We start from the raw sequence: 72,089 nt of genomic DNA, 5'->3' as shown, positions 1-72,089 counted from the left end.
ACATACACTATGTAAATTATGCATGTGACAATATATTAAAATCTCATGGCCTAATTCAAAATTTAACTATTTTTAACCATTTTACCTCTTTTAATCCATTTTTATCTCATAAAAATCATAAATCATGCAATATTAATCCAATTAATACGAGATTTTACACACAACTTGTAAAATATGCATGTGAGATCATATAAAATTTCTAAGGTCATAGACTTATTTTAACTATTTTTAGCATTTTATATCCCATTTTAGTCATAAAAATGTAATAAAATGACCAAAAATCATTAAAATGAGCAATAAATTTCCATAAATCATAAAAATGACCTAAAAATATTTTAGGACCAGAATATATAACATGCAATAATTTTCGTGGCTTTATCTTCATAAAACTCAAATTTTTAGTTTTATATGTTAACATTTTAACTCAGAAAAACAATAGCCGATTATGCATGCAACATCCTTATGCTCTGATACCACTTGTTAGGTTTATTTACCTCTTATTAGACTCCTCTAATAGTGCACTAATTAACATTTAAATTATTTGTTCTTTAAATCTAGTGCATGCATAACAAAATAAAAGATTTATAAGAAAACAATGTCCCTTACATTGTAAATTTCGGATTTATGGGCACAAGTAAGGTCTCCTACCTTCACTTGTTCTTGAGCTATGATGAGTATTAGGATGATCCTCCAAAAATTTCAAGTATAGAAGCCACTCCTATTGATTGCACCCAAGATTATCCCTTATCACTACTAAATAATATGTGCTAGATATTTGTTTAGTAGTTTACCTTAAAATTGATTACTAATACTCATATATTACACTAATAATATTAGTAATCTTATTGAACAATTTGAATCAAACTTCTCAAGTTTTGGTGGAAAAGAAATGAATATGTGTGAGAGTTTGCATGTAAACCATCTTGTGAGAGAATGAGTGGAAAAATATAAGAACAAAATGTCCTCCCTCTATCATAAGTGGTCCGGTCACTTTGCTCTTTTTAGAGCATTTTTCTACTCAAAAAATCCTCATGCAAATGCTTTATGGCAAGTGTCTTATAAGGTGGAGGCAACATGACAAGTGTTGTTGGTGTCAAAAGGTTTTTGGACAAAATAGAAGACTTAGGACAAGTGTCCTATCTCCTCCCAAAAACCGGTGCCATGCACTCATTATGGTCAATTTTTGTCTTATAATATTTGTCCCACAAATGCTTATAAGTTTTATATTTAATTATCTTACATAATTAAATATTAATTTGGTCATACAACAATTATGTGACAAATTAACAAACATATATTCACTCAACTTATTGAGTAATATTTTATCATTATATCAACATATAATGAGTCCCGTAATAGCTAGTTAGTTAAATTTACAAACTCTTGTAAATGTAAATAACTAATTCCCTCTACCTCGAAATATTTATAAAACCTCAACATAATTTAGTAAATTAACATATTAATTCACTAAATAGGATCTTATTTAATCACATTATAATAAGATACATATTTCCTCTCATAAATATAAATTGATCATATTTAAGGAATTAATCAACTTGTATCGACATACAATTAATTAATTAACTTTACTGATAAGGGCATCATCCTTTAGGTGTGACCTTAAGGGATCAACTGACCACCACCGTCCCACGACAGTAACGTCAAACTCTAGCAAGCCAATCGTTATCGATTAATGTTGATCAGTTGACTATATAATGAATCATCTTTTACATATTCTTAATATGAGATTTAATTATGATATTAAATCATGTGATCGCACTATTGTTGAGGACACATTTTCCAACAATAGGCACATAGCAACCTCACCCAAATTAAGGCGAAAAGTCTATGGGACAAAGTTGAATCACTAGATAGAGTGCATAATGTATGCAGTATGGAAATTAAAGAAACTAATTAACACTATGCTTATGTGTGACGAAAAACCCAGATTACGCCTAATTTTTGATTAATTACTCAATATTAACAAAGGATAAAAGCAAGACACGGAAAAAGCACGTGCGAACAATTATCTTGTAGGGCCAAATAGGCATGTCTTGCAATTTCATTCTTGCACATTGTCTAGTGTTTCATGCTTACTTTTATATTTCCATGGACAAAAAGTACACAACTTTTAGACATCTATATCTATATATATTTATAAAAGAGGCTTTTTTCGAGCGATTTTAGAGCGTCCACATCATCAAAAATCAATTTAGGAAAGTATCATAAATAATAATTTTTGATGTAAAAAATAAAGTGAAAAATCTTTTAATTATTATAATATATATATTTCCTAAATTATATTCAAATGATATTTCCACCTTTTATATAAAACTTTTCCATTTCATTTGACAACAAAATATTGTTAAAAAAATTATGAAAATAATATAATTAGATTCGTGATAAAAAATGCTATCATTAGAGTATAAATTTTATATAATTTGCACATACTAAAGATAGTGTACCTCTTAGTTCTGAAGACATTATATATCCCACATTGAAAAATAATGTAGGTGCGGAGAATATACTACGTATAAATAGTAGAATTGTCCCACATCGAAAGATTAACAAAGTGGGTTAATCCTATGATTATAAATAGGAGGCATCCTTGAAACTTAGTTATTAACCCAATTTTTTTGAGTCTCTTAAGTATTGTCTTAAAAAGCTCTTAAAAGTTTATATCATATCTCCACAATATGATATAAAAAATAAATTGGATATTTTTTAATTATTATAATATATATTTCCTATATTATATATCCAAGTCATGTTTATAATTTTTATATAAAAATATTTTACATTTCATTTGATAAAAAAACTATCAGAAAAAAATTATATAATTAGATTTGAGATAAAAAAAATGAAATTATTAGAGTATGAATTTCATATCATTTGCACAAAAAAAAAGAAAAAAAAGTACGTAATTAATAGACAGTATAAGATGTCGAACTAGGTGAGAAAAAGAAGACGTGCTTCTTACTATGTTATATGTCACGCATTGAAAAATAATGTAAGTGTGATGCGTATAAATAGTAGAATCGTCCCACGTCGGAAAATTAACATAAGGTGGGGTTATTCAATTATAAATAATAGAATTATCCCACATCGAAATATTAACATAAGGTGTGATGAACTAATGATCCTATGATTATATATATGAGTCATCCTTTGAACTTAAATATCAACCCAAAATCTTTTTAGTCTTTTAAGTATTGTCTTAAAGAGTTCTTTTATGTTACAATTGTCTTATATGTTACATTTGTCGTGCTTTAACAGTTAAATTGATACAAGTGACCTTGATTTTCTTGATTCAATTATCTAATTATATTATACTTTAATCTAACAATCGAACACCGATAAGAGTAACTAACAAATGTAACAATAAGTTTGCATGATCTCCGTAATTAATAAGTCTTTAAAGCGATTAATATTGATTAATTCAATTTAATGAGAATGAGAATATAAAAATGAGTTAGGTATGATTTCATTACAATTGGACCTACTCACTGAATATTAGTCAAACAGTTAAGCGGACAATAGTTGAAGAAATCCAAGTATAGCAAAGAGTCAAGGTTCAGCCACCATATTAGCTCTAGGAACTGCCAACACACTCAAAATAAAATGCTACAAAAAATATTTTTCTAAAAAATCCATAGGCCATAACAGCTTATGTAGTCTTAATACCAAATTTATTTGTATTTTATTATCCACGAATTTTTATTTAAGACGGAATTATCCGTCTTCAACCTTTTTTGTTTAAATATGTACTTAATTAAAAGAGTTTATACATCAGTTAAGGGGGGGAAATCCAAAGAACAAAACGTTATTAAATCGAGTTTGATGTCGAACTAGATACGAAAAAGATGATGTAATTCTTAGTACATTGGAAAATAATAAGATGTGGTGAACATACTACATATAAATAGTAAAATTGTTCCACATCGAAAAATTACCATAAGATGTGGTCATCCTATTATAAATAGTAGAATTGTCCATATCGAAAGATTAACATAAGATGTGTTGATCCTATTATTATAAATAATAGAATTGTCTCACATCGAAAGATTAACATAATGTTGGGTGATCCTATGATTATAAATATGAGTCATCTTTGGAACTTAAATATCAACCCAAAATCTTTTGTATTAGTATGTTATTTGTCCCACATTGAAAAATAATTGACGTGTTGTGAATATACTACGTATAAATAGTAGATTTGTCCCACATTGAAAGATTAGCATGCATAAGGTAGGGTGATCTTATGATTATAAATAGAAATCGTCCTTGAAACTTGGGAATCAACCCAAAATCTTTTGAGTCGCTAAATTGTGAGTTTACTTATAGTGGCAAAAAACATAGACAGATTTATCTTTTACGCCTTAACGGTGGAATGATAGCAATAAGATGATCATAAGTGTATACATTACATGTGCTTTGTGAAATAAAGAACATAAAAATGAACTCTATGTATCAGTAATTAGAAGATTAATTATTATTATTATTATTATTATTATTATTATTATTATTATTATTATTATTATTATTATTATTATTATTATTATGTAAGACGGTCTTATTAATTGAACAAAAAAATTTGAAATGACTAACTTATAAGAATGACATGTGTAAGTAAATTGTCCGTATCTGACGGGTATGTATATGGTTCAAACAAAATATATACTCCCTCCGTCTCAGTCAATAGTTTGCATTTGATGTATTCTCCTTACCAAAATATAGCAAATGTAGACTATTCATTAATTTCACACCTGTCTTTGTATCAATCATAAGGGTTATCAAAGCGCCCCCATTGGTTCACTCTTTTGATGATTAGTACTTAATAAATTTTGCTAGAATTCGAGATAACAAAGCTTTAGAGGCTACTTAATGCTTAGAATCAAGTACGTATCAAGAGATCATATATAAGGGATTAGGATATTTTATTTTTTAAAAATTATGTGACACCCGGATTTGAATTTTGAAACATCTATCTTTATATTAATCATAAGGGCTATCAAAGCGTCCCGATTTGCTTATACTTATGATGATTAGTATTTAATAAATTTTGTTAGAATTCAAGATAACAAAGTTTTAGAGGCTACTTAATGCATAGAATGAAGTACGTATCAAGAGACCATAAGGGATTATGATATTTCACTTTTTTTAGAATTATTTGACACCCGGATTTGAACTTCAAAACACCTATTCGATAATGTTCTATAACTTAGTTTTAAAATAATCAAGGTCATTAACCCGTACGAAGTACGGGCTTTCAAACTAGTATCGTATGGTTGGTAACTTTTTTTTTATATACTCTTTCTTTACATTTCAGGTTATTGTTGTTCATGGGACTATCAAAATGGAGTATATCGGAGGATATTGCCGAATACTTGAAGAGATATTTGACAAAGTACTCACAAAACCCGCTGCAAATGTGGAATAAACAACAAAAAAGACCGCTTAGTTTAGTTCATCATATTGGTTAGTGTTAGAATATACGTACCTTAATAGCGGAATGGTACGAAGATCGACGTGCCGATTTCTGTCCACGAAAACCCGTTATCGATGGCTACTAGAGTCACCGGAGGTAGTCCACACCCCAAGTCCCAAAAGCTCAAATGATGGTGGCTTTGTTGTGATTATGTGTTAGATTATTGTGTTCTTGTTGGACGCTCTATGCTTAGATCAGTCCATCATTTATACTATCACAATACGACAGTTTCAATAGGAAATTTATGGAGATTATTTATGAGTATTGAAACATATTCAATTGCTCAATTGTTTCCGTCAAAATCTCAGTCATAACAGAGATTATATAACTATTAGAATTTGTAACATTTACCATATTGATGGCCGTTCAAAATTCAATACTCCCACTCGGCCACACAACCGAGACAATACTCCCACTTGGTCACACAGCCAAGCTTATCACAATACATCTTAACAAAACTATCAATCACATCTCATACAGGAAAATGAGGCGTGCGACCAATATGTAAAAAGTAGTGTTATATTAAGTCACCATCAAAACTAACATAACACTTTCATATTAACGATTCCCCAGATCATTCAAACAACACCGCAGCATTCACTGTCCCTTTATGCTATAACATGTTATGTAGTTATATACACAATATAACCGCCGGCCGGGCTTAACATTGTGTAGTTGAATTGACCATTCCTTAGACGCTAATGAAAATCCATCTCAACTCGACTGCTTTCCTAACATGACCCGTTGAACCAACGACTTTATGATTCTCCGAAATCACGCTAAAGTAGCAACATCAAATCTCAATTTCATCTCACAGCTCTAAGTCAAAGGGCTTCGTACCAAAATAGGACACACAGTCCAAAAGGGCTCACACAGCAACAGATTAGGGAATCATCTGTCACTCCTAACGGTCGACAAAACACACATAGTATGATATATGTGTCACAACATAGCTCCCACTACGGTGGGCATGCCACTCTTCTATGTCGTGCGAATCAAAGTCTAGATACTACATAAGTATCTAACCCGAGTCGCCTGATTGACATACACAATGATCAATCCTACACTCAAGATTCGGTTTCAGAAGCTTTAGTATGAAAGACATGTATTCCATACTCGACTCTTTTGGAGTCTCATCTTAGACATACTAAGGCGACTATGTAATGAGTCAATGCACCATTTATACTACACAAGTATAAATTTCGTCATCCATACACACAAAGTGCTAACATGACTCAGTCTCATCTTGATGCTCCACTAGCATCAAGGCGATTACCTGTGTGACTAGGCATCATATAGCTTGGTAACATCTCTAACGTGCCTTAACCTGCAACATATGCTCATGAACATTTCATAGAAGAAAAATAAAATTTTATTCCATAATGCTCAATAGAAGTCCATTATCCAATACATGCCAAAAACATTAAACAAGATTATAAGCATAAAACTAAAACCTCTAGCTCCTATCATGAGCTCGGAACACATCTCTAGGAATAGGCTTAGTTAACGGATCTGCTATCATCTTGTTAGTCGATATATACTTAATGGCTATCTCTTTATTCTTTATGGCGTCTCGAACAAAATGATAACGCCTCTTAATATGTTTGGTCTTTCTATGGAATTTCGGATCACATTTCAACAGGTTCATCAACTTTAGGAGTAAGTTTCAGATCCTGGAGAAAACACCTTAGCCACATTGCCTCCTGAACGGCAAGGCTAGTAGCGACATACTCTGCTTCCATAGTCGACAAAGCAATACAATCTTGCTTCTTACTGCACCAGGATATTGCGCCTCCACTAAGGATAAAAGCATATCCCGAGGTCGATTTAGATTCATCTAAATCACCACCCCAATCGGCATCCGAATAACCCTATAGCCTCAAGTCTCCACCTTGAAAACATAGGACTAGATCACTTGTACCACGAAGATAACGCATGATTCTCTTGACTCCTTGCCAGTGCGCAAGTCCTGGGTTGCTTTGGAAACGACTCACCAAGCCAACCGCATAGCAGATGTCTGGCCGTGTACACAACATGGCATACATCAAACTACCAATCGCACTAGCATATGGAACATTGATCATTTGCTTCTTTTCTGAATCTGATTTAGGACATTGATCAAGGCTTAGAGTTTTACCCTTTTCAACTGGAGTGTCAATGGGTTTGGAATTATGCATTCTAAATCGTTCTAACACTTTTTTAATATATGACTCTCGAGACAAACCAAGAAGTTTCTTAGAACGATCTCTCATAATTTCCACGCCTAGGACATACCTAGCTTCACCCATATCCTTCATCTCAAAGACAGAGGATAGCCGCTTAGCGGCATTAATCATCTCCAAGTTGTCACCAGCTAGGAGTATATCATCAACATACAACGAGAGAAATATAATCCCCTTTGCAGTTTTATTGACATACACACTGTAGGGTAATATCCGTATAAAACCCATAATTTGAAGGATTATAACGCAAATTTAATACGTGATTTTAGTCATAAACAAAAAACAATAATGAAACGATAAAGATTAGAATTAACCTTCGGTCCTAGTGCAAATTGGCAATGAGAGATCAAAGTAGATCTCCTCCTAAATGATGCACCCAAGATCGTCCGAGAAATGCCCTTGTGCTAGAATGAATCCTCTAATTGCCTTGCAATATTGAGAGGATTGTTTTGTGAGTTTTCGTTGGATGAGAGATCCGAATTTTGAGAGGCAATTTTCTCAAAACCCTAATTTGTTTTTGCAAATGACTATTAGGTTACAAAAGAGAGGAGAACCTCTCTTTTGTTCTCTCTCAACCGGCCGGCCATGGGCTACCTAGGGAAGTAGGCTTCCACTTCCTTTTAGATTTAGCTCATGGTCTGGTTCGCAAATCGCTAAAATGTATATGACGCGGTTTTGTTATAAATCGTCATCGGTTATCGGTTATTAAAGCATCAACTAATAATACGGATTAGTTGAAACATTAATACATGTCCGACAAAGACGATATTGTATAATTATATTCAATATACATTTTATTAAATATAAAACGCTTATATTCAATTTACGAATTAATCGCTTAATTAAGCCTTAGCCATTATTATTTAATCCGTATTAAATAAAATATCTCAACATCACATTTTGACTAATTATTAGTCAAATAACTCGAACTAATCGGTTAGTCAAATTTGGCATCTACATGACCGTATTTTCATACCGTCACATCTCTCAAACGTATCCTATAGGTGTGACTTTTAGGGACCAGTTGATCACCGCCATCTGTATGACAATAACGTCAAACTTATCTAGCAAGCCAACCGTTATTGATAAACGTGGACCAACTGATTATGATACAAAAGTATACCCTTTGATCCTTTTAGAGATTTATAAGTCCTTGCACTAACTGTAAAGGACACCAGCCCCAACAAGCTCCCACTTGTCCGTACAAGTGTATGTGCAATGACGTTATCCGCACTAACTGGAGGACACCACCTCCAACAAACTCCCACTTGTCCGTACAAGTGTATGTGCGATAACCGATTCTCATATTCATTTAAAATTTCTCCCACTCAATGTAAAACAATTTGCAGATCCGGATCCGCAAAGGTCGTATTTTACAATCGATCTGTATCTAGAGTGGTTTCCCCGACTAGAGAGTAACTTAACTGATAAAACGAATTCGTATTCGAGCATGGCCATGCATTTCAGTTACAGCTCCTCTGTTGGGGTTGGTGTCCTTAACAGTTAGTGCAAGGACTTATAAACCTCTAAAAGGATCAAAGGGCATACTTTGGTATTATTATCAGTTGATCCACGTTTATCAATAACGGTTGGCTTGCTAGATAAGTTTGACGTTATTGTCATACGGATGGCGGTGATCAACTGGTCCCTAAAAGTCACACCTATAGGATACGTTCGAGAGATATGACAGATGAAAATACAAATCATGTAGATGCCAATTTGACTAACCAGGTTAGTCGAGTTATTTGACTAATATTTAGTCAAAATGTGATGTTGAGATATTATATTTAATACGGATTAAATATCATGGACTAAGGCGAATTAACCAGTTAATTCGTAAAATCAAATATAAGCGATTTATATTTGATTAATGTATATTGAATAAATTATACAATATCGTCTTTGTCGGACATGTATTAATACTTCAACTAACCCGTGTTATTAGTTGACGTTTTAATAGCCGATAACCGATGACGATTTATAAAAACCGCGTCATATACATTTAGTCATTTGGGTACGGACTACGAGGTAAAATTAAGAGGAAGTGGAAGCCCACTTCCCCATGCATGCCTCGGTCCAAATAGAACCAAACAAAAGGAGAGGCTCCCTCTCCTTTTGACCTAGACAATTCATTTTACGAAAACTAGGGTTTCAAGAGCATTCTTCTCTCGAGAAACCGAGATCTCACATCTCAAGAAAACTCACATCGCTCCCAATATTGCAAGTCAATCGGAGAACACCATCTAGCACAAGGGCATATCTCGGACAAGTCTTGGGTGCAACTATTAGGAGGAAATCTCTGTTGATTTCTGTTCTTTACGCCGCACTATAAAGGACCCGAGGTTAATTCTTGTTCCTTATCGTTTCTTTATTGTATTTATGTTTTATGACGATAATCGCATGCTAAATTTACGTTATAGTCCTAAATTTAGAGGGTCTTATACGGATATTACCCTACAAGTGGTATCAGAGCGAGGCCACGTAAATTTTCTATGTGTTTTTCATAAAACGATTTGAGACGATCATGTTTTGTCTAGAAAACCGTGCGGCTGGAATTTTATTTCAGTTGTTTTCTGTTTTTTTGTAAACCGTGTCATGTTTACACACGGCTGATCTTTGGTTTTCGTTTTGTTTTTATGCATATTGTTGTTTTATACAGAGATTATAACAATATGTCATGTTTTGTCAATTGTCAAATTTGTTTTGATGCGTTTTGATCGAATTTGCAATTGTTTTTGTCTCGAAATATGTTTCACGAGGGTTTTAAGTTTTCCAGAAAATTTTGTTCTCGATCGAACAAGTTTTTCAATCGATCGAGTGTTTTGCTGTCTTGTTTTTGCTCGATCGAGTCCCTGTTGCACTCGATCGACCCCCTTTCAAAAACCTTTTGCTCGATCGAGTCCTTGTTGTACTCGATCGACCACTTTTAAAACCCCACTGCTCGATCGAGAAGTCCTCGTACTCGATCGAGCAGTATTGCTGATATAAGTCCTCGATCGACCACCAGTGTTGTCGATCGAGCACCTCCTGATTAGCACACCCCTCGATCGACTTGCAGTTCAGTCGATCGAGCCCTCCTGTCCCTCGATCGAGCACTTATGTCCCTGGATCGAGGGATTTAAATCTTTTGACACTTTGAAAATTTGTTTCTTTTGATTTAAATTTTCTTTTGGCTTCAATATGTACTTTATACGGATATAGTACACTCGCTATGATTGTGAAACGGTTCACACACGTACCATTAAGTTATTTTAAAGCGTTTTTAAAGTAACGGATTGTAATGGATTAAAATTAAATGATAGAAGCGGTTTTATCACATGAATTTTAATCATTAAAAGGTGGTTTGGATAAATTTAACATAATTACGAAATTATGTCACGAATGAATTTGTTTTTAGTTGATGCATTTTTATTTATCGTTAATTTATGAATGCCGTGAATGCCTGTTTATTACGTATTTAATTTTACAAACGATTGTAACTTAGTGTGGCCTTAGTAGAACGTGTTACCGTAATGATGGAACACGGTCTTGGTTGTATTTTGAGATCTCGTATCTCCGTTTTGGATTTTTCACTTGTAATTACAGTTTTTATTAGAATGTAATTAGGTTTATATTTTGTAATTTTAATTGTAATTTTTGAGAAGACCAAAGACGGAGACCAGATGCTCACTCCCGCTACATGGATCAAGATGGAACAACAAGACAAGCTTCTTGGGTCCAACGGTGGATTCCAAAGTTGTATTTTGTTCTTTTTATTAGGATAGGCCACACTAGGAATTTATTTACGTATTGCATTCTTTTATTTATTTTTTGTAACGATAGTATGCATCATTTTCCGCCTAAAAACCAAACCACCTAATAACTGCATGAAAACTGACACATATAGAGGTCACGAGTTAGTTTTCATTGACATTCGTATGTCACACGTTTTTTTTTAAGCCATCATCCAAATAAATTCATTCACGACAAACGCTAGTTATTCGTTCACTTAAAATGAATTATAATTTTGTTGATGGGATCTTCCTCGTATAAACAAAAATTGAGAACGGTCTTTATAGGTCAAACTCCAATGAGTCCCTTCTTCGTCGGTAGGCATAATATGACCCCTTCTACGTCGGGTAAGTTGGAACCGATTGACCTATTTTATCTCAACACTATGATCACTCGTACGATCCTGTGATTATGGTGGACTATAGATAGGATTTACAGAAATCTATCGACCAAGAGTTCTTACGGAAGAATTAGCTAAACAGTTGGCTTATCAGTTTACAGAAATTGAGTCTTGGGATCACTTGTATCATTCTTGAGGGAGATCAATTATGCAAGTGGGAGAGTCTACATGTTTAAAATAAATTTTAAAATAGACTTAAATCACCTCGATGAGTTGCTTATTTCGTTTTGTTTTTCTTTCTTTTTCAGTGTAGATCACGTTTTTAAACTGCTAAACAACAAATGGCTGGTTCTACTGATAACCCAATGCCAAGTGCCACATTGGACCGTGAGTCCTGGCTTCGGATCTTCATGAATCAGATGAATCAGTCTACTCGACTGAAGAATGATGGATCCAACTTCGCGGACTGGGAGGCGGCATTACGGAATGTCTTTGCTGCTGCCGACGGGAAGCTCAAATATCTATTAGAGCCCATCCCGGAAACCCAGTCCCACGGCTAGAGAGCTGCTGAAATCACCAAGTTTAATGATTTCTGTATGGAAGCGGGTGCGATTAAAAACGTACTCATTTTTGCAATGGAACCCAATTTGCAGAAACGCTTCATAGCCCATGGTGCAAACAAGATTTTCACCACGCTCACCAAGGAATTCTCGAAAGCACCGAGAATCGTGACTTATGAGCATACCACTCGCTTCTTTGATGCGAAACTCCGAAAGGGCCAACCGGTTAGCCCACACATTCTCAAATGATTGAGAATGTCGAGAAACCGAGACCTTTAATCGTAACATCAGCGAGAACATTGTTATTGACCGCATACTTAACTCACTCCACGATGGTTATTCGCAATTTAGAGCGAATTACTATATGAATGATTTGAAGAAAACTCCCCATGAACTGCACTCCCTCCTCGTACAGACCGAGAAGGACATGAAGTTCAGTGGGAGCATGAAACAAGATGTTCTCGTTGTGTCAAATAAAGGAAAGGGTAAGGGCAAAGCTCAGGCAAACCTAGCAGTAGGTAAGGCGAAGTTCAAGAAGTCGGGCTCAGGTAAGAGTGGTCCTGGTGAGTCGAGTAACTCATCGGGCGCGACAAAGAGCAAGAAAGATAACATGGAATGCCATCACTGCCACATGACTGGGCATTGGAGACGCACATGTCCTGTTTATCATGAGGACTTAAAAGCAGGTCGTGTTAAACCTGTTGGTATGTCTTCTTCTTCTACTTTTATTCATATGATTGAGATTAACCACGCAAGTTACGGAACTTGGGTACTTGATACTGGTTGTGGTTCTCATCTGTGTAATCATGTGCAGGGGCTCCGAAACATCGAACCCCTCGTAAAGGGTGAGGTGGACCTGCGTGTTGGGAATGGAGCAAGAGTAGCTGCCATCTCCAAGGGGACATATGTGATCCAACTTCCTAGCGGATTTGAGTTATCATTATATGATTGCTATTATGTACCTAGTCTTTCCAAAAACATTATTTCAGTTTAAACGCTTGATAAACTTGGTTTTTCATTTGTAATAGAGAATAATACTTGCATTTTCTCATTACACGATATGATTTATGGCAAGGCGGTCTCCATGAACGGAATTTATGTTTTAGATCAGACCACGGAAATATTACACGTAATGAATAAAAAGTTAAAGGTTGGTGACAAAGATCAAACGTATCTATGGCAATGCCGTATGGGACACATTAATGAGAAACGCGTAAAACAACTCATCAAACATGGAGCTATCTCGGCCTTTGATTTTCAATCATATGGCACGTGTGAATCATGTCTCATCGGTAAGATGACTCGGATTTCCTTCAAAGGTGTTGGAATGCGCGGCTGACGACCTATTAGGACTCATACACACGGATGTATGTGGCCCTATGTCAATCACCGCACGAGAAGGCTATAGGTATTTCATCACTTTCACGGACGATTTGAGTAGATATGGCTATGTCTACTTAATGAAGCACAAAAGTGAATCCTTTGAGAAATTCAAGGAATACCAAAATAGGGTACAGAACCTATTAGGTAGAAAGATTAAAACACTACGTTCAGATCGTGGTGGCGAGTATCTTTCTCACGAGTTTGATCAACACCTCAAAGACTGTGGGATTGCCTTACAGTTAACTCCACCTGGAACACCTCAGTTGAATGGTGTGTCCGAACGGAGAAATCGAACACTACTTGATATGGTTCGATCCATGATGAGTCACACGGTTTTACCTGATTCATTATGGGGTTATGCTCTTTTGTCAGCCGCTCTAATACTTAACCGAAGTCCGTCTAAAGCTGTTGACAAGACTCCATATGAACTATGGAAGGGAACGGTCCCTAACTTGTCCTTTATACGGGTTTGGGGCTGCGAGGCTTATGTCAAGTGGAGACACGAGGATAAGCTCGGCCCGCGATCGGTCAAGACATACTTTATAGGTTATCCTAAAGGAACACGTGGTCATTACTTCTATTCGCCAACCGAACAACGCGTTTTTGTTGCGGCTAGTGCGACATTCTTAGAGAAGGAATTTCTCGAGAATGCAAAGAGTGATAGAACCTTCGACCTGTCGGAGATTCCAGAACCAAACACCGAGCAACCATTGGAGGAACCTGTTCCTTCAATCCCGCCGCGTGAATATTCCCGAGGAACCTAGGAGGTCGGGAAGAGTCTCTATTCCTCCGGACAGATACATTGGTATGGTCGAGGAACATGACATAGATGACGTTCTACTTCTAACGAGTAGTGAACCCACAACCTATAAAGGTGCCATGACTAGTTTCGACTCAAAGCTATGGCTTGAGGCCATGCAATCCGAGATGGACTCCATGTATGAGAACAACGTGTGGGATCTTGTTGACTTACCTGCTAAGGTTCGTCCCCTTCAATGCAAATGGCTTTACAAGATAAAGCATTCGTGGAAGGTCAAAGAAGATATCTACAAAGCACGACTAGTCGCTAAAGGCTTCACCCAAGTGCCAGGTTTGCACTACGATGAGATCTTTGCACCCGTAGTCATGCTGCGTTCCATTCGGATTATCTTAGCGATTGCCGCTTTTCATGACTATGAAATTTGGCAAATGGACGTGAAAACCGCCTTCTTAAACGGCTTTTTGGAGGAAGAGTTGTACATGGTACAACCCGAAGGTTTCATTGATCCAGTACATCCTAAGAAAGTGTGCAAACTTAAGCGTTCCATTTATGGACTTAAGCAAGCATCAAGGAGTTGGAATCATCGCTTCGACCAAGTGATAAAAGACAATGGATTTACTCGATCAGTCGAGGAACCATGCCTATATATCAAGTCGAGTGGGAGCAAGATTGTCTTCCTAATATTGTATGTTGACGACATACTCCTGATTGGGAATGACATACCTCTCTTAACTTCGGTGAAAGTATGGTTGAAAAACCATTTCCAGATGAAAGATCCGGGAGAGGCACAAAGAATTCTAGGCATCCGTATCTATCGAGATAGATCACGACGGATGCTATCTCTCGATCGAGTCTTACATAGACAAAGTCCTAGAGAGATTCAAAGATAACTAACTCCAAGAAGGGGTTCCTTCCTATGTCTCCGGGGGTGCATTTGAGCCGTCTCGGGCACCGAGAGACACCGGAAGAGAAAGAGCGCATGACACGGATTCCTTATGCTTCGGCTATAGGATCAATCATGTATGCCATGATATGCACACGTCCGGGCGTGGCATATGCATTGAGTATGACAAGTCGATTCCAACAAAGAACCAGGTGAACCACATTGGTTGTCTGTCAAGAACATTCTTAAGTACCTCCGGAGGACTAAAGATTGGGCATTGACTTATGGAGGCTCTCAAACGCTATGCGCAACCGATTCTGCAGATGCTAGCTTCCAAACGGATCGAGATGACTCGAAATCTCGATCTGGATTCGTTTTTACTCTTAATGGTCTTTGATCACCGGAAGAGTTCAAAATAAATCTGTTACAATTCTACGACCGAGTCCGAGTACTATGCCGCGTCCGAAGCTACAAAGGAAGCGATATGGATGCGTCAATTCTTACATGGGCTATCTGTAGTGCCCGGTTCGAATGACCCGATCACCATCTATTGCGACAATAGTGGTGCCATCTTCCAAGCTAAGGAGCCAAAGTCTAGCAACAAGTCTAGACATGTACAACGGAAAGCTCATCTAATCCGGGATTACGTGGAGCAAAAGGAAGTAGTGATAGAAAAGATTGCTACAGATGATAACATAGGAGATCCTCTCACTAAAGCATTACGACAAGATAAGCATGAAGGGCATGTTAATTCCATGGGAATTAAACGTGTTCCTAAGTTGTAGTACTCTTTTATGGATCAGATTCATTCTCTCTTGTACTCTATACGACATCATCGTTTTGATATTTTATATATATATTTTGTTTGTCATGTGGATTTGTACGACAAATTTTGAACACCACAAAGTGAACTCAACGAACATTATATCTTTTCAGTCCTTAATTGCCCACATGAGCCGATAACTCGCAATTATTTTGTGACGTTGGTTGATGGTGGGTTCAACGAGCCATAAGTCAACAGTTGACCGACCAATCACGAGGCGATTTATACGGACATTTCGTAGGACACAATTGTGACATCGACGTGGAGTCCTAAATGTTTTATAACATTCGGTGCCCGGTCGTGGATAGGACCTCCATGGTGATCCTAAGAGTCGATTCTTTTGACTATCGACTGTCTCTTGAGACTAAGGCAGATTTTGGGTGACTTTGGTTTCTTTCTCACGGTCATCCGTAACAGGGGGCCAAGTGGATTATTTCTGGTCATTTCATGCTGTGCTTAGATCGGAAGGAGTCGAGTTGAAGGAAATATTCAGCCTTTATCGTGGTACTCGATATTTCTCGGGGCCACTCGAGGAGTCAGAATCGAAATGCATGGCCATGCTCGGATACGGATTCGTTTTATCGGTTAAGTTACTCTCTAGTCGGGGAAACCACTCTAGATACAGATCGATTGTAAAATACGACCTTTGCGGATCCAGATCTGCAAATTGTTTTACATTGAGTGGGAGAAATTTTTTAAATGAATATGAGAATCGGTTATCGCACATACACTTGTACGGACAAGTGGGAGTTTGTTGGAGCTTGTGTCCTCCAGTTAGTGCGGATAACGTCATTGCACATGCACTTGTACGGACAAGTGGGAGCTTGTTGGGGTTGGTGTCCTTAACAGTTAGTGCAAGGACTTATAAACCTCTAAAAGGATCAAAGGGCATACTTTGGTATTATTATCAGTTGATCCACGTTTATCAATAACGGTTGGCTTGCTAGATAAGTTTGACGTTATTGTCATACAGATGGCGGTGATCAACTGGTCCCTAAAAGTCACACCTATAGGATACGTTCGAGAGATATGACAAGATGAAAATACAAATCATGTAGATGCCAAATTTGACTAACCAGTTAGTCTGAGTTATTTGACTAATATTTAGTCAAAATGTGATGTTGAGATATTATATTTAATACGGATTAAATATCATGGACTAAGGCGAATTAACCAGTTAATTCGTAAAATCAAATATAAGCGATTTATATTTGATTAATGTATATTGAATAAATTATACAATATCGTCTTTGTCGGACATGTATTAATACTTCAACTAACCCGTGTTATTAGTTGACGTTTTAATAGCCGATAACCGATGACGATTTATAAAAACCGCGTCATATACATTTAGTCATTTGGGTACGGACTACGAGGTAAAATTAAGAGGAAGTGGAAGCCCACTTCCCCATGCATGCCCTCGGTCCAGCCGAACCAAACAAAAGGAGAGGCTCCCTCTCCTTTTGACCTAGACAATTCATTTTACAGAAAACTAGGGTTTCGAAGAGCATTCTTCTCTGTAGAAACCGAGATCTCACATCTCAAGAAAACTCACATCAGTTCTCCCAATATTGCAAGTCAATCGGAGAACACCATCTAGCACAAGGGCATATCTCGGACAAGTCTTGGGTGCAACTATTAGGAGGAAATCTCTGTTGATTTCTGTTCTTTACGCCGCACTATAAAGGACCCGAAGTTAATTCTTGTTCCTTATCGTTTCTTTATTGTATTTATGTTTTATGACGATAATCGCATGCTAAATTTACGTTATAGTCCTAAATTTAGAGGGTCTTATACGGATATTACCCTACATCCTCGAGTGGCCCTGAGAAATATCGAGTACCTGATAAAGGCTGAATATTTCCTTCAACTCGAACTCCTTCCGATCTAAGCACAACATGAAATGACCCAGAAACAATCTACTTGGCCCCCTGTTACGGATGACCGTGAGAAAGAAACCAAAGTCACCCAAAATCTGCCTTAGTCTCAAGAGACAGTCGATAGTCAAAAGAATCGACTCTTAGGATCACCATGGAGGTCCTATCCACGACCGGGCACCGAATGTTGTAAAACATTTAGGACTCCACGTTGATGTCACAATTGTGTCCTACGAGATATCCGTATAACCCGCTTCGTGATTGGTCACCAACCTTTTGACTTATGGCTCGTTGAACCCACCATCAACCAACGTCACAAAATAATTACCTTGAGTTATCAGCTCACGTGGGTAATTAAGGACCATAAAATATAATGTTTGTTCAGTTCACTTTGTGGTGTTCAAAAATGTCGTACAAAACCACATGAAAAACAAAATATATATAAATGTCAAAACGATGATGTCGTATAGAGTACAAAAGAGAATGAATCTAATCCATAAAAGAGTACTACAACTTAGGAACACGTTTAATTCCCATGGAATTAACATGCCCTTCATGCTTATCTTGTCGTAATGGTTTAGTGAGAGGATCTGCTATGTTATCCTCAGTAGCAATCTTTTCTATCACTACTTCCTTTTGCTCCACGTAATCTCGGATTAGATGAGCTTTCCGTTGTACATGTCTAGACTTGTTGCTAGACTTTGGCTCCTTAGCTTGGAAGATGGCACCTCTATTGTCGCAATAGATGGTGATCGGGTCATTCGAACTAGGCACTAGAGATAGTCCATGTAAGAATTGACGCATCCATATCGCTTCCTTTGTAGCTTCGCACGCGGCATAGTACTCGGACTCGCCGTAGAATCTGCTTTGAACAGTTTTGTTTGGAACTCTTCCACCGATCGCAGCGCCATTAAGAGTAAAAACGAATCCAGATCGAGATTTCGAGTCATCACGATCCGTTTGGAAGGCGACATATGCGTAACCGGTTGCGCATAGCTTTTGTTCGCCTCCATAAGTCAATGCCCAATCTTTAGTCCTCCGTAGGTACTTAAGAATGTTCTTGACAACCAGCCAATGTGATTCACCCGGATGCTTTGTTGGAATCGACTTGTCATACTCAATGCATATGCCACGTCCGGACGTGTGCATATCATGGCATACATGATTGATCCTATAGCCGAGGCATAAGGAATCCGTGTCATGCGCTCTTTCTCTTCCGCTGTCTCTGGTGACTGAGACTTGCTCAAATGCACCCCTGGAACCATAGGAAGAAACCCTTCTTGGAGTTAGTCATGTCGAATCTCTCTAGGACTTTGTCTATGTAAGACTCTGATCGAGAGATAACATCCGTCGTGATCTATCTCGATAGATACGGATGCCTAGAATTCTTTGTGCCTCTCCCAGATCTTTCATCTGGAAATGGTTTTTCAACCATACTTTCACCGAAGTTAAGAGAGGTATGTCATTCCCAATCAGGAGTATGTCATCGACATACAATATTAGGAAGACAATCTTGCTCCCACTCGACTTGATATAAAGACATGGTTCCTCGACCGATCGAGTAAATCCATTTTCTTTAATCACTTGGTCGAAGCGATGATTCCAACTCCGAGATGCTTGCTTAAGTCCATAAATGGAACGCTTAAGCTTGCACACTTTCTTAGGATGTTGTGGATCGATGAAACCTTCGGGTTGTACCATGTACAACTCTTCCTCCAAAAAGCCGTTTAAGAAGGCGGTTTTCACATCCATTTGCCAAATTTCATAGTCATGAAAAGCGGCAATCGCTAAGATAATCCGAATGGAACGCAGCATGACTTGGGTGCGAAAATTTCATCGTAGTGCAAACCTGGCACTTGGGTGAAACCTTTAGCAACTAGTCGTGCTTTATAGATATCTTGTTGACCTTCCACAGAATGCTTTATCTTGTAAAGCCATTTGCATTGAAGGGGACGAACCTTAGCAGGTAAGTCAACAAGATCCCATACGTTGTTCTCATACATAGAGTCCATCTCGGATTGCATGGCCTCAAGCCATAGCTTTGAGTCGGAACTAGTCATGGCACCTTTATAGGTTGCGGGTTCACTACTCGTTAGGAGTAGAACGTCATCTATGTCATGTTCCTCGACCATACCAATGTATCTGTCTGGAGGAATAGAGACTCTTCCCGACCTCCTAGGTTCCTCAGGAATATTCACCGCAGCCGGGATTGAAGGAATTGGTTCCTCCAATGGTTGCTCGGTATTTGGTTCTGGAATCTCCGACAGGTCGAAGGTTCTATCACTCTTTGCATTCTCGAGAAATTCCTTCTCTAAGAATGTCGCACTAGCCGCAACAAAAACACGTTGTTCGGTTGGCGAATAGAAGTAATGACCAAGTGTTCCTTTAGGATAACCTATAAAGTATGTCTTGACCGATCGTGGGCCGAGCTTATCCTCGTGTCTCCACTTGACATAAGCCTCGCAGCCCCAAACCCGTATAAAGGACAAGTTAGGGACCGTTCCCTTCCATAGTTCATATGGAGTCTTGTCAACACTTTAGACGGACTTCGGTTAAGTATTAGAGCAAATTGATGTAAGAGCATAACCCCACAATGAGTCAAGCAACACGGTGTGACTCATCATGGATCGAACCATATCAAGTAGTGTTCGATTTCTCCGTTCGGACACACCATTCAACCGAGGTGTTCCGGTGGAGTTAATCGTAAGGCAATCCCATAGTCTTTGAGGTGTTGATCAAACTCGTGAGAAAGATACTCGCCACCACGATCCGAACGTAGTGTTTTAATCTTTCTACCAAGTAGGTTCTCAGACCCTATTTTGGTATTCTTTGAATTTCTCAAAGGATTCACTTTTGTGCTTCATTAAGTAGACATAGCCATATCTACTTAAATCGTCCGTGAAAGTGATGAAATACCTATAGCCTTCTCGTGCGGTGATTGACATAGGTCCACATACATCCGTGTGTATGAGTCTTAATAGGTCAAGGGCGCATTCCAACACCTTTGAAGGAAATACGAGTCATCTTACCGATGAGACATGATTCACACGTGCCAAATGATTGAAAATCAAAGGCCGAGATAGCTCCATTTTTAATGAGCTGTTTTACGCGTTTCTCATTAATGTGTCCCATACGGCAGTGCCATAGATACGTTTGATCTTTGTCACCAACCTTTAACTTTTTATTCATTACGTGTAATATTTCGGTGGTCTGATCTAAAACATAAATTCCGTTCATGGAGACTACCTTGCCATAAATCATATCGTGTAAAGAGAAAATGCAAGTATTATTCTCTATTACAAATGAAAAACCAAGTTTGTCAAGTGCGAAACCAAATAATGTTTTTCGAAAGATCTGGTACATAATAGCGATTATATAAAAATAACTCAAATCCGCTAGGAAGTTGGATCACATATGTTCCCCTTGAGACGGCAGCCACTCGTGCTCCATTCCCGACACGCAGTCCACCTCACCCTTTACGAGGGGTTCGATGTTTCGGAGCCCCTGCACATGATTACACAGATGAGAACCACAACCAGTATCAAGTACCCAAGTTCCGTAACTTGCATGGTTAATCTCAATCATATGAATAAAAGTAGAAGAGGATGAAGACATACCAACAGGTTTAATGCGACCTGCCTTTAAGTCCTCATGATAAACAGGACATGTACGCCTCCAATGCCCAGTCTTGTGGCAATGATGGCATTCCATGTTTTCATTCTTGCTCTTTGTCGCGCCTGATGAGGTGCTCGACTCACCAGGCCCACTCTTACCTGGACCCGACTTCTTGAACTTCGGTTTACCTAATGCTAGGTTTGCCTGAGCTTTGCCCTTACCCTTTCCCTTGTTTGTCACAACGAGAACATCCTGTTTACAGCTCCCACTGAACTTCATGTCCTTCTCGGTCTGTACGAGAAGGGAGTGCAGTTCATGGGGACTTTTATTCAAATCATTCATATAGTAATTCGCTCTAAATTGCGAAAAACCATCGTGGAGTGAGTGAAGCATGCGATCAATAACAATGTTCTCGCTGATCTTACAATCAAGCGTCTCCAGCTTCTCGACATTCTCAATCATGCTGAGAATGTGTGGGCTAACTGGTTGGCCCTTCTGGAGTCTCGCATCAAAGAAGCGAGTGGTATGCTCATAGGTCACGATTCTCGGTGCTTTCGAGAATTCCTTGGTGAGCGTGGTGAAAATCTTGTTTGCACCTTGGGCTATGAAGCGTTTCTGCAAATTGGATTCCATTGCAAAAATGAGCACGTTTTTAATCGCACCCGCTTCCATGACGAAATCGTTATATGTAGCGATCTCGTTAGCTCCAGCCGTGGGGCCTGGGTTTGACGGCATGGGCTCAAGCGAAATTTGAGCTTCCGTCGGCCAGCGGCAAGATTCCGTAATGCTTCCTCCCGATCCGCGAAGTTTGATCCATCATTCTTCGATCGAGTTGACCGATTCATCCGATTCATGAAGATCCGGCCGGACTCACGGTCCAATGTGGCACTTGGCATTGGGTCGTTCAAGTGACCACCATATTGTTATTAGCAGTTTATGTGAACGTGATCTACACTGAAAAAGAAAGAAAACACAAAACGAAATAAGCAACTGATCGAGGTGATTTAAGTCTATTAAAATTTATTTTAATCGTGTATACTCATTGCACTTGTATAATTGATCTCCCTCAAGAATAATACAAGTGATCCCAAGACTCAATTTCCGTAAATTGATAAGCCAACTGTTTAGCTAGTTCTTCCATAAAAACTCTTGGTCGATAGATTTCCGTAAATCCTATCTATAGTCCACCATAATCACAGGATCGTACGAGTGACCATAGTGTTGAGATAAAATAGGTCAATCGGTTCCAACTTACCCGACGTAGAAGGGGTCATATTATGCCTACCGACGAAGAAGAGATTCATTGGAGTTTGACCTATAAAGACCGTTCTCAATTTTTGTTTATACGAGGAAGATCCCATCAACTAAGTTTCAATTCATTTTAAGTGAACGAATAACTAGCAACTGCGTGAATGAATTAATTTAGATGATGGCTTTAAATCGTGTGACATAAGAATGTCATAGAAAACTAACGCGTGACCTCTAAATGAGTCAGTTTTCATGCAATAATTAGGTGGTTTGGTTTTTAGGCGGAATATGATGCATACTATCGTTACGATAAAATAAATAAATGAATGGAATACGTAAATAAAATTCCTAGTGTGGCCTATCCTAGTAAAAAGAACATAATACAACTTTGGAATCCACCGTTGGACCCGAAAAGCTTGTCTTGATGTTCCATCTTAGTCCATGCAGCGGGAGTGAGCATCCGATCTCCTTCTTTAGTCTTCTCAAAATTACAATTAAAATTTACAAAATATAAACCTATTTACATTCTAAATAAAAGCTGTAATTAAAAGAAATAAAAAGGGAGATACGAGATCTCAAAATACAACCAAGACCGTGTTCCATCATTACGGTAACACGTTCTACTAAGACCACACTAAGTTACAACCGTTTGCAAAATTAAATAAATACGTAATTAAAAGCATTCAAAATAAACAAGAACGATGAATAAAATGCATCAACTAAATTAAATTTATTCGTGACATAATTCCGTAATTATGTTAAATTATCCAAACCACCTTTTAACAATTAAAATTATGTGACAAAACCGCTTCATCAACTTAATTTTAATTTGTGATAATCCGTTACTTTAAATCGTTTTAAAGTAACTAAATTGTTCGTGGGTGAACCGTTTCACTATCAAGCGAGTGCATAAATCCGTATTATGCATAAATTGGCCGAAAAAAAAAAGAAATTTTTTTTTTTCTTACTGCTGGGCGTGAACAGTACCCGTAAAATTTTTTTTTTTTTTTTTTTTTTTTTAAAAAAAATTGTTGCTTAAAACCGTGAGCAACAAAAGGAACAAAAAAACGGCTCAATCATTACGAGATCAACAAAAGATCAAACAACAAAACGATTTGTAAAAACCCAATTGCAATTTAATCTAATCCGTATAGAATTGAAATTTCAATTGAAACATCTTTAACATATTGCAATTCTTATCGATTAGAATTACAACATGCAAAGAACGATTGAAAACAAGAGATCGAATGATCTATCAAAATTGTGTGGCACGCAAAACGATGCAAAAACAAAACAGGCCGTGTACATAAAACACACGGTTTTCAGAAAAAAAACAAATTTGCCGAGACAAAATAATGCCACACGAAATTTTATGCAATCATTTTGATAGATCTTTAACATATTGCAATGAATATCGATTACAATACAATATGCAAAGATCAAAATGAAAACAAAACAAACAACAACCAACACCGTGTAAACTTGACACGGTTCCCAAGGCACAAAAAAAAAACGCAGCAAACGCAGCAAAAAAAAAAATTAATGCCGAGAGAAAAAAAATGTGGCAGCCGAATGAAAAATAGACAAAAATCCATCGATTCAAAATTCGTTTTATGAAAATCACATAGAAAAATTTACGTGGCCTGGCTCTGATACCACTTGTAGGGTAATATCCGTATAAAACCCATAATTTGAAGGATTATAACGCAAATTTAATACGTGATTTTAGTCATAAACGAAAAACAATAATGAAACGATAAAGATTAGAATTAACCTTCGGTCCTAGTGCAAATTGGCAATGAGAGATCAAAGTAGATCTCCTCCTAAATGATGCACCCAAGATCGTCCGAGAAATGCCCTTGTGCTAGAATGAATCCTCTAATTGCCTTGCAATATTGAGAGGATTGTTTTGTGAGTTTTCGTTGGATGAGAGATCCGAATTTTGAGAGGCAATTTTCTCAAAACCCTAATTTGTTTTTGCAAATGACTATTAGGTTACAAAAGAGAGGAGAACCTCTCTTTTGTTCTCTCTCAACCGGCCGGCCATGGGCTACCTAGGGAAGTGGGCTTCCACTTCCTTTTAGATTTAGCTCATGGTCTGGTTCGCAAATCGCTAAAATGTATATGACGCGGTTTTGTTATAAATCGTCATCGGTTATCGGTTATTAAAGCATCAACTAATAATACGGATTAGTTGAAACATTAATACATGTCCGACAAAGACGATATTGTATAATTATATTCAATATACATTTAATTAAATATAAAACGCTTATATTCAATTTACGAATTAACTGCTTAATTCGCCTTAGCCATTATTATTTAATCCGTATTAAATAAAATATCTCAACATCACATTTTGACTAATTATTAGTCAAATAACTCAGACTAACTGGTTAGTCAAATTTGGCATCTACATGACTGTATTTTCATACCGTCACATCTCTCAAACGTATCCTATAGGTGTGACTTTTAGGGACCAGTTGATCACCGCCATCTGTATGACAATAACGTCAAACTTATCTAGCAAGCCAACCGTTATTGATAAACGTGGACCAACTGATTATGATACAAAAGTATACCCTTTGATCCTTTTAGAGATTTATAAGTCCTTGCACTAACTGTAAAGGACACCAGCCCCAACACACACAATGGTCTTCATCTACCATATAGAAACCAAACTCAGTTATGGCCTCATGGAATATAAAGTACCATCGCCAAGAAGATTGCTTTAGACCATATATGGATCTTTTAAGACGACACACTTTGCCATCTTCACCTTTTGAGACAAACCCAATAGGTTGATCCATATAGATCTCTTCCTCAAGCGTCCCATTGAGGAAAGCAGTCTTTACGTCCATTTGGATTAACTCCAAGTCCAAATGGGCAACTAGGGCTAGCAGGAGGCGAATAGAGGCAAGTCTCACCACAGGAGAAAATGTCTCATCATAGTCTATACCCTCAATTTGGGTAAAGCCTTTCGCCACCAAACGGGCCTTGAATTTATCAATTGATCCATCCGCTTTACGTTTAACTTTGAAAACCCATTTGTTTCCAATTGACTTACGTTTAGGCGGAAGGTCAACAAGTTCCCAAACTCCATTCCTTGTCATAGAGTCCAACTCATCCTTCATAGCATTCATCCACTCTTGACTATTTGGTGAATCCATAGCTTCCCTAAAAGAAGTAGGCTCATCGATCTCTGTAATAGCGCAAAGAAATGCTCGATCCTCGATATCAAAATATCGTCGAGGAACTCTCCCTCTTTCACTCTTACGTTCAATAATATTAAGTGAAATATCTCTCCCACTATCTTCTAAAGAAATGGGATCTTGAACTTGAGAACTAATCTCATGTTCTTCACTTGAGGGTTGAGGACTTATCTCAATTTCAAGTGGATTTTCACTAATATGCAAATTTCCATCTTCTTGAATTACGGGACTATTCCCATCATTCACACCATTAGATGGGACTTCACCATCTCTGGTGACTTTGAGAGTTCTAAATTCCCTCTCTTCACCAAGAGATGGTTGTTGTAACTCATACAACTCGAGATCTTTATTAATTTCACCAATACTTGGGAACTCATTCTCAAGAAAAGCGACATTACGAGAATCAATCTCAGTCATGCCACCATTTGGGTGCTCACCATACATCACATATCCCTTAGAATGCTCAGGATATCTAATGAACACCATTTTAGTGGCTCTTGGACCAAGCTTGCCATGTTTATGGGCCGGGTTATGCACATAGCCTGCCGAACCCCACGGACGTAAATGATCCAAAGAGGGCTTTCTCTCATACCACAACTCATATGGCGTGAGGGGTACACTCTCACTTGGTACACGGTTGAGAATGTACGCTGCCGTAAGCAACACATCTCCCCAATAACTAATTGGTAGGTTGGCTTGAGCCATCATGGACCTAACCATGTCAAGTAAGGTACGATTCCTTCTCTCCGCAACACCATTTTGTTGTGGAGTGTGAGGGATCGTAAGTTGTCTACGTATACCCTTTTCCTCACAAAACCCTTTGAACATATCAGAAAGGTATTCACGACCACGATCGGTTCGAAGAGTCTTTACTTTTCGATCCAATTGATTTTCAACTTCCGCTACAAAACGCTTGAACGTATCAAGTGCTTCATAACGACGAGACAACAAATACACATAACCAAAACGTGTATAGTCATCAATAAAAGTGAGGAAATATATAGTACCATGACGAGCCCTTATATATAAAGGCCCACAAATGTCAGAATGGATTAGCTCTAAAGGATATAGAGCTCTTGAAGCCTTACTAAAAGGATTCTTGCTTGCTTTACCAGCTAGACAAGGCTCACATATGGGCAACTTAACCCTAGTAAGCCGATCCAAAAGACCATCTTTAGCTAGTCTGTTCATTCTTTCCTGGCCAATATGACCAAGTCTAGCATGCCACTTAACAGATTCTGAATCAACATCAAAATGAGAAACAAAAGCATAAGATGAATTATCGTAAATATCATCCAAGTCTAGTACAAAGAAACCATTTTTCAAAATACCATGGCCAAATACATCGCCATGATACAGAATTTCCAAACTACTGTCTTTGAAATTGAAAACAAATCCTAATTTCAATAAACTAATTACTGAAACTAAGCAACATCGCACCCCAGGTGCGTAGAGGGCATCGTGTAGAAGCATCGTATTGCCTCCACGAAGCTTTATTTGATAGGTACCAGTTCCAAGGACATCTTCCTCACTACCGTTCCCAAGCATGACGGTTTGTGAACCCACCGGAAAACGATGATAGTCCATAAAACCATCACGGTCACGGACTATGTGCTTGCTCGCCCCCGTATCTACAATTCAATTAGGAAGAGAATTAGCAACTAATGCATGGGAACATACAAGTAAATCGTGATCATTAGAGGAGATTGGTACCTTCTTTGGCTCGGGACACTCTCGAGCAAAGTGACCTCTCTTCTCACAATTGAAGCACTTCACACGCGCTAAATTGCCCTCTTTAGGCTCTTTTGCCTTTTGTTGCTTTTGGATTCCATCTTGTGGTCCAAGAGGCTTTATGGGGCGTCTCCCTTTCTTGCCCCTCTTACCCTTGTTGTTCTTAAACTTATTATGAACAACAAGTGCAGCAGCAGGAGTAGGTGGTTTGAGCGCCCTTTGACGCTCTACCTCCATTTCCACATGTTTGGCAAGTTCAGTGAAAGTCTTGATATTTTCACTATGAGACATGAGGAGCTTAAAATTCTTCCATTCCTCAAGATATCGGAGGGAAGAGAGCGAAGCACATTCACTACTTGCTCCTCATCGGGCACATCTCGCCCAGCAGCTTTCAGATCACGTATCATGGCACTCATGACACGTAAGTGTTCAGTCACATTGTGTTTAGGATCAATTGAATAATCCATCCACTTCAGGTTCAAGGCACGGAGCCTCGTTGCCGAAGTTTGACCAAATGAAATCTTAAGCTTGTCCCACATGTCCTTAGCAGTAGGACACATTTCAAACTCACCAATTAAATCATTGTGCATGCAGAACAACATAGTAAAGCGTGCAGAACGATCCTTTTTGAACTACTCATCATGTGCTTTCAAGTTTTCATTATACTTAGCCAAATCCTCAGTTTTTTCAGTTTCTTGAGGCTTAGCCACAGTAGTTGTCAAGGTTTCAAGTACCTCGCATTCATTAAGAAGATACTGAATCTTCCTACGCCAGATATCATAGTTCGTACCATCTAGCTTTTCAGTCGTGGACAAGTCACCAACCATATTTTTAGCCATCTACAAGTATATATTAACAAATGGACATTAGGCACGTTTGAAAAAAAATTAAATTACCCCAAGATTTTTATTATTCATGTCATATGTTCGAAAATTCGCTATGCTAGTAATCATCACAAAATGACGTAAATAATAAAACTCTATAAACTTAATTTTTTCTCATAAAACTATTACGAAACAAATTCGTACTTAAGCTAAACACATTAGCATTATAATAATGTCACTTAGACATTAACAATGAAATGTAAAACAAATTTACATAATTATACGACAAGTACACAACTTGTATTTTATAACCGAGAGGAAAACAAAACTACTACACATACGACTATACATGTGATAAGTCACCTCATTTCATAACATTAATATCCAATTACCTAATCTTATGAAATATGATCATATAAAGCAACCGTAACAAAATTGTACTAGTGTCTATATTCATATCCACCACATTTTTAATTATAAAAAAATGGAAAATTCTAGTACCATGGCTATCACCACAAGTTAACATCATATTAAAAGAAATTAAATCTCAAAATACAACCCTCTTTACCCCTCGTCTTCTTTTTGAAAGAAACACAAACATCATCTCCAATAATGATAATGACAGAAAACCCATCTCCATTTTTAATCATAAACAACGATTCAAAAAAAAAAAAAATCACACAGAAGCAAATCCGAAGCAACCGTGTTCCACCTCGACCAGAACAACCACCATCGTTCTCAGATCGGAGACAGACAAATCAATTGAGCTGACTCACGTGCTCAACGCTCCATGACCGGTATCGGTGCGTGACACACACGCGCCTCTGTTTGGCATCAGATGGTGGTTCGTGACACACACGAAGCCTGACCGCAACTTATGGGTTATTTGCGACAGTCACACAGACCGAAGACGAAGAACGGGTAAGAGTCCAATTTACGAAATAGAGTCAACAACAAAGCGGGGGTTGTAATTATTATTGTAAATTCAACATATGAATTAAACTGGTATGTAAACATTATTATGAATTCAAAATATGAGTCATTAGTTTACAAAAAAATTGATCAGGGGCTGTCGTATAACATGATAATTAAAAAATGATTTTTTTTTTTAATTTTAATCATGTTATTTCGGGACAGTAGCCGTAACACGATCGGCTCTGATACCACTGTTAGAATATACGTACCTTAATAGCGGAATGGTACGAAGATCGGCGTGCCGATTTCTGTCCACGAAAACCCGTTATCGATGGCTACTAGAGTCATCGGAGGTAGTCCACACCCCAAGTCCCAAAAGCTCAAATGATGGTGGCTTTGTTGTGATTATGTGTTAGATTATTGTGTTCTTGTTGGATGCTCTATGCTTAGATCAGTCCATCATTTATACTATCACAATACGACAGTTTCAATAGGAAATTTATGGAGATTATTTATGAGTATTGAAACATATTCAATTGCTCGATTGTTTCCGTCAAAATCTCAGTCATAACAGAGATTATATAACTATTAGAATTTGTAACATTTACCATATTGATGGCCGTTCAAAATTCAGTAGTTAGCGCCCCTTGCATGCTATCTGATGTTAATGGTGTTGTTACTTAAAGCAAGCAAACTGATAGAGACAACAAATGATTTCTTGTCATTGACTTTTTCATCCGATAAGAATTGTATACAAACGATCCCATGAATTTTCTCATTGTACAACAGAAACGACCTCGTGAACTTTACGGGTAAAAGAAACGACCCCATGAATTTCACGGGTAAAAGAACTAGTTGAAACTAATAAAACAAGGGATCGCAAAACAATAATCTTTTGGCAATAAAAGCTTTGGAATACACAAATTTGCGAATCTGTAAAATAAATAACAAGGGATCGCAAAAAAAAACAAGTCATCCATTATTTACTAAAGCGATAATCAACAGATGATTGTGGTTAATCCTTATTAGCAATAAATGATGATGTGCTAGCACCTATATATTGTTATTTTGGTACCATATAAGTCACAAGATAATACACAATACAAGGCTGCGATTGTAGGATTTTGTCGATGGAGGTGTATATAGACAAATTTGCGAATCTGTAAAATAAATAACACAAAAAAAATGGCATCAAATTAAAGAAAAATTTTATTAGATTTGAATTTCAGGTACAATCTCTAATATAATCCGCTGACTCGATCTTCACGTGGCTTCAATGACAATGTTGGAGGGTCTCAATAACTTGGTTCACCTCTTTGGTGGGAGGATGTTTTCTTCACTCTTGACGGCACAGTTTTGGGTGCTTGACGTCAGGACTTGAAGAATGATTAATTTGATGAAAGAGGATCGTTTGACTTGATTGATTTCTTTTGTTAAATTTAACTTGGTGAAAGATGGTCTTTCGATAATGATGGAGGGACCTTCTATTTATAGGAAGATGAATATCTGGGTGGACTTTGACTTGGTAGTTACTTCAGCTCGTTTTAGTGTACTTGACCTATATAGGTGGATTTAACCCATTTTATCGGGCTTTACCACTTTGATAAACGAGTTCATTTAACTTAATTAAAATGGATTAATTTAATCAAATTTCATCCAAACCAACTAAAATAATTTTACACACCAAATATTCGACAAAGTCAATATTTTGACTTTCTCCCATTTTATATCCGACGTGGCGCACTGACAAGAACCTTGGATGATGAGAGAGATAATTCTTACATGAAAAATTCTTATAAAAACACGAGTTAACTTTTTTTTTTAGTTAACTTAAGTGGTAAGAACTCTCTTATTTCATCCGTGAGGTTGAGCATTCGATTCTTGCCTGCGATATGAAGCGCTCATTTAAACAGGAAAAACATAAAAATATCTTATTTAATTGGGCAAAATATCGAGTAAAACCGACTTCTTTAGCCGTCTTATGGCATTGCTAAAGAAAGTCGATTTGTTACACTTAGGGTGTAGAAATACGAGTATCTCGTTCTTGACTTGGTTAAAGACGAGTTAGGGACTTGATTTCTCTTACAGTTTGGGCGGAGCCGGGATTTATATTTAGTAGATGAAAAATTTCGGGCAAAGGAATAATGCTGTCACGTAGGGATGGCAATGGGTCGGGTTGGATCGGTTTTGCAAGATTCAAACCCGATCCACTTACGTATTGGATTACAGATCTATATCCATACCCGATCCATATCCAAAATTTTAAAATCCATACCCGATTCATTATACTTTTTCATACACATACCCGCTCCAAATCCATACCCGATCAACTACATAATCCAAAACCCAATACGAAAACTTGATTTGACTACATAAAAATTTAATCTTATATAAGAAAATTTAAATTTCAAGGTTAATAAAGCTTAAATTTTCAATAATATCCACTCGGATTGGGTTCGGGTATGAATGGATCGGGTTTGGATTTGGTTCGGGTTTTCCAATAGTGGATATGGATATGGGTTTTTAAATAGTGGATCGGAAATGGGTTTTTAAAGAGTGGGTTTGGATTGAATTTTTCCTTCGGTTCGATTCGGGTTCGGTTCGGTTTGGGTCATAATTGTCATCCCTACGTGTCACTTAAAAAAAAAAAAATCAATCAAAGGTATGAAATTGAACTTAAAATTCAATTTTTTTAGCGGAGCCGCTTATGTTTCTATTTGTTTATCTCTCGTTAAAATTCCCGTCACACTAATTATAAAAGATATACAAATAACCGAGACAAACACGAGACCTGCAATATTCACAACTACACAATCCCTCCCCTCCTGCTTTCAAATACCACTTCGCAATGATGCCGTAGCTCAATGAGACTCATCGAAGGCCATCGTCTTTCCACATACGGGGCAGTTCTCACTTCGCTCCATCCATTCATAGATGCACCCTAAATGAAAATGATGAGAGCACTTGGTCACTATCTTTGGGTTCTCTTCAGTGTAGTCTTCAAGACATGTTGGACAAACATCTTCATCCTCATACGACGAATAAAAATAATCCATAACTACTGTCGCGGCTTTAGCTGATGAAAGTAACAGTCCGTCTCGCTGCAGACGATGATATCTAGGATCCGCATCATAAGGCAAGGGCCTCGGAGGAGAGCGGTACACATCAAGTAAAGAGTTGTCATCAGTTGACACCGGATTGCTCGACGGATGACTACCTTCATCAACTTCCTCCTCTCGGCATAATGAAGAAAACATATGAAAGAAACAATTAAGACAAACACAGTTACTACAGACATTGTCTTCTAAATCGTCGTCTACGTGCAAACAGGAACAAATTGAGCCCATGATTATTGTAATTAAGTAATTAAGCCAGAAATCTGAAGTCAATTACTCCTAATTTTTTTTAAAGAAAAAGGGACAGTATTTTATGAGAAGAGTTATATGAACCCCTTAATCCGTTATTTATAATAGTAATATACGGAGTATAAGGTAGAATCCTAAATCGAGCTAAATAGGAAATATAGTTCTATCAAATATCTTATTTCATAATAATAATAATAATAAAATAATAAAATATTTCCTAATATTATTAGTTATATCTTGCCGTTTTTAGGCAGGGTTGTTTTTGATTGGGAACGTGTTAATTTGAATTCCTATAGTTCTTTGTAGTACGGCCGTAGAGCTGGCAAAAGCTGGCCCGATCAGACCCGCTTGAAAGCCAACTTGATACAATCCGAAAATTGGGTGAACCGAACACTACTACAAAAATAGACCTAATGCAACATTTCGTGTGCAACACTTACGGTTTGTGTTGCAATTTTCAGTTAATTAAGCAACGCTTAATTTATAAATGTTGCTTTTACTTACATAGGACAACACTTTAATATAAGTGTTGCAATGTATTACTCGAAGTGCAACGTTTTTATACAAATGTTGCATTTTGTCGCAACACTTGTGCAACACTTATATCACATAAGTTATAAACCCTTTATAAAAATTTCATTTTTTTGTTCAGCCGCTCAAAACATTTTACTGAAAATTTTGTTTGTGCGTCACTTTTTATTTTTTGGAATCTCCCATCAATAATCAATATTATTATTCAATCTTTCAATTCCTTCCATCACGCGTCATTCAATTCATTTATTTGATACAGTAACAAAAACTCTTCGATATTCTTCGTCCTTTCTCATTCGACACTTCTACCGTCTCTTTGCTTCTCCTTTCTCATTCGATCTTCTTCGTTTCTCTTTCATGCATTCAATCCACTGTCTCTTAATCATTCAATCTCAAGTTTGATTCACCCAGAAAAGGCGAAGGCATATTGGGAACGAAACAACCATCGTTCGCGACTTTACGATCTTAAATAAGATGAATCTAATTTAAAATAAATAAATAAATAAAAAGCAAATATGAAACACGGTCTTCTTATAACACTCTTACGACCTTTCATTCAACCAGTTATCATCACTCTCATTCACCCAATTACACCCAAAACCCTAAATCACCGCCAACCACTCACGCACCGACAACCACCATGTTATCGCCGGCAGACGCCGAACCCACAACCATCTCAGCGCCACTCGTCAACGTTTCTGTTAACAAATCACAATCCTCATTCAGGTATTATTCATTATTTCGATTATTTTTAAATTTATCACAATTCATATGTTTTTTCGAGGATTTGTTTTCATTATCCACTGAATTTTGGTTGTGTATGCTGTTTGTGTTTTGGTATTCAATTGTTTTAAGCATTTTAGGGTACAATTAACCCTATGGTTGAGATTTTTAATTAAATTTGGTTTCAATTTGAAGATAATTCGTTTCTACTGATGCTTTGGAGTAGTAGGGATAATTTCTTGAGTTAATTATATGACGAGGGAAGGATATGTTGAATTGAAGTTCAATTACGTACATTTTATTAATAGATCTGACTTAATGGCTCATTCCAATATTCCTGTCTTTAATTTTCTCTCTTATTTGTTAAGGAATCCATTTTCTTTCGAATCCAGAATTAGTTCAAGTTTAATTTAGCATTTCTAGAATTTGAAATGAAATTCTCATTCCCAAACGCACTATAAAGTGCATTGTTCTGTCATTTATACACACTGTAAAGTTGTAAAACGACCTTTTAATCGAACTTCATGTTCTATCCTTTTGCTAGGCTATTGCAGTCTTGCATTCGGATTTTACAATCCTATGACTCTGGTGCTTTAATGGCATCAAGGAGTAATGTCACATATTCTCGACTTGATGACGGTGAGGATGATGCAAGTTATAACTATACTGATGCTGATAATATAAGAGGAAAGGAATATGATCTAATGATCCAAAAATTCTTCTAGTCTGGTTTCTTTTGTCCCTTGGTTGCTTACCGTGTTATCGCCAACCTCTCACCGACAACCACCGTGTTATCGCTGGCAGACACCTCGTCACCGACGAACCACAACCATCTCAGCGCCACTCGTCAACGTTTCAGTTCACAATCCTCAGTCAGGTATGATTCTTTTTACAATTATTTGTAAAGTTATCGCAATACATATGTTTTTCGAGGATTTGTTTTTATTTTCCACTGAATTTCAGTTTCGTATGGTGTTTGCGTTTCGGGATTCTATTATTTTTTTCATGTTAGGTTACAATTAAGTATTAGGGTTAGCGATTTCAATTAATTTGATTTCAATTCGGAGATAATTCATTTTCTACTGATGCTTTGAGTAGAAGAGATGATTTCTGAAGTTAATTATGCTAACAATGTTAGTGTTGGGAAGGATATGTTGAATTGAAGTGTTTATCCCGTACAATTTATCTCTCTTTCATTAGCAGGTCTTTAATTACTGACGTTGGCCGACCTTTCTCTTCAATTTCTGGAATTTTCATCATCAATCAATCTGTTCAGTTGTTTGTCATGATCAGCCACATTGTGTTCCTTATATTAAGCTTCCAAGTCCCTTGCTAATGAGTAAAATGGAGATCTGAGTGTTCTCTGATTCTTAAGTCTCCACTTGTCTTCTCTTAATTTTTGTAAGACCTGGGGAAATGATAAGGAACACCTATCATATCTCTAGTCTACACACCCAATTTCTATCTAGGATACACAATTTTGTTCCTAATCCTATGCTTAATATTGTCAATGTCTGTTTTAGCAACAAAACATGGCCGATCAACTTAGAGCTTTAGCCCGCACATATTCCGTTGATTCCAGATGAAGTACCAGCAGCAGGTAAGTATCATACCAGAATTTCTTCTACATTTTTGTTCCATTTCTTAGATCAGCGCAATTAGTCCCTTGGATACTGAGAATAGGGAACTGGCACCATTCTTCTACCAAATTGATGATTTTTCTGTTGTATTCACACTCACAGAAAAGGTGATCATGTGTTTCTGATCCGTTTCCACAAATAACAGTAGTTGTCAATGCTACACCCTATCTCAAAGAGTTTTTCTTTGACATTGAGTGCAGCAGTTATATTGCTTGATCTGCAGAAAAATGACATCACACATTGTTGGATACCCACTTGGTTTAGTTTATATAAATTAGTTGAAGTAAAGTTCTCTTAGTTGCTAAATGATCTGCTTTTGGTCAAATCTGCACTTCTTTTATGTCTTAGCCCAACAAAATTTTAATCTCATAGTGGTTAAATAATTCGATTTTTGATTGTATGTGTTATTCTCATATGGTTATTTTTTGTGTATCAAATTTGGCAGGTCGGGAAAACAGGTGTTCAAGAGCATTAAAGTCGCTATTTGGAGTTTGGCCTAAGAAATTGTAGATGTGTAAAATCAATTCTAATTGTGCTGCTTGGATCATGAAAAAAATCTGTAGCTTTAGCGAATGCATCCGAGTAGAATATTCTTATTTTTTTAGCTTTAACTATTGATGTTGATTTGTAAGGTAGTTGTATGTCAAACATTGGTTTTGTAATTAATTACGTATTATCTTTAATAAAAGTCTTTAAATTTACCAAAACAAACATGTTTTTGTAAATATATATTTTTTTTTTAAATTTTAATTAAGAAATGGCTACGGTTGTTAAAATAGAACCGTAGCCTTTTATATACATACGGCTACGGTTAAATCTTAACAAATTTTGTAGCCAAAAAAAACACTTTTTAGGCTACTTCTGCTTCAATCAGTAGTCCGTAAAGATTTGATCTAAGGCAACGCCTTGATTTACTACGGTCGAGGAACCGTAGCCAAAAGTCCTTTTTAACCGTAGCCAAAAGCCGTTTCTGTACTAGTGACGTAACAAGTGTTGCGTTTCCAAAATAAAAATGTTGCATTAATTTCATATAAGTGTTGCTTATCAACATGAAAAGTATTGCATTAGTTCAGGAAGTGTTGCTTTTTTTACATAAGAAATGTTGCATTAGAAGATAAAAAATGTTGCCTTTGCAATTGAAAAAGCGTTGCATAAACATGACCAATGCAACACTTTTCAAAAGTGTTGCTTCAGATTAAAAAGTGTTGCATTAAGCGTTGCAATGACCTAATGCAACAAGACCTGATGTAGCACTTGATTAAGTGTTGCATAAACTCTATTGCAACATTTATATGACATTATGCAACAATAACAAAGTGTTGCTATAGAATCTAAATGTAGTAGTGGAAACCGATCCGACCGATAATCGATGATAGCCTTATTTTCTCCAACCTGAACCCGACCCGACCCGTGACCGATATTTTCTCAACCCGATAGATGACCCGATAATGAACTAGCTATATTTATTTTTGTGATTTAGGTAAAGTCGTCAATACATGTTGAGTTGGTTTTAAACTATTTGGACTTTTGAGGTTGGTTTTAAACTATTAACGCTTATCCTCTTTAAAAATCTTATGCATACATATGCTTTAAATCTATATTATACTTATAAAAGAATAACCACTATATACAAATCTGTACACGTGGCGTTCTCTCATTAACTCTTTTCCCGCCTAATGCTAACCCTAAACAAACCATACGTATATCTTCCTTTCATTCATACTTTCTGTAGCCGTCGTCCTACCCTCTTCTCCCTCTCATCCCTAAATATTATTGAGGGTATAATTTCCTACCCAAATTAAACAATATCAACCAATCTTTCTCACTTTATCATTATTCTCTCCTCTGTTAAACTTTTTTCTCAATATTTTCAAGTTATTTCTCTGTTTTAATATTCTTCTTTTTCTACTTCTTTAGCAGGTTCAACTGTTCAAGATCATTTGAATGGCGAATTATTACTGTATACAACTCTTATTTGCTTCTATCAGATTCCACAACCTTGCTGCTCTTTGAATTAAGGTTAGTTACGTAATTTACTCAAAGACGGTTTTGATTTACTCATATTTTCACTTTAATTGATATCTCGGTTATTTTCTATTTTTCATAGGATCTTTTAATAGAATATCTGATTTATTGCTTTTTGATCGATTTGAGGTCTCTATAACATTTTAATAATTTGAGGATGATTGTGCATTAACCTAATACATGTCGTTTGTATGCTGTTGATGATTGTACATAATTGGAGGATGATTGTGCATTTTCATAGTTTGACAATGAATTGTTGTTTTCAGCTTATATGAATTAACTTATTACAGAACAAATCTAGATGTTTTCTATTGTCCTCGATAAATTTGAGGATGATATTTGATATCATAGTAATGGTCTTTATGCAAAATTATTGATTACAATTTGTTTATGTTTATTAAGGCTTTGGGTTGCAAACTTTCAGTTTCACTAATTAACTTAAGGACGCGACACTCTTTACTAACTATGGTACTCGGGTACTCGGACATCAGGACATGTTTTATATTCTGAGTCTATAGTTTTTCTATTAGTGTTGGTATATCGAACAAACAATTTGGCTGTATAAACTAAGTTAGTTTATGTTTGATTTATGCATTTTTGTACTATGAATTAGCCAATTTTGACTTGGGTTAGGTTTATAAGGAAGATCTTTTCCATTTCTTTTTGCTCCATTTGCTCTCTTAAAGAATACAATTGTATAAATCTCCATCACACACATTAATCCTTTTCTTTTTTAGTTATATTACAGCCATCCGATCGGACCAGATTCTGAACCATTTGAAAGGTAATGGACCTTCATTTCTTTCTAGGAAATGAATATGATCCTTACTCTGTTTATATGTTGTGACTAATGAAATCAATTTTTGTATCATTGGTCTAATGTTTTTTATTACGAGTTGTTGCTGCAGCTTGGTATTTGGAAAATGTACTGTAAGTTTGGTTCTTAATGTTAGGAAAGTTAAAAGGTTAGAGCATTCAATTGATTACTCTATCAAAACTATCATTTTACTATTAATCAAAGATTTTTGCTGTAAGAAGAAGAAGGCACAACCGCACAACGGTACGATAACATAATTACTGGCCTCAATTCGGAGTTAGCTTGGCAAAAGATGAGCTCGGGCTTCAGCGTCATTGTTTGAGTTTAGCGAAAGCATCTTTCTGATTTCCGAATGCAGTACATCAGTTTTTGGATAGTTTTACCGTAAAACCCGATTCACCTGCTTGAAATACGCATATTCATTTCGAAGAACAAGTGCTCAAGTAGCCTTATTACAGTACCTCCTGGTAGCCTGGCGGATCGTTAAACGTCTTGCTTTATCGGCTAACTGGCTAACCTTTCTCTATTTCTATACTGTTGATTTTTTTGAGGGAGTATTACTAGATTTTTTAGTTTAAGAAATGCACACCTTTTTGTCTTTTAGTAATGTGTAGATACATCTGATACTCCTTAATTTGCCGATCTTATTTATCAATGAACAATTTTTCTACAATTCCTATCTATATATACATAAGAAGTTAAGAATCTTTACTGCTATATTGTCCCTTGCTCTGCATATTGTCCATTGCTCTGCATAATTACTCCGTACCTCACATGTTTTGGATGCAATGTCTTAGTAGAGCAATATCTGTCGCTTTACTGAGGTTATTGACTACCGCAAACTTTGGTTCATGTTATTTACAAGCTTTTCTACGATGAGACGGATTGTTTCTCTTATACTCCATATTCCATTACTATTGAATAGCTCTTTTCCAACATAAATATTCTACAAACTATAATTGCGAAGTCATTGGCTTTCCAAATTTTATTAATAAAGAAATCGATATTTTATCGTCATTTGAGTTTTAGATGCATTGTCGATCTTACACTTGATTTTACTATCAAAAGGAGTCATTGATATTACACTTCAAAATACGAGCAGTAAATTATATACATACAAGTATACAACCGTGGATGTCAAATAACGCATTTTTATTCCCTCCATTTGGGTCAAATATTGACTTTGGACACATTTTTACATTTAATGCTGCTTTGAGTGACCAATAATTTTTAAATTTGTTATAACACGATAAAACTTCCCCGATGGAAAAAATGACTCACATTTCAAATTATTAACGTGTTACATAATAAAATATATCATTTAAATAAGATACTATAAATTCATTCTCATAAGATGTCGTGATTATAAAATTTAAAAAGTTATTTACATATATTGTCTAAATAAACCCGTGCAACTTTGCACGGGTCCTAAACTAGTGATAAGATAAAATAAAACGGGTGATTAAAGTGGCGGCTTCACCTAAAATCAGAAAAAAAAATATATTATAACTGATAACATGACCTCATTAACCCCAAATAGTTTCAAACAAACCCCAATTAATTTACTAAATTACCTCATTTTACCAAAAATCAAAAATTTCTTTCTCAGTCGAATGGTGTAGGGTATGGTCAAATCAAACAAATTACGGCAAGGCTTTCTCAAAGCTAGTTACTTTAATGTCAATAATTAATAACAAGTATATGTTGAGTTGAATTGCAGGATGATTTATACCTAGCCTTAAAGAGCTGCAAGTGATTGATGAAGAAAACAATGTGAAGAGATAAGGGGATCGAGATATATCAACAGTCGAGGGAGGAAAGACGACCATGGAAAACCATGTTCTAATGATAAAAACACTGACGATTAGCTGAACATATGCTCTGAATTAGGAAGAACTCTCCTCCTCATAAAATGTCATTTTACGACTTCCATCGCTAGATTCGCTCAAGGTTAAAGACTGCCATGCTTTCAAACAGTTCAGTTCAGGACCGGTAATAGCACCCTGTTTGAAAATCCTGCATTTACTGCATTGCTCGTCGTTGAAAGGCTTTTCTTCAAGTCACCCAAATGAGTCCCTTGATTATCCTCCTTAGAACTCGTCCAAATTGGCCAGTGCGACAAACTCGAGTCCTTCTCAAATGGACAAGTGGAAATGCCCAAACTAAACTCCTGCCTGGAGATGCAATGGCTTTTATCGGGATCTCGCGTTCTCGTTCGGACCTCTCATGGCTACCAAACTAAGTTATGTGACATATGATTGGAATAAGTATTCATTGCTTCAGTTTGATGGATTGAACCAGTTTTTGAGGAGCAAGAAGAAATGACTACTAGAAGGTTATTTATTATTATGTGTGGGTGTAGTCAGGGGCGTCTTGTGCAGCCACGGGCGTGAGAACCGGCCTCCGGTTTTTATCACCGAATTTACTGACTTTATTAATCGACAAAATTCAATATAATCCTCAAAGTATAGTATACTTAGCTTGTACATTCATATTTGCGGCCTCGTTTTTCCATGATACACAAGTCTCTATTTGTTTTAAGACGACACCCTTAGGTGTAGTGAAAAAAGTTGAGTCAAAGTTGAAATATCTTGTGATCAGGGGCGAGGCCAAAATTTTATTTTTGCTGTAGCGAAATAGTACACCGATAAAAAAAATGTTAAAAATATTTAAAGCACACAAAACGTAGATTACTATTTTAATCTACACTATTCGACGTCGTCTCATATTCAAAAACTTACCCACAATTTCAACTACCGTAACTTTCAAAAATAAATCACTTTCTACAAAAGTAACTAAAACTATCATTCAACCATTCATAGTTAGTTTTGTGTAAGACGGTTTTATACTAACATAATTATAAACCGGATCCAAACACAACTCTATCGTTACTTTAAATACTTTTAGTATGACACAGAATATTTAATATATTCTTGAAATTCAGATTGAATATTCTGCCAATATTAAAAATTCAATTCCTAAGCACTAGAATATCACCACTGCGGTGCCAAAATATTCTCTTTGATCATTCACATGAACGATTACCCAAATTCATAAAAGTTGCATCAAAGTGTAAATTAGAAATCAAAGAAGACTATAAGAGTGTGATATTTAACATAGATATACATACTACATAACTACAAGAGCAATTCCATTGATTTCACGGATTTTGCAAATCACTATTCACAAAAAATTAAATATTAAACAATATCAAAATGTAAAATAAAAATACATGTTTGAGGAGACAATCCGGTAGTAGTAAAGATGGAGTACTTGACATTACAAATTACAATTAAAATTTTTGAATTTTGGAAAGAAAAAAATGTTTAGGCAAACAATTAAGAAGATGAATGTTATAGATTGCCATTAATTAGGAATTGAGAGAGTTTTTTTTGGTAAATGAGAGTTAAACGCAGGAAGAGAGTCATTTACTCCGTATTAAATAAGGAACTTAAATTGCATGTTTATCTGTGTGACTTTGTATGTATGGAAAATAACAGTCAATATTAAGGAAATCAAAGTATGAAAGCATTAATTATGGTGTAGCAAGTTGTAAATTATGTAAGGGAATTTTTAAGTTTTGGTGTAGCAGCTGCTACACCAAGCCATACCGTAGCCTCGCCCCTGCTTGTGATTGTAAAGTGTAATTTAGTGACTCTGATGTGTTATTTGTTATTGTCATGTGTTCGAAACTCTAAAAAGACATTTAGTGCTTTTGGCCTCTTTTCTTCTTGTGTCTCTGATTTTCGATTTTCGATTTGTTATGTTTAATTATTTTTGTTCTCTTAGTATTTGTGATGATTAAATTTAAATAACGCGTAAAGTAGAGCAGTATCGTATCCATAAAAAAAAAAGGTTGCAACATTTCCTCAATATACATGCCAACTGCATCCAAGTATTATCTAAAACACCAAAAGGGAAACCTTGTACAAAAGTTGTGAAAGCTTTATTGTGTATAGAGGAGTAATTCTCATGTACAACGTACATATGAAAAAATGTCATACAACTATATAACAAGAACTTTGATGTCCTTATCATGGAAAAATGATTGTTGGTAAAAATTATATCATAAAATGTGGTAAAGCAAATAAGCCATATAACAAAACCTGGATGTCCTTTTCATAGAAAAGCGATTATTGGTGAAAGTTATTTTAGTGGGAATATTTAGACAATATTTCAAATAATTTACCAAATTACCTTCGTAAAATGAGCTTTTCACAATAATTACGCACAAAACACGTCAAATTCATCACAAAAGACACTAATTTCAAAATGCACGACACATCAGTGATATAAATGCCCAATCAACATACTAATTGAATAAGAAGATATGTTGTATATAAACTTTCATTAAGTATAAAACAACCTATTTATCGATACAAAATTTTAAAATACATTTTTCCTCGTATTACAAAGTATTGTTTTTGGTGTAAAATATGTCACGAGTGAAGCAATTAATGTCATATGTCATTTGATTCGAATTGAATGACTCAAATAAAATTGTGATTCATATAATATCTGAACTTTACATAACGTAGTTGCTCTTTCATGTACACACATTACTCAATCATATACTTTTTCTCATAATGTTTCCACCCTCTACCCTTCTGGCTTTCTCTCAACAAAAAAAAAGTCAAAGTTTCTCTCTATTCATCCCAAAAACATAATTAAATTCTCATAAAAAATTTCAATTGAATCTCAATTTTCATACTAAACAAGATAAATTTCATTTCATAATAAATTACTTTAAATTTATTTGGGTTACGTTACTTTTATGGTTATCTTCTTCAATTTGGGTTTTCATTTTTTCAATTAGGGTTTATGTGAAGGCACAACATATTGAATTAAATTTGTACCAAAATTAATTAAATGTCAGAAATAATCTCGTCATCAGAATTAATTCACTTCTTTCAATCGTCTTCAATGTCATCAAAATTTTATATTAGAACCATAATTAGTTAGAATTTGTATCAAGAAAGAAAAAAAAATGAGGGAAACTTGATTCTGTAGAATATTGCATCAACTGGTGATTGAGATCCATGAACACTAACTTATCAACGTGAATAGATTTCTTTGACATTGAATTGTAGATTATTGGTACCAAACTTTAATTGTAGAATATAAATACCTTTGAATTGTATAAATTGGGGAAAAATTTGAAGTATTACTCGCTCCTTTTAGGTTTGAAGTGAGTGTTCTTTTTCTTTGAGAGGAAAAGATGGTCATGAAAGTTGAGAGAGGGTGGACAAAATGACAAGGGTAATAACGGAAAACATGTACATGATTGAGTAAATCATGTACATGAAAGAGCAACACCCTTACATAATAAGAGTAGTAAGATCATTATCGAGTTAATATCACTATGTCACCAATAAAAATTTTAAAATATAATAATTAATTGACCTTTATAATGTGTATGAGCATTTGCGTCATCAACTCTGAAAATATCACGCGTACGAGTTATTTCATATGGATATCATCTTTAATTTGTATTGCATGAGAAAAAAACTAAGACATAATAAATGCGAGACGTCGACAAACACGTGTCAACAAAAATATAACTACATAATAATCTGTGATGAATTTTCGGTTTTAGAAAGATAATGCAAATTTGCACTATAAATATGATAAGCGCAAAAATTACTTGCAACAATTTAAGTTATTTTTTGATTTTATTATGTTCAACAATTAAATATTAAATTATATTTTAATATCTGATGATTATAATGATAAGCAGAAAAAAAAAAACATACGTTGTTCTTCAAATCCTTTAATTTCAAAACAACTTCCCTTACATTTCCATCCAAATATATATCATGTCTCAAAGCAACAAATTTACATCTAACCGTTTGATCTACAAGTATTTAAACTTTATATAAAACTTTATATAAACCAATTATGCGAATACCACGACTCTTGGAAAAAAACATTCATATATATTTTTGGTATTAATACAGAGTATATGATTTTGTAATAACAATTATATATATTTATGCTATCATTTCATTATAACTATTTTTTTATTAACAATTAATTTTTTATGAATATTTTTTTTCAAATAAAGACGCTTATGAAAAATTTCCATATAATATTTACGTTAATTAGCATGTGATTTTACAAAAATACTAATACGAAATTAGATTTTTTTTCATATTTCCTTTATAATTAAATTTTAATATTATTTCTCAAAAAAAATTATTTTTAATATTAAAATTTGCCACCTCAGAATTAATAAATCCAGCATGGGCTATTTATAATTTGCAACTCGCTACAAAGGGTACATATAATCAATTGGTCTCTCTTGTGACGGGTTATCATTTGTGGCGGATATTTTGTGAGATAAAATGGTAACAAAATGGGTTAGTGGAGAAAGGGGACCACATGAATAGTGTTGCAGAGAGAGAAAAAGTGGGTATTTTGTGAGGTAAAATGGTATCCGTCACTCAAGAGTGACGGATATGTGCCGTCACAAACAAGAATTTGTGACATATAATTCATCAAAAAAATCCCACAATAAATACACAAAATCAGAGGGCAAAAAAGTAAATATCAACCCTATATAAACCGCCACCATTACCACTCCGTCTACCCTCACTTTCTGAGAACTGCTTAGCATAAAACGCAGCAACTCTACTTACAATTTGTTCATCTTTTTTCTTCGAATTTCCCCAATTTTCTTCATCAATTCAATTAAATTTCTTCACATATTCATCACTTCTAGATCGAACTTTCACCTAATTCCCCAAAAAAACTAAAAAATTAAACCCCAAAAACAACGTTTTTCAGGTGGGTATCTAAAAGATCCAATTTGTACTTCATTTTTTTGAGGTGGGGTTGTTTAATTAGTGATTTTGAATCTGGGTTTTAATTAGTTTTTGATTTGATGGTAAAAGTTGAGAGCTTTGTGTAAGGGTTTAATGCAGTAAAATTAAATTTTTGATTTTTGTGATTAGGGTTTAATACAATGGATGATTTAGAAAAGGCGATTTTGATTAGTTTCGATGAGTCCGGAACCGTTGATTCTGTGTTAAAATCTCAAGCAATTGAGTATTGCCAAAGATTTAAGGAAAGTTCAAATATTTGTAGCATTTGTGTTGAACGTTTGTTTACTAGTAAGGTAGTGGTAGTTCAGTTTTGGTGCTTGCAATGCTTGCACGATGCGATTCGTGGGCGATATGCCTCGTTAATGAGCCCTGAGGAGAAGGGTTTTGTTCGAAAATCCGTGTTTGCAATGGCTTGTTATGAAGGGATTGATGAGAATAATGCTAAACTTGGTAGTAATGTAGTTGTTAGGATATTGGATTCTCCCGTTTTTATTAAGAATAAGCTTGCACAAGTGTTGGTCACATTGATTTCTTTCGAGTATCCAATGATTTGGTCGAATGTGTTTGTCGATTTCTTGCCTTGTTTGAATAAGGGACCTGTTGTTATTGATATGTTCTGTAGGGTTTTGAATGCATTAGATGATCAAATTATTAGCTTAGATTATATTCGTAATGCTGATGAGGTGGCACTTGCTGCACGTGTTAAGGATGCAATGAGGCAACAATGTGTGCATCAAATTGTGGGTGCGTGGTTTGAGATCGTTAACGTGTACAAAAGCTCAGACCCTGAGCTTTGTACTAGTGTTTTGGATTGTATGAGGAGGTATATTTCATGGATTGATATTAACTTGGTTGTGGATTATTATCAGTTTGTACCGTTATTTTTTGAGTTGGTTTTGCTTGATGGGTTGTCGGAGCAGCTTAGAGGTGGTGCTGCCCGATGTGTTTTAGCCGTGGCTCAAAAGCGGATGGAGCCACAAAACAAACTTAAGTTATTGCAAAGTTTGCATATTAGGCGGGTGTTTAATGTGGTTAGTGAGGAGGCTGATTCCGAGGTTGTGGAAAACATAGCTACTCTTGTTACTGGTTATGCAGTTGAGGTGTTGGAATGTGTTCGGAGATTGAATCCGGAGGAAGGAAAGCGGGCATCAACAGAGCTTTTGGAGGAGGTGTTGCCTTCTGTGTTCTATGTTATGCAAAATTGTGAGATGGATGCCTCATTTAGTGTGGTGCAGTTTCTTTCTGGTTATGTAGCGACTATGAAGAATACCTCACTGTCCGAGAAACAACTGCTTCATGTGGGCCAGATTTTAGAAGTGATTAGGGCACAAATTTGCTATGACCCTGTTTATCGCGATCACCTTGATGTTTTAGATAAAGTTGGGTTGGAAGAAGAGGAAAGGATGGTTGAATACAGAAAGGATTTATTGGTTTTACTTCGGAGTGTGGGCCGTGTAGCACCTGTTGTGACACAAATGTTTATTCGTAATTCATTAGTTAGTGCATCATCTTCTCCACCTGATAGGAATGTTGAAGAGGTAGAAGTGGCACTATCGCTTTTATATGCACTTGGAGAGTCCTTGAGTGATGATTTAATGAGAAGTGGTGGTGGGGTATTAGGGGAGTTGATACCAATGCTTCTTTCGACAAGATTCCCATGCCACTCTTTTAGGCTCGTGGCTCTTACGTACCTGGAGACGATAACTAGGTACATAAAGCATGTTCAAGAGAACACTCAGTGCATACCCATGGCTTTGACGGCTTTTCTTGATGAGAGAGGTATCCATCACCCAAATTTCAATGTTAGTCGGAGGGCGAGTTATCTTTTTATGAGGGTTGTGAAATTGCTGAGATCAAAACTAATTCCTTTTATAGAGACGATTCTACAGGTGATCAGTTATTTCCTTGCATTACAATGTGATTTCGATGGAATTACTTGTTTGATATTATTTTAATCCTAAACATCCCTGATTTGGTGATCACAGAGCTTACAAGATGTTGTCGCGAGATTTACGAACATGAGTTATGCAGAGGGTGCATCTTCCTCCGAGGACGGAAGTCATATTTTTGAGGTAAATTATGATGATGTGTTCTCATGTGATCTTTTGGTCTAAATACTATTTATGCTCCTTTTTCTGAAGATTGCCATTTTTCCTCAGGCGATTGGCATCCTAATTGGGATGGAAGAAATGCCGGTTGAGAAGCAAACAAATTATCTTTCTTCGTTACTTACTCCGCTTTGTCAGCAGGTTCACTTATGTTACCTTTTAAGTCCAAACTAATCTTATCTGTCTTAATATGTCCTTGGATATTTGTGTAATTTTTGTTGACAAAATTTATTTTCTCCCTCTAGGTCGAGGCTTTGCTCGTGAATGGCAAAGTCCAAAATCCAAATGATTATCCGAGAAATATTTTGATAATTAAGCAAATTATAATGGCAATAAATGCATTAAGCAAGGTAATCTATTCTATTCAATTATGTCATGTGCATAGTCTTGAGTTTTGATACATGCTACTTATAAATTAGTTTGCATGCAGTTAGAGAACGCTTGACCAAGTAGCCTTATGTTGTAGCGTAGCCCTAGTGTACTTTTAAGAATAACCATTGTTAAATTTTTGCGTAAATCTATTCATTGAACATAATTACGTTTAGTCCTTCGACCATTTATTCAGGGCACATTCTAGCTTGTTTCAATGTTGGCTCAGGAACCCCGTTTAAGTTGTTTTTTCAATGCACTTTTGTTTTAATTTCATTCATGTAACGTCAAATTGATCTTGCTTTCAGGGTTTTAGTGAACGACTCGTGACTGCCAGCAGGCCAGAAATTGGTCTAATGTTTAAGCAGGTTAGTTCTGTGTTAGTGTGTTTTTAACATGATGATCAAGGACACTCATCACAACTCATTTAGTCCTTCCACTAATAGTTTATAATCCTATGATTGTAAGATACCAACAACAACAATATACCTAAGCGCCTCAAGAGTTCCCGCAAAGGGGATATCAGATGTACCAGTGATAACAAGTTATTCTGTGCTTTAAAACAAATTATTCTGTGGACCTCAACTAATGTTTTATAGTCCTATGATTGTAAGCTACCAGTTAAAACAAATTATTCTGCGCTTTAAAGTTCTTCTTGGAAGATTTCAGACGCATGAATTATGTTGATACTTGAAACTCGAAAGCCCTTCAAGTTTGCAATTTACATTGATGTGTTGGAGCTAGATGGATTATCCCAGCGTATACCTTTGTTATTTGGCTTGCCTTTCAAATTATTTATACGGTTTCTTAATCTTGAATTGCAGACATTGGATGTTCTACTTCAAGTCCTCATTGTATTTCCAAAAGAGGAGAGTCTACGTAGTAAGGTATGCAACAATTCACTTGGATGAGGAACTTATTTTTTACGCTCTTACATTTTAACGTTTATGTTCGTTGACATTATTTATATCAGGTTACTTCATTTGTTCATCGCATGGTTGAAACTCTGGGAGGATCCGTCTTTCCATATTTGCCAAAGGCGCTGGAGCAGCTGCTTCTCGGAATTGAGGTAATTAACTATTTATTTCTTGGGCACTTGTGACTTAGATGCTTATTGTTTGTTTTTTACGTGGAGATGAGGATATAATCAAGTTCATATATACGAGTGGATATGACTTCAACTAGGGTAGCATTTTTCACCATCAAAAGAACACACTTTCTAGGTCTAGATTATTGGTAAGTTAAAAGATGTGTAAATGTGTTTTGCTTTCGTTGAACCATTTATTCTTTTCCATTGAAAGAAACACTTTTTATATCTAGATTATTGTTGAGTTAGAGGAGTGTAAATGCGTTCCGCTGCCGTTGAACCATTTAATCTAGGATGTTGCTCGTCTCCAGAAATATGATTAATGTTTTTATAGTCTCTTTTATCGTCTTTGTTTATCTTGTTACTTGTGAAGCTGTCAATTATTCATCATTTCTTTGAGTGTCATTTCCTGTGAGGTTTGTTTATATGCTTTAAGTGTGGGGGAGCTATGGGATAACTGAAAAGCATTCTTCTGGATGAGTCGATGGTAGACTCCATGTATTGCTTGCTAACACTAGCATTATGGGCATCACCCCCATTCTGTACATTAGTGTCTCTCTCTGGTGTCCTTTATAGATTTCCTCTATTACTTGCCAATAAAAAGGAAATACTCGACTGGTTGGCATGTTGGAGTGAATATGCAGAATTTCGTCATACATATCTTCTTTGTTTCTCTGTACTCGGTAATTTGTAAGGCATGGACTCTTGAAACAAATTTCCGGTTATTTTTAAAATATCGACAAAAAAATCCTGTTTTATAATGGTTATATCTGTTACTACAAGTTCCACATATAGATCTAGAAGTGTTGTATTGGATTCATGTTAATTATCTCCCTTTTGTGCCATATAGGCTGACCTTTGCTTACTGTTTATCTGACAGCCCAAGGAGTTGCTTGGTATTATTGTTTTACTTAATCAGCTCATATGCAAATTCAACGTTGCCGTACATGATATACTGGATGATGTATTTCCTGCTATTACTAAAGAAGTGTTTGCGGTAATCCCAAGAGATGCATTTCCCAGTGGACCAGGGACTAATACCGAGGTATAAATGTTTTCATACTTGTGCTAACCTGGATTGTTCCATGTCCGGTGTCTCTGTCCCTAACACATAATATATTTTATGCTTTTGGACGTTACCCTGGAATTCTGAGCAACAACTGAAAGAGGCAACGTTAAGCTGCTAGACAATAACTGAGCTTAGGTTTTCTCTCTATCGAAAGTTCTTTGGAAATTCTTGTTAAATACAGAAATTAACAGAATTACAACAATAGCTTCTTTTTTCATGTCTGTGAAAATGTGAAAAGAGGGAGGGGGGGAGGTTGTTTACTAGAAAAGGGAGAAAAATATCCGTTGTGAGAGAGTTACTAAGGCGCCCTGATGTTGATTCTGCACTTTTTTTCACTGCACCGCGATAAGTCATAGCTTTCTGGATTTAATCCCGATGCATCTATCTAAATGTCTATTTCTTTTTTTTCCCCAGGAAATTCGTGAAAGACAGGAACTTCAGCGGACATTCTACACCTTTCTTAATGTGATAGCAACACATGACTTGTCCTCAGTTTTCCTCTCTTCCAAAAGCAGGGCATATCTAGATTCAATTATGCAACTGCTACTTTATTCATGTTCTAATCATAAAGATATTACTGTGAGGAAGGTACGTGTTTGTATGTGCATTTGTTTAGTTGATATTTTATTGTCTGTTTACATAGTGTTCTGTATATGTTTCTTCAGCTAATAACTGTCGAAATCATTCTTCTGCATATCAGGCATGTGTACAGATATTTATCCGATTGATTAAAGACTGGTCAACGGGTCCTTTTGGAGAAGAAAAGGTTGGTATTACTGAAACTTCATCTATTCAATATTATCATCCTGAAGATTTAATTAAATGGTTGTATTTCAGGTACCCGGGTTTCAGACTTTTATCATTGAAACCTTTGCTACCAACTGCTGCTTGTACAGTGTGCTAGACAAGTCCTTTGACTTCCAAGATGCAAATACGGTGAGTTCTAATTCTCTAAACTCTCTTTTGATATTTTTCTGTGTTTCCTTCTGGATGCATGTCAGCTACATTACAAGTTTGCAATTCGTTTCGTTTATCATGCGTTGATGAATGAGATGAGCAATAATGTGTGTATTATTATACGCCCTCCATTTCACTATGTTTTTCTTGTTACTTTTGAGCACAATATTTAAGGAAAAACGAATATGTGGTACTTATTTAAAGAAACATGTGTGGGGTTAAGAGATGGGGTAATACATTGTGTCAAAAAGGAAGAGGAACACCTTAGTTAAACAGCCCAAAATGGAAACCAGGAAGATTATAGTGAAAATTGAAGGACTAGGGAGTAATAACAATTTCGTGAAAATGTTTGTAAATTTCTTTGCTTTCATGATCTTTACACAGGCAGTATTTTACTTTAGTTAGATATACTCATCTGTAGTACTGGGTTGGGTTTAACCTATAATGCTTTTCTTATGCATGTTATGTCTGCTTTTGATATCAACTTGTGTTCAGTAATGTATTGATCATTGACCCTTTTACTGGCTCTTATGATATGTATCCATCTCCGATGTAGAGAGTGGAAATACAATGTTTCTATGGACTTATTGCTCACTTCGCAATCACCCTCTCCGATGTAGCTGAATTGCACTATTTTCATCCATGACTTCCATTAATCACAGTTTATGGTGGTCGTGTGTGCGCATTTTCAACTATATGTGATATTTAAATTTCAGTTATTACCATATAATAGTGTCTTGTTGGCTTGAAGTGAACTTATTAAGTATTAAGTGCCCATCTTCAATACTAATGTTACTTTATATTTGTTCAAAAAATAACATGAAGAGTTCAGTTATCAAAGTTGCTCGGTCTTTCTGCCCGCTTCTATTTTAATCGTACTATGCTATCTATTCCTGCTATGCTTAGGTTCAACCCTAATTATTAGAGTTCTAACTGAAACGCGCGTCAAGGAGATAAAACGAGTTATATGATGTGGTGTAACTTCCACTAGTGTGGCGGAGTACTATCTGCCTATCTGCCCTTGTTGCTCAATGTGGTATAGGAGTGGGAACCATTGTTGCATGGTGTGGGAATAATCTGTGGATGTGCCTCTCCCCACTATAGAGCAGACCTTGTCAGTGTTGTTTCCGGTGTCTTCAATTCTTCCATGTTTGTACTTGGTATGAGGATTTTGAAAAGGAAGCTCCAGAGAGAATTAATAGTTCAGTTAAGATTTCGATTATTGACATGATTATCAATTTATCTTTCCTTGATTATATACTTGCCATGCATTTTCTCTCGATTTAAATTTTAAGTTTTTATAAAAGAAAGACGGAATTCGATTTTAAAACCCCTAAGTTCACCTTGACTTTCCATTACATTTTCGTTCTCCCTTTTGTTTTTTATCTTCCCTTTTTTATTCGCATTTTGAGGCGTGCGTTCACCCATGGACGGTTCGAAAGGATGATTCATGTCAGCCGACCCCAAATCATTTTGGGATTAAGGCTCTGATGTTGTTGTTGTTGTTGTTGTTGAATGTACGTTGGTTTCTACTCCTAGTAAATTAAAAACTAGAAAGATTATGTGACCGGATAGTTCACAATGTGGGTTCTGATATTTGAATTTCTTTTCCCCGACATTTTCTTGTATGTGATATTTGATTTTAGATGCTAAAAGTTCTTGATTCTACTCTTTGTCAGCTTGCATTATTTGGAGAAATAATAACTGCCCAGAAGGTAATGTATGAGAAATTTGGTGAGAACTTTGTTGCTCAGTTTGTATCGAAGGGTTTTCTTGCTGCACATTGCCCTCCAGATTTGGCTCAGCAATATCACCAGAAACTGCAGGTCGGTTTGTTTTTTGCCTTTTCTTCCCCTTTGTTCTTTCATTCTATTCCCGTTGCTAAAATGTGCTTCACTATCAGGCTTTTAGTTTGTCTAAGGCACAAACACTTACGTACGACCGTCCCATGTTGTAACGGTCTAGATTACTCACATAATTAAATCAAATGATGAATATTGAATACCAAATGATGATGATTATTTAGATTGGGAGCCAAAGGCCTATCGTTCCTTGGCTTTGGAGTACAGAACATAATGGAATAACGTAGAATGGCTCATTAAACTGTTGAGTGTTGACTGGCATGAAACGTTGCATCATTTCTCGGCGCTAATTTGTGTGTTTTCTAGCATAGTGGTAAGGCTAAGTATATCTGATGCTCGTTAGGCCTGCCTTAAATGGAAATCATTAGGGTAATGTTGTCGTCGTAATGTATTTCGGTTGGTCTCACACTAAGACTTCCTCATAAAAGGCATATACTATAGTCAAGGAAGACCGACACTTCAATTAGTTGATTATGACTCTTCTTTAAGCTCTTACAAATCTACGGTAGTAATCCTGATGTGTTATCCGTATGTCTATTTTACAGAACAATGACACCAAGGCCTTCAAAGCATTCTATCAATCCCTTATAGTAAACTTGAGACAGCAGCAGAATGGAAGTCTGGTTTTCCGATAGCAGTGTCTATGGTCCTTACCGGAGCAACTGGCTGATGTTCCGTTCTATCCTTAATTATTGGCTGATGTTTATTGTCCAGCATAGGTTAGTTATCATCTGTTTGATTACTTTGAACACCGTTCAATGTTTTATACGTAGAAGATTATTGATTTTCTTTAATGTTTCAGGGTTTTGTCTTCTATGTACATAGCCATTCTGTGTTTCGTCCCCAGAACATGAGGTAAATATTTACAGTTAGGCTTATTTGAGACGGACTCATATGTGACACGAACTCAAATGCCTATATATTTGGCGTTCAATTAAATGGTTAATAGATTGATATTCATATGTAAGATAATCTCATATAAGTATTTTTGATTGAGCAGGTGTAAATTACCGGAAGCAGTAATTCCTTAAATGTAATGCTGAAAGCGTCTCGTTACTTGCCCACCATACAAGTCAACATTTTCGCCAGATTTTGCGTAGTCATCACTCTTCGTTGATGAGAGATTCGATCTGTGTTAGTGAGACATATTACTGTTAACATTTTTCCGCATTTTGCTTTGCTATTCAGAGTTCTAATAGGAAAAATGCTGGTGGGCATCTCCAGTACTCGCGGGAGAGCGATGCAAAAATTTGACGCTAAAAGAAAGAAATTTAGTTTGCAAAGTAGAATTATAGGAAAAGAAAAGGTAAATTGTGGAAAACTTTTTTTTTTTATCAATCAAATTTTGTACTTGTATTATCAATGATTTTGGTGTCGATAGATGTTGACTCTTATGCTCCTCTTTGGAGCACAGGTAGCGGTAGCCCCTAGGCCATAGGTCATAAATAGAGGTGATCAAATGCGCCAAACCTATTACCCATTGCCCGATCTTCTGTCGGGGTTGGCCTGTTTGGTCTAATGAACGCGGTCGGAAAACCTGTAGCCTGGTTCTGTAGTTGGGCTGGGTTAGGACCAACATTTAATCAGAAATTCTGGCCTGTTGGAAAAGTTGGAAAAATGCGTGCGCTGATGTTTCCATAACCAGATGAAGCCCAAAACAGTTAATGTATTATACAACTGGTTGTATATACAACTTTTTCAATGTAGTTGAGCTTTGTTATAAAGTTATCGAGCTTTACTGACAAAATTATCGACCTATGATACAAAGTTATTGAGTTTAAGAGAATAATTATTAAGCTTAATAACTTCGTAAAATAGCTCAATAACTTTTAAAATAGCTCAACAACTTTGTGTAAAAGCTCAACAACTTTGAGGCGGTTGTACAATGCTACTATATAACTGGTTGTAGGATAATATTTGTGAGCCCAAAATGTGGTGCATTTTGTAAAGCTTTTTCCTTTATAGTTAAACCGTTCATCCAAGATCACATATTGACATATTGTCATGACTCATGAGAGTATGAGACTCACGAGTCATGAGTCATGAGTCATGACACATTCTTGTTTATTGTTTGTATAAGACGGGGATATTTACTACTCCCTCTGGTTTTTTATTTTCTTCCCGTTTCTCTAATATATGTGAGAAGTATTATAATGAAATGGGAAGAAAACAGCAAGCCGGAGAGAGTATAAGGGATCAAATAAAATGTAAAACACTTTCTTCACTGTTGCCAAAAAAAAAAAAAAAAAAATGTTGCTCTATTTGATAAGGTTGTCTAGGGATTAACAAAAATTTGTTTATGCTATCATTATCATTATGTGGTAGTATTTGTGTCCCATGGGTGGGTTCAGAAGTAAACACAAATATTTTCGTCCTAACTTATAAGTTGACTTGGCAAAATTGACCTGATCGGAATAAACCGACCCGACACTCAAGACTCGAGCCTGATCCGAGCCAATATAATCCGGCTAAAGTGTTTATTGTTGTACACTGAATCCATAAATAAACTTCATAATAGTTGACACAAACCCGAAATGACCAGCCCAACGGAGCTGACCTGAATTTTTGTAATCCGAAACTAACCCAACCGAATTGACTTGACCCGTTTGTCAGATCTAGTCCAAAGTAAGACTAACTAACTCGTTATTATAATAAAGTAACTCGTAGGAAAGAAATGTAGCAATGTTTATGTTAATATATTCGTATCATCTAAAAACTATTTCTATTCCAGCGTGATATTATGCAAAATTGAAATCCTTTTAACATAGTGCACATTTTAGAAAAATCCATTTAATATGCCATTTACCAATTGTACGACATGAGAAATGACCAGTCATTTGATACCTACGCGCCTACGCATGTCATTTATCAACGTGACTTTAACTTTATAAAATATGGCCAAATTTTTCAAAAAATTAGAAGCATTATTAGCCAAAGATGAAACGCATTTAGGAATAAAAAGTGCAAAAGTGCGACTAATGACTATTAAGTCGTTTGTAAAGGGACTTGTAATAGTAAAATGACATTGACGGAATTTCCGGATACGTGGTGATCAATATCATAATAGCTTTACCTCCGCAGACGAATGCGCGTCAGTTCACTAATACTAGTGATTTCTGAGGCGTTGTATTTAGTTTCATAATTATGATGATTATTGCGATAACATAGGTCGTGCTGGCTACACTTACATGAAGAAACCCGATTCAAATCGTCCAAAACCCTATAAAATTTAACATTTTTGCCACCAAAACGATAATAACAATATTACTTAAGATATTTTATCTCAACCTCAACTTTGACTAACTCGAAATAACTCACAATACAACAATGAATAGTGGACTCGAAGGTGACCTTGATTAAAAATCTTACTGAATAGGTTACTAGATAAGATTTAAGGAACCTTACTCGATTCAAAGGACAATACTGTTAGAGGATATGTTGGGATATGTCGAGATATTCGACATATCTTAATTTAGGAATAAGACATATACTAATATGTCATATAAAATAAATGTGACATTATAGAATAATATAATATTCTAGATTATATTCTAGGGTAGAGTATTTGGTTCTATATATATATGATCGACTCAATGTATCGAAACACAACGAACTATTATCAATAATACAACGATTACCTTTATGCTTTCTTCCCTTCTCATTTCTAATATGGTATCAGAGCCTCACGCTCTTGAAGCCTAAAACACGACATATCGCCGCCTGCCGGTGGGCATAATATGCAACGCCCACCGGCGGGACTTCATTACCGACTTCCGTCTATTGGTATTTCTTATTTTCATCTTAAACAAAAAAAAAAAAAAAAAATTGTTCGCTCGAATTTTGTTTTCATCGACTTCCATTGAGATATGGAATTGCATGCGTGACATTGTTTTATGCCATGTAATTTCAATATGTCTTAATTATTGGCGATTTACACGAAACTCGGTCTGGCGAGTCCTATACGCATCGACTGGCGAGTTACGCACCGATATTTGTCAAGTTCGAAAAAATGCGACGTTCTTGACAACGAAATTTCAACGATTTGGTGGGTTCGAAAAGCAACGACGTTCCCGCCCGACGAAATCGATTCGAAAAGAGAGCCGTTTCTCTTTGTCTACCTTGCAAACCCATGGAAATTTCGAAAAATTACCATGGGTTTGAGGGGGGATGTTAGAGGATATGTTGGGATATGTCGAGATATTCGACATATCTTAATTTAGGAATAAGACATATACTAATATGTCATATAAAATAAATGTGACATTATAGAATAATATAATATTCTAGGGTAGAGTATTTGGTTCTATATATATATGATCGACTCAATGTATCGAAACACAACGAACTATTATCAATAATACAACGATTACCTTTATGCTTTCTTCCCTTCTCATTTCTAATAAATACTAACAAGATCTGACGAACCGGTCAACTGGGTTAACTCAGTTTGTGTCGGGTTATTTTTGGTTTGCAAGAGTTCGTGTTAGGCTCATTTTCGAGTCAACTATTAACAAATTACTTATGGATAATAATCAGTTTATAGCTAAACATTTGGGTCGGGTCAATTTAGGGTCTTGAGTTCGAGTGTCGAATTGGAGTATAGATCTGGTTATTCAGGTCGGGTCATACAGATCAAGTCAATTTTACCAATCCTCTATTTAGTAAATGAATAGGCATCGTCGTCACAAATTTTCCCTCCAAAAAAACATCTTCTAAATAAGGTACTTAACTAATAACAATTATAAACCGTTTTAGTTACTTTCGAGACAAAAAAATTCAGAAAATTTATAAATTGAAATCATTAGCTTTGCGGTATAAAAATATACTCTATTATTTACAAAAATATATTTCAACATGCTATTCAATTCTTTTAATTATTTTAGTTTCAACTTTTTATTTCTCAAAGCAAAATACAATGATGAGAAAAATGAACAATTAACGAGATACCACTATTATATACTCCCTCCATTCAACTCCAAGGCCATTATGCTTTATCATGTTTGTCAACGCGACTTTTACTCGGCAAATATCTTTAGTTACGTATTTGCAAAAATTATAAAAGTTACATATTTTTAATGTACTTTTAAAGACGAATCAAATAAGATCTCACATAAATATATTTTCACTTATGTATCGAGAGAAAATTGAAGTTGAATGTCCGCTTGTGAATAGTGTGCAAAAGAGATAATGGTCTTGTGAAGTTGAATGGAGGGAGTATCTAATTTAGTAAAAATAAAAAAAAACTTTATAAACCGTGCATTTGCACGAGGTCTAATCTAATTCTAATACTAACCCAACAAAGTCCAAAAGCAAATGTCATATTTTCATATTAAGACATTTCGAGTTACCCAAATGCCACCCATGCAACATGTTATCCTATGTTCATATATAAGTAGTAGTAAATGGTAAACTTGGCCGGCAGTCCGGCACATGTACTTAATTTGACTGAATGGGTAGACTCCGTGTTTTTCTCGTTTCATTTAGTCATTTAGATAATTCAAACGTCTTTTAATCTGGTCTTCCATTACTTATTTACATTCTCCCTTTTTAAATGTAACGATGATAATATAAATATAATATATTCACTTAAGATTTTAGACCCACGTAATTCATTTTACGTTTCATGTATGTGCTACCTTGCCTGCCCATTCTTCCTCCATTTCTACGCTTTAACGTATGTTTATGTACGGAGTATTAATGAACTTTAAGGAAAATAGTTACGTAGTATCGTGGAGTAAAAGAGCGATTCTTAGTTGGTTCTTGAGGCCTAATCAATCTTTTTATTTAGTGAATTGCATAAATTGTATAATTAAATTTTAACTTTACGACGACGAAAATAGTGACTTATCTACTAAACCCGAGTATTGATATTCCGATCTCGTGGGCTGGCAAGGTCTTTGGTTTCGAAAGCGAGTAGCTCTATCGACTAAGCTCCCTTGTCGCCGAGTTTCACGTCGAAGCACAAACATCCTTGGGTTCTCCGTCAACTACAGTGTACGTGTATGTGTGTATACGTTATTTTCTCCAGCAATACATGCACTATGACATGTATAGTCCAAATCCTGTACTGTGTCTGTTTGCTGTCCATATACAATTATACATGTTAGTTCATGCCTTGTTCTATCATACTATTTTCTTTTCTTATTGTCTCTATTGAATCCTATTATTCCTTTTCTGATATTGAAATACTTGGACCACCACTCATTTCTCCTTTCCCCCCAACCCATACCAAGAAATTCGCAACATTTTTTTGTGGAGTATCTAACAAGTACATTTTCTTGTCCAAGCCTTAAAACATCAGGTCGCATGTATGTCTCTGTAACGATCATTTGTTTCTCAGCGATAATTGTCTGATTTTAGAATAAGATACTAGTCAAACCTATCAATAAAATCGATTAGACACGATCCCAAGTCCCAACCGTCCGAAACTTGATATATCATATATCAACCATGTCTAACGTGCATAACTCATTAATAACGATTATATGGATAACCTAAGACGACCTAAGTCATTAATGGCATAACGGGAGGCTAGCTAACAATTGCTGTTATTACTAGTATATACTACGGAGTACTACTATTAGGTAAGAATATTAACTAATTAGCCTAATCCACAAGCTAGGGTTATTATAATTACCTACAATCTAGTATGGTGCTTATAAAGTACACAAATTATAATATAAAATTGTTATGCTATGCCAAAGCGAGCCTGCGATTACTTAAAAAGTGACCATTTTATAATAAAATTAACCATTTTATGTTAAAAATCTAACCACTTTTTATTACAAAATGAGTACTTTTTATAAATACTCAGTTATTAACGTAAAATGGTAACTGTTTATCATAAAAACATCACTTTTTATCCGTTATACCAAGATTAACTACAAGGTCTACAACCTAGTATGGTGCTTAGAAAGTGATTAGTATGGCATCTTGTTGGTAATGATGTTTGTTAGGTGAGTGACATAACTAATCAACTTTTAATTAATTTCTTAGCTTATATTATACACAAGTTATAAGATTAGGTTTTTTGAAGATTGTTCTTTCGAGTGAAGTAATAACTACCTTTATATATGTAGATTGTAGAGTAGCTTAGCTTTCACCCACTAAGAAATCTTTTTTGTTCTATTATTGGCTTCAAATTATATTTTCTACTCCAAATTAAGCAAGTTTCAAAACTAATCATCGTTATCCACTTACCCCAAGTGCATGTAAAAAAACTTGCAAACTAAGATCCACGTGCAAATTAGCAAATTTCAGAACTATCACGTAAATTTTCTGATTTTATAATCTACTCATCAAATTAGCTTAAATTGAAATAAATCTGAACTAAATTAAACTGAAACAAAAAAACCACAAAAACAGTATTAATCTAAGTTAACACCATCTGTAAGAGTGTAAGCGAATCCAGTAACCTTTTTATTATGTACTTCGTATATATTATTCAAATTGATATCAAGTGAGCTCATATACGCAAATAATAACAAATTGAAAATATATATACAAGAAGAAAGTTTTCATTTAACACAAACTAATAAATAATAGGGTTATTTCATAAGAATAATCCATCCTATTGGTGGTATGCAATAAACACTCCATCCTATCAATAATCTCAATTAAATCCAACCTAAGCATCATACCTTCTAATAACAAACCAGCTGATATTTTTTTATGTTTATGTGTATCAAATAAACCAAGTACTTGATTCATCACTTGAAAATATTACACATAAACATCACATATACCGCTAGGTTGTCCAAAACCTATCGAATATTCCAACATAAACTTAAAAAAAATATCAGTTGGTTCGTTATGAGAAGGTATGGTGCTTAGGTTGGATTTAATTGGGATTATTGATAGGATGGAGTGATTTTTGCAGACCACCAATAGGATGGATTATTCTTATGAAATAACCCTAAATAATAATACTTCGTCTGTTCCATTTAATCTTGACGGACTTTGTATAGAGCCGTATCGGAGTGAACCGCAACCGATCTTAATGTTCTTCTTTCATCTCTTTTCCTCATTCTCTTCTCATTTTCTACCTTTTCACCATTCACATTATTTACCCTTTCATCATTCACATTATTTTTCAACTTTTCACCATTCACATTTTTTACCTTTTCACCATTTACATTATTATCTACTTCAACAGTTAATTCTTCCTCTTTCTTTTTACCATCACACAATACTTGCTCCTTCTTGCTATTCACATGACCTTCATTAGGTGCAACATACACAAAGTACCCTACTTTCGGCATATCGTCCTTTAGCTCCAAAAGCGGTTCCAACACTTTGATCACAGCGCTCATTCTCGGCCTTGATTTCGCATGTCGGCTAAGGCATTTGTATGCCAACATTGCCGCGATTTTGGACCCCTCGATTGAGTATTCTCCCTCGAGTCTAGGATCCATTAGACTTTCGATTTTTCGAGGGTCCTTGAGTTGAGGCCTAGCAAAGTCTACCAAGTTTTGCTCTTTCTTGGGTCTCATCTTATCCAAGGATTTACGACCTGTTAATAGCTCCAATAGGACTACTCCGTAGCTATAAACGTCACTCATTGTCGTCAAATGACCTGGTAATTGCAGATGTTAGTTAGTTCAGCTGATACAATCACTAATATTTATAACCTATGTTCAAAACTACCTTTTTCATTGATTAGCACTTTTTACTTGTATACTTCCTCCATTCAACTCCACTCTACCATCTTTCCTTTTTCATCCATTCAATTCCACTCTACCTATTTCCTAAAAAGGAATGCCAAATGACCATTTTGTCCTCATACCCCATTACTTATTTACAATATTTGTCACTCATACCCCACTACTTCTACATCAAACTCCACCCTTTTCCACTCATACCCCACTTAATTACATTATACCCCATTATTTATGGTAGAGTGGAGTTGAATGGAGGAAGTATGAAACAATGTGTAAACCCGACAATATCAGAATTGCCTTTTTTAACTCTTTTACCTCGGGAAAGGGAAAATAACATAGTATAATGCTTGGTAGACTATCTATTTTTTTTTCTAAGTCGTACAATTTAATTGAAAACTTTTTTTTTTTTGGTGTTGACCAGGAGTATCCTCTACCGACAGTTGGGGCAATCTCCTTCGGGGTACTGAAGGCAATTTAATGGGTTGACCCCTCCCAAGTTTGGCTTTTTCATTCGCAAGAGTCAGGAATCGAACCCCTAACCACTTGTTTAAGAGATAAGAGCCCTTACCACTCACACCAGCCAACTTTGATATTTAATTGAAAACTTTAAAAACATAGTCTAGTGCATAATCATTATTTATGTAGACGAGTCTGAGCGACATAGCATGTAACATTTGGATCGATAAATTACCGGTCATAATATATTCAGGTGCTGCATAACCATTGGTGCCCACAATATTTTTGGTAGAAATGTGACTTTTATCTTCTTCTGGTCCATCTCTAGCAAACCCAAAGTCTGATAATTTTGCTGTATAGTCCTACATAAAAAAATTTAAACAAAAAGTTATGAAACAAATATATATACGAAAAAAAAAAATCAAAAAACAATGAAATTGAATGAATGATTTAAGTTAATACTCCTGGTCATTTCTTTACGTTTGCTTTTGACACAAAAACCAGACCATTACCAAGGCAAGGCTCAAAAGTTACATGCATGGTGAGAAAGAAAAGTAATTTATACATACCTAAAACATAAACGTAAAGAAATGACTGAGACCTCAAATAAGGAAAACGTGAAGAAATGATCTCGAACGAGTTTAGCTTACAGAATCGAGTAAAATGTTTGCACCCTTGAAATCTCGAAAAATGACTGGTTTATTAAGATCATGGAGATAAGCAAGGCCTTTTGCAGCTTCTAAGGCAATTTTGATTCTTGTCAACCATGGCAAAGTAACAGAATGTCCTGCATTCACATTTCACATAATTAAAGGCTAAATTGAGGTTGGTAGGGGTAAAATTGGAATTTTAGCATAAAGAAAAAAAAGGATATAAATAAAGTAATATACTCCTTCCGTCTTTTATTTTTCTTCCTGTTTCTCTAATATATGTGATGAGTATTATAATAAAATGGGAAGAAAACATCAAATTAGAGGGAGTAATTTTTTGCAATTTGCTTCATGATTCTTTTATGAAAAAAAAAGCATATACTTACTGCTAAAAAGTTGTTTGTCCAAATTGCCCCTAGCCATGTACTCATACACTAAGAGCCTTTGATCATTTTCACATGAATAACCATATAGTTTCACCAAATGTGGATGTCTTAATTGCCCAAGGTATATCACTTCAGCCTACAACAAATTCAAATAAATCAATATTATTCTTAGTGTAAATTATCGTATAAGACTGTTGTATGAGTCATTATTATAAAACGGACTCAGTTCTCTAATAGATGAGCTAACTGGGTCCGTTTCAATGCAGTTGTTATCTTTGGTGCGCACTGACTTACCAACCACTCTTTATGGCCTTGAGTTCCTTCTAAATCCAAGACCTTAACGGCAACAAATTGGGCCTCTAACCCGGGCCGAAATTGATCACCTATGAAACCTTTATATACAGCACCAAAACCTCCACCACCAAGGAAATTGTTAGAGGAGAAGTTGTTAGTGATCAACCTAAGCTCATCATGGCTAAAAACATGAAGATTTGAACCCGGTATCGAATTCGAAAGATCATCTATGGTGAATTGAGAGCCAAGGTTACTACTTACACCTACAAGGGATAATCTTTGAGGTGAAAGAGATGATGATGATTGCTTAGGATGCACAAGTTCATCTTTGTTTTCTAAAGTATTTGTGAAGCAACATATGGCCATTTTGAGTGCCATGTTTTTTTGTTCAAAACCAAAGGGAGATTTTGGTTGTGTTTTGTGTTATGTTGTGTTGTGTTTGTTTGTGTATTGATGGAAAATAACTACACCTATTTGAAAGAGGAGCTTGGAGTCTAAGCAATTAATGGTATGATGATAATGCATTAAAAAAAGTAGGAGTGGGAAAATGGGTTTGTGGACTCCTTTGAGTTTAGGTCTCTTTAAGTAAGGTAGACCATCCAACATTTTTATAAAAAGAAAAAAAGTATTTAGTGTGTAATAATAAAAATTATAGTTTTTAAACCAAACTTTGCTAAAATGATTTGTCAATTATTTCCTCTTATTATTTGATTTTTTTTTTTCACTTTTTTATTTTTGTAGAGTGAGTATTCTAATAAAAAATAAATAACTAAATAAACCAGATAGTATAATTTGGAATTTGACAAAGAGGACGGTTACACTATGTTACATTTATTTATAAAATATAAAATCGATCTAAATACAACATTTTTAGTAGGTGCAAGTGGCTATTACGAAAACCGATTTTACAATGAATTTTTGTAAAGACGCTTTACAGAAGTATTTGTGAAATAAGAAAAAGAAAAGGCATTAAGGTTACTAAATTTGTGATTCTAATATTACAGTTGTGATTAATACTTGCTCAGTTATATGATATTCTCACTTTTCGAGTCATTCTTTTCTCTCTCTTTAATATCTCTTAAAATATATGAAAAAATATTATAAAATGTATACTCATATAAAAACTTTTTTCATATAAAGTTTAATAATATACGGAGTAATTTTTATAATTTTTAGACTACTATATTTTTGTAAAATTAAAATTAAAGAATTAACTCGAAAAATAAAAAAGTCATATATACAAAAATAGAGGAGGAAGTATTTATTATGTCACAAATTCTCATTTGTGACATGCAATATCCGTCACTTTGGAGTGACGGATACCATTTTACCTCACAAAGTACCCACTTTTTCTCTCTCTGCAACACTGTTCATGCGGTCCCCTTTCTCCACTAACCCATTTTATTACCATTTTTACTCACAAATTATCCGCTACAAATGATAACCCGTCGCAAGGGAGACCAATTGTTATTATGTTTAGTGGTTTTTTAAAGCATGATTCTTAGTTTCTAGAATAAAGATGAACAAAAATGAGACGGATATTATTTTCATTAAAAAAGGGTTAGGCCCATAGTCTTTGCAAATTGATAGGTTAATTCTTTAGGCTGGAGTTGGCCCACTTTTACGTTAGTGGGTTATAAAAGTGGCACTTCATCGAATGGGCCACATGTCACTTTTCTAACACTCCGTGTTCCTTTCTTTATTTTGTCTACTTCTTCGGTCATAATGACTAAATAAATAAATAAAGAAAAAAATATTTATATTTAATGTTGACATAAAAAGTCAACAGAAGTCTCACTAAAATTTCATGCATATGAAAAACTAGGATTTTGTGTCTGAATGAGGTTACCGTACATTTTTATTTACATTTCTGGCATACTTCTGTACTACATTGTCTAATGTTGAATTCTTTATCGGAAATTATTGTTTAAGACGTTCTTATAATAGAATACTCTTTCTATTACATAATAGAATACTCTCTCTATTTCAGTGAGATGTTTACACTTTTTTTTATTTTATGAGGGGGAAATAAAGGAAGTGTAAACATATCACTGAAACGGACAAATTCCTAAAAAATTCTACTACCCGATAATATCCGAAACTTAGGGAATAGCATAGACACTAGAACAAATTTTGCTATCCTAAAATTTCGTTTTTTTTTTTTTTTTTTTTTTTTTTGACAGAGCAAAATTTCGTTTTTGAATACGGCAGTAGTATGAGACCATATAATTTTATAATTTGTGATTCTTTTATGCTTCCAACTTTGTTGGTAATGAATAACTCGCTCATAACTTTTGACCTATAGTTAGTTTCAAAATGTTAACTTTTGACAAAGGAGCTTTTGACAAGAATGCTTTCTCTTAAATGTTTTCTAAACAATATAGAGAAATGATAAATACAAAGGCTGTATTTAAGGAGCTATAAAAGGAAATAAACCATTAATATTTTAATTGATTGCATTGAGTAATGTGTAATTTAATTTTTACCTCCTAAGTTAGTACTTCGTACTACATATAGAAGGTATTAAATGCTTAAATACAACCCTAAAAGCAAGTGCAATGGAAGAACTTTATGACCAGGGGCGGATCCAAGATTTTTGGACAAGGGGGGCACAAAATTATTGTTTAACAAATTGTCTTCCATTTTAATTCGTATAAGGCACTTTATAAATATTATAATTTATTTTTTCTATAAAATATAAAAAAGTAATGAGCTAAATTTTCTTTATACATCACAAAAAATTCTTAATTATTTACTCTTTTACAAAATGTAATTTATAGGATGTCTCATTTAAGATAAAACACATTTTACTTAGATATTAATCATTGAACACTAGTGGCTTAGTGGTTCAAACATTGTCATGCTACATTGAAGGTCTTGGGTTCGAATCCTGGACGCCTCCCTATAAGCTCAAGTCTTCCACCAACTGTGCTACAATAGTTATCTGATAATTATCTGCACATACAAATATATATTCTTGAACTTTCATTGTGGGCACGTGCCCACCCGGGCCTCCCCTTAGATCCGCCCCTGTCTTTGACACATTGTATTTTGACAATCTCAATAATCTCAAATTTTTTGTCACAATGGAAAAAACTTTAAATAAAGTTATTCTTTAATCCATAACTAATTGATAATGTAATTAATTGGTTAATTTTTCATTGGAACTCACAATTTGTTCTTGTTTTTTGAAAGAATTTGGTTTTTGTTTTCAAACCTAGTTTGTTAATTTAAGTTTGTTAATTTAAGAACAAACATTTGTTTACAACGGGACAAACTTTATTTTAGAGTTTGATTTTGAAAAACCCAATAAAAAACTTTCCATTGCTATTGCTCTAAGCTAAGGGTTGTACCCAAAAATATATTAGCTATTAAATGCTATAGCTTATGAATTTAATAATTTTCAGGCAATATTTTTAGAAGCGAGTATCACTTATATAAAAAGTTGACTACAAAAATAATCTCAAACATATTCACAACCCTTTGTCTTGGATTTATTTCGAATTGATCGATCACGATGGGAAAAAAGGCTAATTAAGTGTTAAAGATAATACTCCTTTTAGCTAATCATCGATGAATGTGATAAAGTCACGAATAATACTAAGTTGATTTTGTATAATATTATTGTATTGTAAATTCGTATAATGGTATAACAAAAATGCGGATAAATTCTTATACATTATACGGTGGAGAAATTCTTGGTTACACCAAATGTACCACCATATTGTATACCTACCCAATCAAAAGATGATAATTGACCAATTTCTTCATAAATAATAAAGTAGAATCTTAGCTGAATAAATATTAAGCCTTCTTATTAACTAAGATATACGATAATTTTACCCGCTACCGTGTACTTGAGTTTTTACGGCATTAGAATTAGAATCATAAGTATTAATCCAGCTAAGATTCTGCTTTATTATTTATGAGGAAATTGGTCAATTATCATCTTTTGATTGGGTAGGTATACAATATGGTCAATCACAAATTGTTATACAATATGGTACATAATCATGCAGGCAGGAAAGAGTACAGGACTTTGAAGAGCATGGTCAATCACAAATTGTTCTATTAAGACCGTTTTATAGTATAAGACTAGCTCATAACTCAAAAGCCTAAATAATTAACTTATAACTCCCTTTTTTAATCAAATAACCAAAGACCCCAAAAAATTATTGTAAAAAAAAATATTTTATTTTGATAATCTAAATAAAAATTAAATTAAGTGTTATCTTTGAATTTCACTCTTTCTAAATCAGTCATGTGCAATAGTACGGTCGTATCAAAGAGTTGCGGCTAGGGATGGCAATGGGTAGGGTCTGGGTAGGGTCCGCCTAGACCCGGACCCGACCCGAGATTTTCCCATTGGACCCGTACCCGACCCAGACCCGCAAGGGTCTAAAATTTGAGGACCCATACCCGGACCCTATGGGTAAGGGTAGGGTCCGGGTCTACCCATGGTCCGAGTTTCAAATGACTTTAAGAATAAGATTAACATCTATGGGGTCTATAATATTAAAAAAAAAAAATTATACTACTTTAACATTATGAGTTTATTAATCTGCCGTTAATGGTGGTTGTCGGTCGTCGGCTATTAGAGAGGTGGTTGCCAGTCGCGTATCAGTGCTGTGGTGCTGGTTTTCTTGTGTCAGTGGCGGAGTGGTGGTATTGTCACTAGTTGGGTTTTATCACTTTATGGGATGAGGGAAGATAAAGATACTTTAGTTGGGTTTCTACAGTCTGTCAGTATGAATTCAAAAAAGTGATAATTTTGATTTTTTTTTTCTTTAATAGAGGGTCTAAGGGTCGGGTATGGGTCTCATAACTTAGACCCGGACCCGGACCCGAAATATTTTCTTAAGACCCATACCCGACCCATACCCATTGGGTCTGAAAAAATAAGACCCATACCCGACCCATTAGGGTCCGACCCTCAGGGTCTGGGTCGGGTCCCCGACCCACTGCCATCCCTAGTTGCGGCTGGTCAATACTCAATCTAACCATACAAATTTCTTGGTACTTTTTTTGGGCCAAATAACAAAGTACAGCTAGATAGAGTTATGTGGGCCAAATTACTAGGCCTTTCTAGACTTCTAATCTTTATATTCTTCTTCTTTTGTCAGACATGGCCCAACTTCTAAGTGGATCATTTGTCATTTACCTCACCATCCGATTTATCATATTCGCTTTTGTTGCTCCCTTTTTACAAAAAAAATAAAATTATAGCAAGACAGAAGATAAGATTCTATCATAAAATACATAGATCATACGAAGATAGTCTAGCTTAATTATGTGGCCGAGCATTAGTAATATAGCCCTCTGTTCTGGTAATTTGTGTACTTTTGGTTTGGGCATGTACAAAGACCAGAAAAAAGGAGATGATCAATTATTTAATAATAAGTGGCTCAAATTGAGTGTGTATAATCAAATTGTTCATCAAAAACATTCCTTACATAAAAAAATAAACAATTTAATTAAGACACCTTAAAATGAAAAAAGGTAAACAAATGACCAGAATATGGACATCTATTTTCCAATAAATCCGTCATGTCTCAACCATCAAAATATAAATCTGCCATGAATATGGACGCCTATTTTCCAATAAGATTTTCCAAGATTTAGGTCATGAGCATTATTTCTAATGATTTTACTAATTAAGTAGTTGATATCTGCAAATCGTCTCTCAATAGTAAAGTTAGCAAGCGAATCATTTGGTTTAGATTTGGATCGTCTTAAACCAGTTTCATTTTGTTATCGTTAGTTTCCATTTAAGTTTATTTCGACTAGTCATCTGAATAGCGCTATTCTAATTAAAAATCAAGTATGGATCAAGTCAATATCAAATGGAGTTTTGAATCTTAATAACATTATATTAATGGTATTTTAAATTCTTAATAATTTATCAATTCAGACATTTTCAATCAATTTATCGAATGTTGTTTGCTAGTTTCAATCTCAATCATTTAAAAGAGACATGACACACCAAAAAAAGGAGCATCTAAAAGCTTAAACAAGTTTTTGACAAGAGTCAAAGGATACTCGTGGAAGAGTGAGAATGGGCCTGGACCGGTTGTAGTGGTTTATGGGTTGGGTTTGGTTTGGGTTCTCACGTGGTTCATGCTCTACGAAACACGTCTCATTTTGTAACAAAGGTCGTAACGTCTAATGAGTGACTAGTGACCATCAAATAAAGCATTATTGACAAAGCTAGCTAGATGATTAATAAAAAAAAATGGTAAATATTTTTGATATAATTTATGTTATTGTGTTATTATTAACTTGTGATTTTTAATGTATGTTTGTTTTCTTCATACTTCAAATAATCGTCATATACGGAGTACTTGCTAGTTGCTACTTACTAGAGTAATAAGTCGATTGATATAAGCATGATATATATCTCCTCCTTAGCGAGTACTTTCGATTATATCGAGCAAAAATAGTGAGTGTTCATTATTTATTCTCAAAACTCGTAAATGCCAGAATATCTTCGTTTAATTGTTTCTGGTTTAACAGATGCGTCGTGGATTAGTGATGGATCTTGGAGTAAACGATAAGAGAGTTGAGGTTTCAGCTTTTAATTTGTCCGAATATTTAAAAGAATATTTAAGACACACTAACCATTGAGACAAGGGGGGGCGTTATTACACCGTAATTTAAAAAGGAATCGCGCCTACTCTTAGCATAACTAACGTTATCCACTGACTCCACTGCGGTGGGCATTAGGTTAAAGGTTCAATTCGATAATTTAACTACCTTAGTTGTCCGTTTTAGGCAAGCGTTGTAAAAGTAGAATGCTCCTAGTCGTAGTAAAGACGACTTCTAAATGGTAATAGTCATAGTTGATGGTGAATGGGTTCTCATCATCTCATGTGACTAACGCTGCGCATGCCTTCCACACTCTGTCTACTGTGCTGTCCCTCGTTGATAACGCACTAAGATGATATCCGTTAATATCCGTTCTTACAATCAAAAGTTTAGGTCTACCATTATTAGGATATTGGGCCTATATTAGGCCGGGCTATCATTAGGATTGACCATTTTAGGGTTAGGGTTTCATTAAGTTGGGAGGTATTATAAATACCTCATCATATCGATGTAAAACAACAACTATCAATAATATAATTCTTCCTTATGCAATTCTCCCCTCTATAATCTTAACAACCATGCATATGCAAACTAAAAGGTTCACATTTTGATTGTTCTGGTTCCTTTTTTGCCAGCTGTAAAAACAATTATGCAACTACGCATTCGGCTGATAATAGCTTAATTGAATTGGATGAAGCTCAGTTAGACTGAACTGAACTGAATGAAGCTGATATAAAAGTTAATTTGTGAAGAGATGAACCAAATTAAGCTGAAATGAATTTAATAAAGTTGAGTGAATTGAAATGAACTGAAATTAAATCAGGAAAAACGGAGCCTTAAAATGCTTATTACAGCTATTATTTAGATCAACCAAGAGATAATAATAACTTAAGAGAGTAACAAAAAGCATGTTGGTGGAGTGTGAAAGATTGGGCACAAACTTCATTGTCCAAGACATCCGCAAAGCTAAAAACTCCCACAAGCCCCTTAGAGCAATAGCAATAGTAGAACTTTATATAAAGTTCTTCCCATGCCATGTCACAATGCACCAACCCCAATTTTTAAAAACTTTTGTTCACAATAGAAGAACTTTATATAAAGTTCTTAAATTGAAAAAGGTCATAAAATAAATAATGTAAAATGGTTTCTCACATTTTACAAAGTTATATTTATTGGTTGTACATTTTCCAATATTTTAGAACTTGGTTCTTATTTTAGAACTTGGTTCTTAAAAATAAGAACCAACTTTTAAATGCAATAGAAGAACTTTTAAAATAAAGTTCTTGTTGACAACCCCAATGCTAAGAACTACTATTGCTATTGCTCTTAGACACTTAACCTAGCTAACGAGTGATATGAATAAGATGCACTTACATCACGTTGTTATGGGAGCGTAGAAATAAATGGTGAAATGCAAATTAATAACCGCCTTCAATAAAGAACTCTCCTACGCTTTTTTTTTTTTTTTTTTTTTTTGTGGGATAAAGTAAGGATACTAGGATGATTATAAATCAACCTATAACATCCTTGCGGATGGTTTTTTTTTTTTTTTTTTTTTTTTTTTTGATCCTTGGTTAATGTGGTACTGCCTAGTAATTTCTCCATTTCATTCAATTCTATACATTTGCTTTATATAAATATATCACGCTCGTTTTATTTTGTTCATATCTTTAGTTATATATTAATAAAAATTACAAAAATTTGATATTTACAATGTATTCGATAAGACAATTTAAAAAAGAATTCATATGACTATCTTTTATACTATATAATTATATATAGAAAATTCTTACGGAGTATTTTTTATTTTTTTTTCCATTGCTAATTTGCTATTGCCCCTAGGAATTTTAAAATCTTGATTTTTTAAATGGGAACATATGGCATAATTTCGGACCCAATTTAATCATTAATTTAAATTATCAATCCATCTCAGAAACCTGGCTGCTAAAGGTCGTCGACAAATTACTAAATATCGTCGACAATTTTAATGAACTTCCAAATTTGCCCCTCCCTCACACTCCCCCTTATA

At 35.4% G+C, this 72,089-nt stretch overlaps 3 protein-coding genes and 2 long non-coding RNA genes across 8 annotated transcripts; 3 read left to right on the top strand and 2 right to left on the bottom strand.

The window, feature by feature from the left end:
* Positions 1 to 32,430: 32,430 nt before the first annotated feature.
* LOC141616879 (E3 ubiquitin-protein ligase At3g02290-like) lies at positions 32,431 to 33,102 on the bottom strand. The gene has a single exon (XM_074434055.1). It carries the CDS (start codon positions 32,997 to 32,999, stop codon positions 32,514 to 32,516), a length of 486 nt encoding a protein of 161 aa, XP_074290156.1. The 5' UTR covers positions 33,000 to 33,102; the 3' UTR covers positions 32,431 to 32,513.
* Positions 33,103 to 33,787: 685 nt separating this feature from the next.
* LOC141613677 (uncharacterized) lies at positions 33,788 to 36,599 on the top strand. Of its 2 annotated transcripts, none has more exons than XR_012529265.1 (4): positions 33,788 to 34,274; positions 34,816 to 35,148; positions 35,475 to 35,871; positions 36,357 to 36,599. It is a non-coding gene; the product is annotated as an uncharacterized LOC141613677 (long non-coding RNA). The 2 variants fall into 2 exon arrangements; XR_012529264.1 differs by having other exon boundaries at positions 33,806 to 34,274; positions 35,795 to 35,871.
* A 906-nt stretch (positions 36,600 to 37,505) lies between these two features.
* LOC141613673 (uncharacterized) lies at positions 37,506 to 39,436 on the top strand. 2 transcript variants are annotated; one of them, XR_012529263.1, is made up of 3 exons: positions 37,592 to 37,690; positions 37,829 to 37,930; positions 38,674 to 39,436. It is a non-coding gene; the product is annotated as an uncharacterized LOC141613673 (long non-coding RNA). The 2 variants fall into 2 exon arrangements; XR_012529262.1 differs by having other exon boundaries at positions 37,506 to 37,690; positions 37,829 to 39,436.
* Positions 39,437 to 45,270: 5,834 nt separating this feature from the next.
* Positions 45,271 to 54,647, top strand: LOC141613664 (exportin-T). Of its 2 annotated transcripts, XM_074432412.1 has the most exons (16): positions 45,341 to 45,539; positions 46,200 to 47,466; positions 47,563 to 47,649; positions 47,737 to 47,826; positions 47,931 to 48,035; positions 48,363 to 48,422; positions 48,879 to 48,941; positions 49,028 to 49,123; positions 50,022 to 50,186; positions 50,625 to 50,798; positions 50,911 to 50,976; positions 51,048 to 51,146; positions 52,847 to 52,993; positions 53,575 to 53,748; positions 53,832 to 53,884; positions 54,030 to 54,647. In XM_074432412.1, the coding sequence occupies exons 2-14, from the start codon at positions 46,291 to 46,293 to the stop codon at positions 53,662 to 53,664; spliced, it is 2,418 nt and encodes an 805-aa protein (XP_074288513.1). In that variant the 5' UTR covers positions 45,341 to 45,539; positions 46,200 to 46,290; the 3' UTR covers positions 53,665 to 53,748; positions 53,832 to 53,884; positions 54,030 to 54,647. The 2 variants fall into 2 exon arrangements, with proteins under 2 accessions (XP_074288510.1, XP_074288513.1); XM_074432409.1 differs by having other exon boundaries at positions 45,271 to 47,466.
* A 6,226-nt stretch (positions 54,648 to 60,873) lies between these two features.
* On the bottom strand, positions 60,874 to 64,030 carry LOC141613653 (putative serine/threonine-protein kinase PBL12). Its single transcript, XM_074432400.1, has 5 exons — positions 63,476 to 64,030; positions 63,182 to 63,317; positions 62,796 to 62,932; positions 62,381 to 62,507; positions 60,874 to 61,604 (listed from the first exon to the last, which is right to left on the bottom strand). The coding sequence occupies exons 1-5, from the start codon at positions 63,851 to 63,853 to the stop codon at positions 60,973 to 60,975; spliced, it is 1,410 nt and encodes a 469-aa protein (XP_074288501.1). The 5' UTR covers positions 63,854 to 64,030; the 3' UTR covers positions 60,874 to 60,972.
* Positions 64,031 to 72,089: the final 8,059 nt, after the last annotated feature.

This window comes from Silene latifolia, chromosome 1 (genome assembly GCF_048544455.1).
Source record: "Silene latifolia isolate original U9 population chromosome 1, ASM4854445v1, whole genome shotgun sequence".
NCBI classification, from domain to species: Eukaryota; Viridiplantae; Streptophyta; class Magnoliopsida; order Caryophyllales; family Caryophyllaceae; genus Silene; species Silene latifolia.
The sequence above is the reverse complement of the archived record's forward strand: the minus strand, read 5'-3'. Positions and strand labels throughout refer to the sequence as shown.

Excerpts from the sequence above, each read along its gene's own strand:
- LOC141616879 (XM_074434055.1), bottom strand. The coding sequence starts at position 32,999 with ATGGGCTCAATTTGTTCCTGTTTGCACGTAGACGACGATTTAGAAGAC.
- LOC141613653 (XM_074432400.1), bottom strand. The coding sequence starts at position 63,853 with ATGGCACTCAAAATGGCCATATGTTGCTTCACAAATACTTTAGAAAAC. Across the intron at positions 62,508-62,795 it reads CAAACATTTTACTCGATTCT|GACTATACAGCAAAATTATC; the intron begins GTAAGCTAAACT and ends TTTTTTATGTAG. Across the intron at positions 61,605-62,380 it reads ACCTGAATATATTATGACCG|GTCATTTGACGACAATGAGT; the intron begins GTAATTTATCGA and ends TGCAATTACCAG.
- LOC141613664 (XM_074432409.1), top strand. The coding sequence starts at position 45,718 with ATGGATGATTTAGAAAAGGCGATTTTGATTAGTTTCGATGAGTCCGGA. Across the intron at positions 47,827-47,930 it reads TTACTCCGCTTTGTCAGCAG|GTCGAGGCTTTGCTCGTGAA; the intron begins GTTCACTTATGT and ends TTCTCCCTCTAG. Across the intron at positions 50,799-50,910 it reads AAGATATTACTGTGAGGAAG|GCATGTGTACAGATATTTAT; the intron begins GTACGTGTTTGT and ends TCTGCATATCAG.